This window comes from Meriones unguiculatus, chromosome 14, assembly GCF_030254825.1.
Source record: "Meriones unguiculatus strain TT.TT164.6M chromosome 14, Bangor_MerUng_6.1, whole genome shotgun sequence".
Taxonomy (NCBI): domain Eukaryota; kingdom Metazoa; phylum Chordata; class Mammalia; order Rodentia; family Muridae; genus Meriones; species Meriones unguiculatus.
This window is the reverse complement of record NC_083361.1, coordinates 5980547-6035372: the sequence shown is the minus strand read 5'-3', so window position 1 is coordinate 6035372 and position 54826 is coordinate 5980547. Positions and strand designations below refer to the sequence as shown.

At 47.7% G+C, this 54826-nt stretch overlaps 3 protein-coding genes and 2 long non-coding RNA genes across 6 annotated transcripts; 3 read left to right on the top strand and 2 right to left on the bottom strand.

The window, feature by feature from the left end:
* Positions 1 to 2736: 2736 nt before the first annotated feature.
* Positions 2737 to 3720, top strand: LOC110551594 (histo-blood group ABO system transferase-like). The gene has a single exon (XM_060366326.1). The coding sequence runs from the start codon at positions 2737 to 2739 to the stop codon at positions 3718 to 3720; it is 984 nt and encodes a 327-aa protein (XP_060222309.1).
* Positions 3721 to 16976: 13256 nt separating this feature from the next.
* LOC132647008 (uncharacterized) lies at positions 16977 to 17795 on the bottom strand. Its single transcript, XR_009585301.1, has 2 exons — positions 17542 to 17795; positions 16977 to 17415 (listed from the first exon to the last, which is right to left on the bottom strand). It is a non-coding gene; the product is annotated as an uncharacterized LOC132647008 (long non-coding RNA).
* Positions 17796 to 19060: 1265 nt separating this feature from the next.
* On the top strand, positions 19061 to 20020 carry LOC110551585 (histo-blood group ABO system transferase-like). Its single transcript, XM_060366325.1, has one exon. It carries the CDS (start codon positions 19064 to 19066, stop codon positions 20018 to 20020), a length of 957 nt encoding a protein of 318 aa, XP_060222308.1. The 5' UTR covers positions 19061 to 19063.
* A 15295-nt stretch (positions 20021 to 35315) lies between these two features.
* Positions 35316 to 40099, bottom strand: LOC132647127 (histo-blood group ABO system transferase 1-like). The gene is made up of 2 exons (XM_060366706.1): positions 39205 to 40099; positions 35316 to 39103 (listed from the first exon to the last, which is right to left on the bottom strand). The coding sequence occupies exon 2, from the start codon at positions 39046 to 39048 to the stop codon at positions 37954 to 37956; it is 1095 nt and encodes a 364-aa protein (XP_060222689.1). The 5' UTR covers positions 39049 to 39103; positions 39205 to 40099; the 3' UTR covers positions 35316 to 37953.
* A 109-nt stretch (positions 40100 to 40208) lies between these two features.
* On the top strand, positions 40209 to 42005 carry LOC132647007 (uncharacterized). Of its 2 annotated transcripts, none has more exons than XR_009585300.1 (3): positions 40209 to 40303; positions 40888 to 40956; positions 41759 to 42005. It is a non-coding gene; the product is annotated as an uncharacterized LOC132647007 (long non-coding RNA). The 2 variants fall into 2 exon arrangements; XR_009585299.1 differs by having other exon boundaries at positions 41270 to 42005.
* Positions 42006 to 54826: the final 12821 nt, after the last annotated feature.

The window sequence follows — 54826 nt, the reverse complement described above, 5'->3', positions numbered from 1 at the left end:
AGGACCTTGAGAAGGAGAGAAAGAAGAAGAGAAGGAGGATGGAGGAAGACACGATGGGTTAGCGTGGAAGGAACCACGTGGGCTAGGAGAAAGGACTCCAAGAATGGCATGGAAAGGACTGGCCCAGATGAAGAACATTAGCGAGTATTTGGGATTATGGATGGGAGGCAGCCCAATTAGGAATGATTAAAGCAGATGGAATGGGATGGGGACGTAGGTGGAATTATCTGCCCAGCCCAAAATGACATAAGGCAATTATAAAATCTATCAGGAGTGTGTGTCCTTTGTTGATTACATAGTGAGTTAGATAATGCCACCATAATAATTATAGGGCTAATAATAAACATTGTTAGACCATACTTCTAAAATTACCACAAGTCTCCATGATGATTGTAGACACAGAGGTTCTCAGTGAAGTCATGTTGTACTGGATTCAAGAACACACCAGGTTGACCTCATTCCAGGGATGCTGGGATGGGTGAACATATGCAAATCACCGAGTGTCATCACAGACTCAAAGGCAGGAATCACAGGAGCATTTAAACAGGCGCAGGAAAGGCTTCTGTTAAATACCACATCTTTTCATGACAAAAACTCTGAAATGACTAGGAATGGAGAGAATATATCTCAATAATATATATGTCTACATGAGACAAACATACAGCCAACCTCATGCTAAATACAGAAACACTCAAGGCATTTCCACTAAGATCAAGAATAAGCCAAGGGGGTCCGCTCTCTCCACTGCTGTTCAATATCATGTATAAAGTCTTAGCTAGAGCAGTAAGACAAGAGAGTGAAAGGGGCATTAAATAAAAGAGCAAGAACTCTTTGCAGATGGTGTGATTCCGTACATTAGGGACCCGAATGACTCCACCAAGAAACTCTTAGAGATGGATGAATACTTTCAAAAAGGGACAGGACACAAAAATACATACAAAAATCAGTTACAGAGATCCATATTAACGAAAGACATTGAGAAATGAACGAACAAGGTGGTGATCGTGTTCAAAATCACCTCAAGACTAATAACATGCCCTGGAGTAAACCCAATAAATAAACTTTCATCGACGTGACAGATGTCTGCAGTACAGACACTGGAAGAAGGAAGCTGAGGGAGACACTAGAATATGAAAAGATTTCTCATGCTCAGGGACTGAAAAAAAATGTGGAAATGGCTCTTACCAATGTACAGAGTCATCACAATCATAATTCCTGCTCTGTTCTTCACAGAAATAAAGAGGCCACCTTAGAATTCAAATGGAAACACAAAAGACAAAGAAATCCTGAGAAATAATGATAAATGCTGCAGGTATCACTAGTCCTGACCTCAAATTATACTTCGGAGCCATAGTGACAAGAGCAGCGTGGGACTGGCAGAGAAACAGACATGTAGCTGGTGAGATAGAATAAGTGGCCCGGATAGAAGCCCCCACAGCTGTAGCCACCCTATCTTTAATATAGATTCCCATAGTGCCCTTTGGAGAAAAGAAAGCCTCAGCAGGGTGTTTTCTTGATTAATGATCGATTCAGGTGGGCCCAGTCCACAGTGGGTTCTCAATTGTATAAGAAAGCAGGCTGAGCAAGCTATGGGGAGCAAGTGAGTAATTACTGTTCCTTCCTGGCTTCTGTTTCAGCTCCTGTCCTGATTTGCTTTCACGGTAGACTGTGGGCCACCTGTAAGATGAAATCAACCTTTTCCTTGCCAAGTTGCTTTTGTCTTGGTTGTTCTCACCGCAACAGAAAGCAAACTAAGTTAAAGAGGTTGCCCGCGATTTTGGAATCTCTTGTTCTTTGACATTGTTCAAGATTGGAACAAATACCAAGCCTGGACCTTTCAAGGATGTGTTTTCCAAAAGGGCGGCACTCACTCAGGGTGATGCTTAAACAAGATAATGCCAATCAAAGTCAGTATCCTAGCTCTCATAATGTAAGCCCTGCTACCCCAAAGCAAATCTTCAGTGGGTTCTATCTGATAGTAGGAGAATAAAGGAAAAAAACAACAACAACAAACAAAACAAACGTGGATTCACACATCACTCCCTCTACCATGGCCTACCAAATCGGTCCTTCCCAGAGAGAGCCCACATCCTCCCATCTGGATGTGATGCCTGAGACAGCCTGGTCTCAACTCTGTGGATTTTTCAGGGAACTGGCTTTCGCTAACAGTTCCATCAGTGGTAATTGTCAAGGGCAACGTGGAGCACCAGGTCCCTTCTGGTGCCCTGCCCTGGTTTCATCACAATCTCCCCTGTTGACCTGCTCAGTGATGCCCTTTGAGTCTCCTGAGCATGTTTCAGGGATCCTGAGTTCTGTCCTGTCGGCTGTGGTCCTGTCTCCGTGGTCCAGTGACTGAATCCTGCCGTACAGTTTCTTTGAAAACACCAGAGAAAGAAACTGACTTCGTTGGAGTTCTGTTGGCTCTCGAGGCTTCTCCATGTGAACTACGTGGCGCCTGGCGCTTGGGTCAGCATTAGAGAGTTTGGGAGCTGTGCGTTGGGGACTTGGGGAGCTCCTTCTATTTGGCCCAGCCCATTCAGAAGAAGTGACCCTCATTTCATGCAGGAGACACGGACAGTCATGATTGAGTCACTGCTGAAATCTGACAAATCCAAGTATCACTCACTTCTTTCTATGACCTTCGTTTTCCTGCTAACCTTCACACTGGCCTTTTTTGCCTATGCTTTCCTGATGCTGGAAAAGCAGAAGCCGGAATACACTCTAGCCAGGGAGAGCATGACGGTTAGAGAAATGGACTACCTGAAGATAGTGAATGTGTCTAGGATGCTGTATTACCAGTCAAAACTAATTATGCCCAGTAGTGAAAACATAGCCATACAGACTCCCTGGCTGGCCCCCATCGTGTGGGAAGGGACTTTCCAAATAGAAATCCTGAACCAGCAATTCCGGCTCCAGAACGTCTCCATCGGGCTAGTGGTGTTTGCCATCGGAGAATACATAGACTTCCTAGAGGTGTTTTTGCAGACCGCGGAGACATACTTCATGGAGGGACACAGGGTAAAGTACTACGTCTTCACTGACCAGCCGAATAGCGTTCCACTCATGAAGCTCCATGAGGGGAGACAGATTGTGATTCTGGAAGCTCAGGGCTCTGGCCGCCAGCGGGACGCCTATGACTATAGAATGAAGATGATCAGCCTTTTCTCCAAGCAGCGCTTTGCAAAGGAGGTGGACTACCTGGTCTGTGCGCACGTGAACATCATTTTCTGCCACAGTGTGGGCGTGGAGATCCTGTCCTCCTTGTTTGGCACGCTGCATCCTCTGTTCTTTGGATTCCCGAGGGAGTCCTTGGTCTATGAGAGGCAGCCTCAGTCACAAGCCTACATTTCTGGGGAGGAGGGGGACTTTTACTATTCGGGCGCCTTCTTCGGGGGAAAGGTGCTGGAGGTTTTCAGGCTCACCAAGTTCTGTTACCAGGCGGCGATGCTGGACAAGGCTCAGGACATCCATGTCATGTGGCCCGATGAAAGCTACTTGAACAAGTACCTCCTTTACAACAAGCCCACCAAGGTCCTCTCTCCTGAGTACATGTGGAGTAAGCAACTTCAGGACAATTTCCAGGAAATGTTCATAGACTGGGACATATTCGTGAGGATCAGCAAATATTCCAGGACTTCCGGAGAGCTCTTAGACAAGGTCCACTGCAAGAACGTCCAGGCCTCTAGCACACGGCCTGAGATCGGAACCCGTTTTTCCTAGTGTGAGTACAGGCTCCCCATTTCTGTTGGGTTGTGGGGAAACTGCTCAGGAATGCACTCAACTCCTTTTCGACAGTGGAAGATCACCTCATCCAACCCTGGCCTAGTTTGCTTCCTGTTGCTTCGATAAAACACTGACCAAAATCCAGCTGGGGAAGACGGCGGTTATTTCAGGGTTACAGTTCATCACCCAGGGAAGCCAGGGCAGCAGCTCACGTGGGGACCGCAGTTGAGCAAGCTGCTGGATTGCTCCCGTTGGCTTGTCCAACCTCCTTTCTATACAGCCCGGGGCCACTTCTCTGGGTGCCCCCTCCCAGTGGGCTGGGCCCTCTCACATCAATTGCCAATTAAGGAAATTGCCCCATACAATGAAGGAGACAATTCCTCAGTTGAGGTCCCGGCCTTTGGAGGTGACTCTCCAGGTGTGTCTAGTTGGCAGCCGAAGCTGACCATGACATCACCCTCCACCCCAAGTCCATCAGCTGCAAGGGCACCCCCCTCCAAGCACAGGTGAGCTGATTTCTGGGGTCAGTCCCACCTTGGCCTTCTCTTAACGTCCCTTCAGGTTGAATGAGGCTGGTGGCACGGTCCTGTCGTGGTGAGCAAAGTATCATAGACAAGACCTTTTCTAGAGGGAGCGAGGGTCTTCGCCACAGGGCTCCCGTCTTTCAAAGCAGTCATCAGGACCTGTTTTGGTCTTTGGCTGAGGTTAGCTTTAAGCTGAATCAGTTCCTCTTCAAATTCGTCCTGACAGCAAGAGAGCTCCCCAAGGCTGAGGTCAGATCACAGTCCCTTTTCCTCACGCCTGGCTCCTTGTCTGCCTCAGAACGCTGTCGGTTGATGGACAGCAGAGAGCATGTCTCCTAATTTCTCCTAGCCCCATTCTCAGTGTCTCCAGGGTTCTCTGAGTGGAGGAAGATGACATCCTGAGAACAGGAAGCTTTAGTTTCTCTTTTACTTAGAAGTCATTTCTGTTCTCTAGCAAGGGTACTTATGGGTGGCAATCCTAGATTTTTGCGGCTCTGTTTTAGTTGTGTTCTCTCTCTTTTTCCTATCCAGGGCAAAAGAGGCGTGGGGTGTTACACAGCGGTGGCTTGTGGTTTTCTTCTGTGCGTGAAAAATGTCTTAGTTCTGATGCTTCCTCTTCCGAGGCTCCACATTTGAGATCTGGTTTTGTTGTCTGAGACAGTCCCTCACTGCCTGTAACTCGCTCTGTAGACCTGGCTGACCTTGAACTCAGATCTTCCTGCCTCCGCCCCCCTGAGTGCCGGGACTAAGGGTGTGCACCACCCTGCCCAGACTTGTACGTTGACTGGTCTAGAGGCGGTGGTGCCTGGGGGAATGTAGCTGATCAACGAGCAGACTAAAGTCTCACGCAATAGCCAGCTTTATTCAGGGCCGCAGGGTTAAGAAGGATCGCGAGTCAAGTGTACAAACACTAGGGCGAGCTGCGTGGGGCTAGAGCGTGTTTTCAACAGAGGCAAAGCACTCAACAGCAGGCAGCTGTAACGAATGGTCTGAAGAAAGCTCACTCCTCTGTGCTACACCTGGGAGGGGCACCTAAGCACAATCCGAGAACAATTCTGCGTTTTGAAGTAGCTGAGGTCACTAAGACTCTTGTTTTGGTTGTGTGTGTGTGTGTTGGAATTTTCTCACACCCCCTCAAAATTCTCCTCCAGGACTTCATTCTTGGACGCTGTTCTGACAATAAGCTATACTTACACATTTTATGTCAATGCCGAGAAGCTATTTTTGCAAAATTCTGTCTCCCTTTGTTTGTTTGTTTGGTTTGTTTTTTGAGAGCGGAGATTTCTGTGTAACAGCTCTGGCTGTCCTGGAACTAGCTCTGTAGACCAGGCTGGCCCAGGCTTGCCACGCTCTTTCAGATCCACCTGCCTCTGCCTGTCTGAGTGCTGGGACTGACAGTAAGCACCATCTCGGTCAGGAAAGTGAAAATAAATACACTAGTGGTGTTCACAAGGGCCTGGTGGCCAGTCACAGCAGCAGGGCGGGCCCTGAGACCCAGCTCACAACCCCCATCCCTCACTGGAGCCACCACTGTGACCTCAGGGCCATGCTAGAGCCACAGCCTCTGATCGGCTGTCCTCTGCCTCAGCTGGGGCCATCCCTGACCCTGCAATTCAGCTGCAGGAAGACACAAGTGCAGTTTGCGTCATTTCTAGTCTCTCCCGTTGGGTCTTACAGGGCCTTACACTTCTCACTGGACCTGTAAAACACGCCTGTCTCCCAGCATGGTCTCTGTTTGCTTCTGGAGACTGGCGCTCCTAACTACAATGTTTTAGCCTGTGTGACCCCTGGGTTCAGTTCCCAGCACCCCAGAGAGAGAAGGTTCACTCCCTGTTTAGAAATAATGTGGTCTGTGCTGAGGTGACCTAACCTCTATCATGCTTTTTTGTTTTTGTTTTTCGAGACAGGGTTTCTCTGTGTAGCCTTGGTCTACTTGCTTTGTAGACCAGGCTGGCCTTCAACTCATAGCAACCCGCCTGCCTCTGTCTCCCTGAGTGCCGGGATTACAGGTGTGCACCACTGTGCCTGGTTTTCTATCATGCTCCTTATGGGGCCATCTTCATTTTGGAATGGGGTCTAATGTTCTGTATACCCTTGCCTATTATGTCAGTCATGGTAAAAGCTTAGGTGACAGGAGAGTTAGGTGGTGGCTCAAGCATCTATGGCTGCCCTTCTGACAGGGCTGGGAAGCCCTGCTAGAAGCCTGACACCTACCACTGAGGCGCCCAGTCTTCAGTGTTTTCCTATCACTTTGAAAAAATACCCAGAAAAAACAACTTATTTTGTCTCACAGTCTCTGGGATTCCAGCCCTTTGTTACCTGGCCTCCTTGCTTCAGGCCTGTGGCACATGGTAGAGGAGAGCCACTCAATGCTACCAGGAAGCAAGGACCAAGAGAGGGGGCCAAGGCTGTGGAGACAAAACTCCTTCATGGGAACCCAGTGGCTACTTCCTCCAACTAGGCCTGCTTCCTAAGTCTACACCGTGTCCTAACAGCACACTCCTCTGCGAATCTGTCACAAGAGTCATCCCTCAGGGCCCTCAGGACCCAGTCATTTTCCCAGTGTCCCACCTTTGCTCACTGCATCTTTGGAGACCACGCTTTGCTGGGACGGGGTGACCGGGGTAAGTGGGGAATTTCAGATCTGAACTCTAACGTTCATCTCGCTGTCTTCCAGGGTACCACCACCACCTCCCAGAGGGTAGCAGGAGTGATAAACTTCTGTGTTAAGAGTCCATTTGAAACTAAACTGTTGATGGAGACGAGTCTTTGCAACTGATGCTTTGTCCTGTCTTGTTGAGTTTTTAAGCTATAGCTGAAATGCATCTACATCCCAACAACTTTAATAAAACGATCATGACTCAGCCCTAAGGTATCCAGGGTCAGTGTGCTGTGCAGAGAATGGGTGCTGTCTGGCCAGAGACCTTGGCAGATGGTGAGAAGTGACCTGTGTGGTTGGACCTAGCATGAGGACGGGGGTCAGACCCAGAATGATTCTCGGCCCTGCCACTGACTGTTGTATAAAGGGACATAATGTAATAAAATAGTTATAAGATAGTCACGTGACATTTACATTCAGTAATATCACACAGATGACAATATTTACCCACTCCTACCTGTAGGCGCCAGTTTTTAAACTCTATTTTATTTGGGGGTTCCTTCCAACCCCCCAACCCTAGGAAGGAAAGCCAGAAGGTTAGAAGGGAAAGGGGATATAGACCTCTTTAGACTTAGCTCTGCTTGCTTAGGTAATCAGGTTCTTTTGGAAAATACCAATCTTTAGACCCTTTTAGACTTAGTTCCCTGGGGCAGTTCCAATCTTTGTAGTCAGGATATCCAGCAGCCCAGCAAACGCAGCCGCAGGATGAGCCAGCAACAGCCTTCTTCCTTCTCAGAGCATCCCTCAAAGTGTCCTCTTCTCTCTGGGCTCTGGGATTCACACCCTCTCTGAGTCCTCAGAATTCCACTATCTGCAGCTGGCAAAGCCACACCCCTCTCTGAGTCACACAAGGCTGTTAACAGCTGGCAAAGACAACAGCTGTCCACACACACACACACAAAAAAAAAAGTGGACAAACTACGACAATGCCATAGCCTGAATTTGGGATTAAAACAAAAACATATTTACATAATATATACTGAGTTTTTGAAGAAACCAAAATTCCCCCTACATGTGCTCCTTTTTTTGTTTTAAAAAATGGCTTTTTCTCTAACATTAATAAACTATATACAACAAGATTATGAGAATTATCACGTAAGAATTACATTTCTAATATCCAGGACATTTGTATTTGGTACCCTCGGAAAAAAGAGTTCCAGTATCTATCCTAGCTGGGTGAGTCCAAAGTTCTGTGCCTAAATCACTTTTCTTTTAATTTGCATTTATCAACCTAGAAACACCTTTTTAAACCTAAAATATTGTCTTAGTTCCTACACAACTAAGCTTAATTGTTGTGAGACTATGACTATTTAGCCTTCAACCCCATCAGGGACTCGAGAAAGAAATAATATTACCTAAGCCTGTAGGAAGTGTGGAGCAAGCAGCTTCAGAACCACAGAAATGACAGAGACAGCTGACTGTCTGGACAGTCACCAGAGGTTTCTCTCTGTCATTGGGGCATCCAGGCTTCAGCCCACCAGCCCAGGATATCTGACAGGCCTTTCTGTGAAGCAGGCATTCTGAAAGACTGGCCTACCCAGTCTCTGCAAAGTTGGACAGTCAATTTCCCAGTGTCTTGTTAACAGTTTGGATAGCCTGCTGTCAGCAGTCAAGATAAGGATAGTTTTTTGTTTGTTTGTTTGTTTTGTCCAGTGGCTCTCTTGCCACGTTTGTTTCTTTGATGCCCATGATCTTATTTGAAGTATATTAGGGGTGCTGCCAGGAGCAGTTGTGTCTGTCGGTCAAAAAAGCCGTTCATTATTAAGACATCTTTAAATGTCATATTCTAAGCTCTCCGAAGTGTTTGAAGACCACCTGTCTATCTCAGCAGATCTAAGTAGACAAACATGGCTTGTTTCTAGCTATGTACTCTCTGCTTAACTTTGGAAGCATACATAAGAGGCTAAATAGAGGTTATTTCTGTAATTAACTGAACTAGTACCTAACAAGACTACAAGATTATCTATAGGTGACTAAACTACTAACTTGTATCTCTTAATTATCCTGAACAGTTTGCAATAGCTTTCATAAGACTGGAACTTTACACCACATTTTTTAAATGAGTTACATATGTACAATACATTAAGCAAGCATTGAACAAAATAATCCAAACCAATGTATTTGGGACTTGAAGAGTCAATAATCCATTTCTATTCTATCATCTTATATCCCTCTTTTATCATTCCCTCCCCCCCAACATTAGATAGGAGAGAAAGATAAGAGACAAACTATAGAGGGGAGAAGGCAATGCCTGGTTCTAACCTTTATTTTGCTTCCTCCCTTGACATTACTTATAACCACCCCCTAGGTGACAGTAAACAGCCATAGCCAAATGACCAAAAACACCCACCCCACCTCTTGGGAATGGGGGCATCGTGCCCTTAAAATTAATTTTTTGGTGTCTGAGGGTAAGAACATCTTTTGGGTACCCTAAGAAAATTAGGATATTAGCTAGCTGCTGGAAGAACTAGCTGAATCTTTTTCTGTCCATTCTCTGTAGGATCAATCCTCTGGGCTAGCCCTTTTGAAGTTGACCTGGATGCAGATTCTTGAGGAAACAGTAACTGAGGCAGCCTGTGAGCCTGAATCACCTGGGCTGCTTGCTTTGTCTTCACTGTTATCTGGTCTTTTGCTCTGAAAATAAATCTTTAAAGGTAATATTAGAGTTACATTTCTGCATATATACAGATATATATGTATACGGAATATGCAAGGTACACAAACCAGCTAAAGGTAATTTTCTGCTCTATGTGTGAGCAAGTGAAAGGCGCCTCTCAGCTTTATACGTCTAGCTGAATGTAGTATGAATCTCCATCCATGCTGGATGGTAGGATAGCACGTCCTGAGGACCAGGTAGCCAGTAAGATTCAGTTGCCACAGGAAAACATTCGTATCTCAGCTAGTAGGAGGCCTTCCCTGCTCAAATCTAATCTTTGCATGTTTTACTGGTAACCATATTTTTTTCATTCCCTCTAGATACATAAGCAAAACCGCGTCCCCATCTCAAAACTATTACAGGTCTCCATTCTGAAGTCAACATGTCCCAGCTCCACAGTTTTTTCTATAACCCAGTGTCTCTCTCGGGTGCTGTTGTTCCTTTTTCACTAACATTAAGAAAATTTAGAGTTAAAAAAGGGTTATATAGTCTATCCCTGGGTGTCCTTTACTCTCCCTTTTTGTCTAACAAGCATCTCTTTTAAAGCATGATTAGCTCTTGCCACAACTGCTTATCCTGTAGGATTGTGTGGTGTACTAGTAAAATGTTTTATTTTATAATATGCAAATTATATGTTTATAATATACAAATATATATCCTCTTACTGGATACATATGGGGACAATATCAGTCTTTTTTTTTTTTTAAGACTTTATTTATTATGTGTATAATGTTCTGCCTGCATGTACACCTGTAGGCCAGAAGTAGGCGCCAGATCTCATTCCAGATGGTTGTGAGCCACCATGTGGTTGCTGGGAATTGAACTCAGGTGCTCTGGAAGAGCAGCCAGTTAACTCTTAACCTCTGAGCCATCTCTCCAGCCCCCACAATATCAGTCTTAATTTATGCATTATTTGCCATTAGTTTCAATAAATGTGTAATTACACAATCAGCCTTTTCAGACCTTAAAGCAGTTGCCCATTGGAACCCTGAATATGTGTCAGTGGTGTGGTGTACTTACCTTTGTTTTCCAAATTCTGCAAAATGAAACAAACCCATCTGCTGGATTTCATTTCTTTTTCGTGTCCCTCGGGTTACTTCCAGAGGTAATGGAGTTTGGTTATACAGAGAACGCATAGGACAGTTTTTATTATTTCTTTGGCTGTTGCCAAATGACAGAAAAAATTTCTTTAAGCCTTTACTGTTAACTTGACGTTGTTCAAAAAAATTTGAGGCTCCTAACACATTCCCTGTTAGTAACTGGTCAATTTCCTCATCTCCTCGTGCCCATGGACCTGGGCAGCCTGTATGAGACTGAATGTGAGTGATATTGCAAACAATCCAGATTTTGAACTGAAGCGTGTGGGCTTTGGGTCACCTTGCATATCTTGGCTGACTTTTAACCTGCCATTCCCAGCTGGTTTGCATCAGCATAGAATGCAGGTGCTTTAGGAACTGGTGTTCCATTTTCAATATATGGAAGAATCCAATTAGTTCTTTCTATAAACTGTAAATGTTTGCTTGTAGGATATTTGTTATTAATTTCTTCCAAATTGATCTTTGCCAGTCTTCATGGATCACCCACAATGACATAATCTCAGCATTAACAAGAGGCACTACAGTTTCAGCCAGGTCTGTTCCTGGCAATTAACATTGTCTTATTCTGCCTTTTATAATTAACTCAGAAACTTTTCTACGTAGTTCTTCAATTTTTTACTTTGTTTATGTGCTAAGAAATCTATTCCATAATACTATCTCCCCTTGCATAATGAGCCCAGTAGGAGAATTAGCTGAAGGCAAAATGACCAAAATACAATGGAGTTTAGGATCAATTCGACCCACACATGCATCTTGCAGTCTTTGTTCTACCAGAGTTAACTCTTTCTGCTTCAGCTCTTAGACATCTTAGACTGTTTAAACCTGAATTTCTTTGTAATGTTTGAGTCAAATTACTTAACTCATAAGTACTTAATCCAATTGTAGGCCTCAACCAGTTAATATCACCCATTAATTTTTGAAAATCATTAAGAGTCTGCAATTGGTCTCTATGGATCTGTACCTTTTGTGGTTGAATTTTTTGTTGACTTATTTTATAACTCAAATAGCTAATAGAATCTCCTCTCTGTATTTTTTTTTTTCTGTAGCAAATTGTAACCCCCAGCATGGCAGAATTCTTTGTGTATCCTTAAACATTTTCTTTAAAGATATCTGCGTTGGAATCAGCCAACAAAATATCAACCATGAATGATAAATAATAGGTTGAGGAAATTGCCTACGAGACATTTCTAGTGGTTGTTGCACAAAATATTGACATAAAATTGGACTATATAATAGTCCCCGTGGAAGCACCCTCCAATGATATCTCTTTATTGGATGGCTATTGCTCAGAGTAGGTACTGAGAAAGCAAACCTCTCCCTATCCTGCTGATGCAAGGGAATTGTGAAAAACCAATCTTTTAAATCAATTACTATTACAGGCCATGACGTAGGTAACAGGAAAGATAAAGAAATTCCAGGACCCATTGGTTGAATTACTCTATTCACTGCTCTTAAATCTGTTATCATCCTCCGTTTTCCTGATAACAGACACAGGGGAATTCCATGGGCTGGTAAACTCTTCTGTACATTGAACTTCCAGCTGCTCTTGTACCGGCTGTTCAAGTGCTTGCAAGTTTTCCTTTGTTATGGGCCGCTGCTACTGCCACACAGGTGTGTTTGATATCTATTTTAATGGTAGAGCTGGCAAAGACCATGCCCTCTCCAAGCCAGTTATTAGCTGTAGACGAACTAAGGCAGTTCTGTATCCCATACCCGGGATTAAGGCAAAAACCTGTTTACATAACTGAGTTGTTTTTATTTATTTATTTAAGGGAACCAAAAACTTTCACTACAGTCCTGTGTAGTTCAGGCTGGCCTCAAACTTGCTATGCGGCTGAGGGTGACTTTGAACTTCTGATTTTCCTATCTCCACCTTAAAGGGGTGATTATTCAGTCGTGTGCCACGTGACACTTTTGTGCTAAGGATCAAACTTCAGGTCTCATGTGTGCTAGGCAAGCACTCTGTCCACTTAGCTACAGCTGTAGCCCAAGAGTTAAATTTTATATATAAATTGTCTTTTAAAATTATATATATATATATATATATATATATATATATATATATAATCTTCAGGTGTTGGTATAATGTTTTGTGGATGTATACAATGTACTCTTGTTCGTTCAAATGCTGATTTCTCTACTATCTGGTGTCTAAGCATCACCCATCTCAAGTTTGTGTAAACATGCCACCATTTGTTCTCTGTGCTGCCAATAAAAACACGCAGCTACTGCTGAGCAATGGAGAGAATACGGTGGCACATTCTGGTCTGGAGGGGAGGAGAAAGAAGGAATGGGAGGACTGGAAAACATCAGGGAAAAGGAACTGGACCTAAGATATGACCAAAAAGCAAGTACAGTGTGGGAAATCTGAATGGGAGGAAGCTATGCAGGCTTAGAGATTTAGGGTGGAGTAATTATTGCCCAGCATTGTGCTCTAGGCTAATTAAATAAGTCCTAGTCTCTGTGTGATGATTTGAGTATACACCTCTTTTAAGAATAACCACTGTTTAGCTAAAAGATAAATCATATTAAATAGTAATAATCAGCAACATTCAGGCTTTACCTGCCCCCAAACTTAAAGCAGTGTGAATGGCCACAAGCAGGGAAAGGGCTTTTTGCCTAAAGCCACCCCACCAATTCAGGGAGCTCTGGAGATGACACAGATTAGCTTAACTCTCATCTATCTACAAGTGGCATTCGCCATTTCCTGCTACTTCCTGAGGAGGCTGGCCCATCTGTGTAGCTCAGGATCAGGGCTGCTTCTGCGAAGGTGGAGGAGGAAGCATAGGGCTAAAGCTTACCAGCAATAGGATTTGATCTGGAAGAGTACATGGTCATCCCTCTAAGGCAACTTCCAAGACATTCAAGGCAAGTAACTGTCTCCCAGAAAGGTGTGTCTAAAAGGCAGGAACTATGTTAAAACTACAGGGGAACAACCAGGCTTTTTCCAGGTGTGGCTTAAATGTTTCATGTCTCCTTGAGACTTTTCATTCGAAGCCATCTCTAATGCAGTACTAGGCACTGGATGAGCTCAACGAAAGGACCTGAGGAAGCTAAGTAGGACTGCTGTCCCTCTGTCTCTTGGGCCAAATGAGTATCCTCAGTGGGCCCTAGCTTCACAACTCTGATAAAATTGTAGTAAGCTCGATCAAGATATTAAAGCTAAGAGAGGAGGTGAATATCTTTAACCCCAACACTCATGAGACAAAGGCAGGTGGATCCATGTGAGTTCAAAGCTAGCCTGATCTACACAGGCTAGCTAGTGGTATACATTGAAACCCTATCTCAAAAGAGAAAAAGAAGGAGGGAGAAGAAGAAAGAAAGAAAAGAAAGAAGAAAGAAAGGAAAGAAGAAGAAATGAAGATGAGTAGGTCATGGTGGCACATTCCTTAAGTCCTAGAACAAAGGGGGCAGTGGCAGGCAGCTGGCCGAGTTTGAGCCAACCTACTCTACATAGTGAGATCCTGTTTTCAAAAAAAGCAAAGATAAAATTAAAAGGGGAAATATCAAATTAATATCAGGAATACAAACAAGGCCATCACTACAGACCCAACAGTCAAAGACTAACAAGTGAGGATAAAACACCTTTCCATGGTGGAAACTAAAACCAGCCAATTCTTTTAAGCATGTTTGGAAAATATTTTACCAGCATTAAATTATTCTGGTGAGTGAGGAGGAGAAAGCTTTGATCTTGGCTGCATCTGTGAGGCCAGAGTTACCTTAGCCTAAAAATAAACATTTGTAGATGAATATCCTTAACAAAAGCATACATAAAAAGCCACTAGCTTTTCAGGAAAGTCCAACTAACGAACTAGAAAAGGATGTCTGTGGTGGTGTGAATGGCTCCATCGACTCCTAGTTTTGAGTTTGTAGTCCTAGTTGGTGATCTACGTAGATTAGGATGTATGATCTTGTTGGAGGTGTGCCATTGGGAGTGGGCTCTGAGGTTTCAAAAACTCACACCAGGCCCAGTTTGGACTCTAGTCTGCTGCCTGAGGATCAGGATGTAAGCTCTTAGCTGGGCCCTGTCAGCCTGCCCCTGTGTCTTCTACCACGATAGTTGTGGATTCGCCCTCTGAAACTCTGAGCAAGCTCCCGATTTAATACTTTAAATGTTACCTTGGTCCTGGTGTTTCGTCACAGCAGTAGAACAGAAATTAAGACAATGTCTTATCGTCATTACCAGTAGTTTTGTGCCAGGAACACATTTGTGGTTTAGTTTAATGCTCAGAAAACAATGGGTGCAATTCACCAGTGTGAACAAACCACGATGTTAACTCAGCGCTATGGGGAGACTGTTCAACATTTAACACTCTCTCATAAAGATTCATCCTATCACCGGATGACGGTGGTGTACACCTTGAATTCCAGCACTTGGGAGGCAGAGGAGGGTGAATCTGTGTGAGTTCCAGGCCAGCCTGGAGTAAGAGTGAGTTCTAGGCCAGCCAAGACTACACAAAGAACCCCTGTCTGGAAATACCAAAACAACAATAATTTTTCTATAAAGTAAAAGTGATTCTCTTTGGGTGATGACCCAGAGGAAACTCAGTGGCTCTTAGAACACTGTGGTAGGACTGGGAACCAGCTGCAGTCACCGAGTTGAGGATTACCTGAAGCACGAGTGTGTCGTTCTTACAACTCATGCAGCTGTGTGGCCCTCTCTCTCAGAGCAAGTCCAGAGAAAGAAGCTTAATCACATGCAATACTTTCCCACCACAGCCCCTGCAGGTCCAACACGTTGGAGTTTTAATGAGAGTTTACTTTGGCTACAAGATTTCAGAGTAGAGTATATTGCTAGGGCTGCATTGCACAGTTCAACCCTGGAATCAGCACTGTTTCCCGAGCTAAGTGGTAAACACGTGTACTGGGCATGCCTGTACATAAGAAATGAGCATACAATGCACTTGTGTCCATCACATCAAAAAGGCATAATTATCTTTATTATAAAATATAGTATAAATATATTAACTTATGTATACATTAGTAGGGGGTATTTAAATAGAAAATTGATTGGCTGTGGTGTATAAAAACACAGCCTTGGCCGGGAGTGGTGCTGCATCACCCTTACACAGAGAAAACCTGTTTCAGATCCTCCCCGCAAAGAAAACACTAGAACAGAGCTATCACAAACAACAAATCATTGCAGATATAAAGATGCATGTACACAGGGTTTTTCTATCTGTCACATTATTGCACTCCTCAAGGTCAGAAACCAGGGTTTACTTACAATGTTGGCGAGATGACTCGGTGGTAAAGGCACTGGCCACCCAAGTCTGACAGCCCAAGTTTAATTTCCTGGTATTTGTCATCTGATTTCCACATGTGCACAGTGGTACATATACACCAAAAACAAAACAAGACGAAACTGTAAACCACTGATGAAAAAAATGTTTGGGGGAGGGTCTTCTGAGCCAGGTCCAGATGTCCCCATTCCTCATCTTCGAATGAAACCAAGGCCTGGGATAACAAACAGGTGGTTGGGTGGCTGTGTGGGTCACATATAAGAGTGTAGCCTGTTCCCGGGTGATGAGCAAGAATGAAGAGACAAGGCCTGACCTGCAGATCACCTGCTAGCCTGGCACAGAGGCTCAAGATGGAGGTGCCTTTGATGGGATCCAAAGGTTTGTGACAGGGAGGCCTCCTGTGTGGGAAGCCACTGAAGAGTGAAACAAAACAATGTGTGATTGTGGAGGAACCAACAGCGGCTTAGGGAGGACCACCCGCCCAGCAGCTGAGCCTCACTGGTCTGCATGGCTTGTTGCCCAGAGCCCATCATATGCTGTGTTAAAGGAACTAGGAAGCCAGGGATGCACACAGAGAAACCCCATCTCAAACAACCACGACTGTGGAGAGCCGTTTGTTTGGTCCAGCTGCTTCGTTATTGAGTATTCCAAGAAAAACATGTTTTCACCCTGGCCTTTACCTTGAGACAGAGATAAGAGGATGTTACTTAAAACTTGCTTGTGTGACCTTGGACTTTATCTGCTACAGGGAAGTAGTTTAAGAAAACAAGTTGGGCAGTTCCATGAACTTCTTTCTCATATTGATGTGACTTGATTTTGCTCTGCCTGTAAAGAGGAACCGTGGAATAAACTTACACTGCAGTCTTACTGACAGCCCTCTCGAGCTGATCTCGTGTGTAGTGTGACTTGCTTTAATTATTTCAAGCTTCACTCCCCACTCAGGTACTGCTCAACTCTGCTGGCGGGCTGCTGCACACAACAACAAAAGGTAACAGATGTCAGAGCTGGTGTTTGCTGCTCTGGTTGGTGGTGTGAACCTGGCAGCCAGGCCTAAAAATGAGGCAGACTAAAGTATCATGCAGGAGCCAACTTTATTCAGAGCATCAGACAAGCTACACTCCAAGAGTTGAGTCACCTTAGCAAAGTAGTATACAATCACAAGGACAAGCCACACATGGCATGGATCTGTGTCAGGAATTTTGGATGATCTGTGTCAGGAATTTCTTTGTGTAGCCTTGGCTGTCCTGGGCTTGCTTTGTACACCAGGCTGGCCTCGAACTCACAGAGATCCACCTGCCTCTGCCTCCCTGAGTGCTGGGATTAAAGGTGCGTGCCACCTTGCCTGACTTAGCAAATGTGATTGCATGGAGGCGTATGAAAAACAGTTGAAATAAACTTGCTCCTATCTGCTATACCTGGGAAGAGCACAGAAACACATTCCAAGAACAACTCTGCTTTGAAGCGGGCCTAGTTCTCTCAGGAGGGGATCACTGTGGACGCTGCATCACAGACTCTGGGGAGGGACCCCGCTGCTTCCAGATCCCAGGGCGCCAACCTGGGAAGACCTGGAGTTCCAGGACCCAGGACCCCCACCTGCACTCCCACCCCCTCACCCCGCTCCCCGCCAAGAGTTAGGAACCTCCACTCCAGTTCGGGGGTTGCCATGGGAACCACTGGTGCAGTGCCCGAAAACGTGCGGCGGAGAGCGCTGCTGGGCCGCGAAGGAGAGCCCGGCTCGCGCGGAAGGTAGGCGTGGGTCCTTCGTCCTTCGGGTCCTTCATGTTCGCTCCCCTCGATTCGCGCGAGCTTCTGCCCGGGAGGGAGGCGGGGGCAGAATCGCTGGGAAGGCGGGTCGGGGACTCGAGAATGACGCCAAGAGACCAAGCGTCGGAAGTCCCGCCCCTGCGGCCCCCGGGAACGCCCACTCTCCCGTGCGTCATTTCCCAGCTCGCAGCTGTGCCTTCTGGGAAATGTAGTTTTTTGGTTTGTTTGTTTTACTTTGTTAGGTTTTTTCGAGACAGGGTTTGTCTGTGTAGTCCTGGCTGTCCTGGAATTCACTTTGTTGACCAGGCTGGCCTCGAACTCATAGAGATCCTCCAGCCTCTGACTCCCGAAGGCTGGGATTGAAGGCATTTCACTACTACCACCAACCGCGAAGTGTTTTTATTTATGTTTTTGTTTTGTTTTGAAAGCTGAATCCCAGCCCTTCGGAGCACACGTGTGCTCTGTAAAACAGTGTGTTCTGGGAAACCCTTGTGTAGAAGCGTCGTTCCCGACGCTTGGTGGTCTCCCCTCCTGTTGTTTCCAAAGGTTGGCTACCTACGACCAACTTGTTTTGACAAACTTGTTACCCACGCTTGCCCTTATTTCAAGAGGAAGTAAGGACTAACATGTTCGCCCCGTTCCTGTAACCCCGCCTATTCTGCCCGCCAAATCCGCCATTTGGAAACCTCTACTCGTGAGCTGTAAAAGCCTTGTCTTCCTCACCTCCAAGGATGTCCTATCAAACCTCCGGCTAGGACAGGCAGCTCAGCCCCCAAGTCTGTTCTGCCGCCCTGATCAGTCAGTAGCAAATGGATTACGCTAATTTTTTTGTTATCTGTATTGACTTGGTGTTGGTGTCGTGTTGGATCAGAGCAGACACCAAAACATCTGCCCTGCCCTGGTTTCATCACAATCTCTCCTGTGGACCTGCTCAGTGATGCCCTTTGAGTCTCCTGAGCATGTTTCAGGGATCCTGAGTTCTGTCCTATCAACTGTTTCTTTGTGGTCCACTGACTGAATCCTGCCGTACAGTTACTTTGAAAACATCAGAAAAAGAAACTGACTTCGTTGGAGTTTTATTGGGATTCGAGGCTTCCTCCATGTTGGGTAATTCTTGAGATACTGGATGAGCAGGCTGTGTTGGAGACTTGGACAGCTCAGAACCTTCGATCTGGTCCACGTTTACCAGAAGTGACCCTCATTTCATGCAGGAGACACGGACAGTCATGATTGAGTCACTGCTGAAATCTGACAAATCCAAGTATCACTCACTTCTTTCTATGACCTTCATTTTCCTGCTAACCCTCACATTGGCCTTTTTTGCCTATGCTTTCCTGATGCTGGAAAAGCAGAAGCCGGAATACACTCTAGCCAGGGAGAGCGTGACGGTTAGAGAAATGGACTACCTGAAGATAGTGAATGTGTCTAGGATGCTGTATTATCAGTCGAAACTAATTATGCCCAGTAGTGAAAACATAGCCATACAGACTCCCTGGCTGGCCCCCATCGTGTGGGAAGGGACTTTCCAAATAGAAATCCTGAACCAGCAATTCCGGCTCCAGAACGTCTCCATTGGGCTAGTGGTGTTTGCCATCGGAGAATACGTAGCCGCCCTAGAGGTGTTTTTGCAGACCGCGGAGACATACTTCATGGAGGGACACAGGGTAAAGTACTACGTCTTCACTGACCAGCCGAATAGCGTTCCACTCATGAAGCCCCATGAGGGGAGACAGATTGTGATTCTGGAAGCTCAGGGCTCTGGCCGCCAGCGGGACGCCTATGACTATAGAATGAAGATGATCAGCCTTTTCTCCAAGCAGCGCTTTGCAAAGGAGGTGGACTACCTGGTCTGTGCGCACGTGAACATTATTTTCTGCCACAGTGTGGGCGTGGAGATCCTGTCCTCCTTGTTTGGCACGCTGCATCCTCTGTTCTTTGGATTCCCGAGGGAGTCCTTGGTCTATGAGAGGCAGCCTCAGTCACAAGCCTACATTTCTGGGGAGGAAGGGGACTTTTACTATTCGGGCGCCTTCTTTGGGGGAAAGGTGCTGGAGGTTTTCAGGCTCACCAAGTTCTGTTACCAGGCGGCGATGCTGGACAAGGCTCAGGACATCCATGTCATGTGGCCCGATGAAAGCTACTTGAACAAGTACCTCCTTTACAACAAACCCACCAAGGTCCTCTCTCCTGAGTACATGTGGAGTAAGCAACTTCTGGACAGACGCAGTTTCCAAGAAATGTTGAAACATGGGGATATTCTTGTAAGAGTCAGCAAATATCCCTGGACTGATGCTAAACAAGACTTGCAGAGAGATTTCAAATGGGGTCAGTGGCGGGAGCTTTCAGTCTTCTAACACGTCACCTAGGATCAGAACTGATTTTTACTAGTGTGGGCCCAGGCTTCACATTTCCAATTGGTTGAGGAAAAAACTGCTGGGGAATATGCTTACTCCCTGTTTAAGAATAATGTGGCCTGTACTGGCGCAATTTAACTCTATCATGCTCCTCATGGGGCCGTCTTCATTTTGGAATGGGGTCTAATGTTCTGTATACCCTTGCCTATTAGGTCAGTCATGGTAAAAGCTTAGGTGACAGGAGAGTTAGGTGGTAGCTCAGGCATCTATGGCTGCCCTTCTGACAGGACTGGGAAGCCCTTCTAGAATCCTGACACCTACCACTGAGGCACCCAGTCTTCAGTGTTTTCCTATCACTTTGAAAAAATGCCCAGAAAAAACAACTTACTTTGTCTCACAGTCTCTGCGATTCCAGCCCTTTGTTACCTGGCCTCCTTGCTTCAGGCCTGTGGCACATGGTGGAGGAGAGCCACTCAATGCTACCAGGAAGCAAGGACCAAGAGAGGGGGCCAAGGCTATGGAGACAAAACTCCTTCATGGGAACCCAGTGGCTACTTCCTCCAACTAGGCCTGCTTCCTAAGTCTACACCGTGTCCTAACAGCACACTCCTCTGCGAATCTGTCACGAGAGTCATCCCTCAGGGCCCTCAGGACCCGGTCATTTTCCCAGTGTCCCACCTTTGCTCACTGCATCTTTGGAGACCACGCTTTGCTGGGACGGGGTGACCGGGGTAAGTGGGGAATTTCAGATCTGAACTCTAACGCTCATCTCGCTGTCTTCCAGGGTACCACCACCACCTCCCAGAGGGTAGCAGGAGTGATAAACTTCTGTGTTAAGAGTCCATTTGAAACTAAACTGTTGATGGAGACGAGTCTTTGCAACTGATGCTTTGTCCTGTCTTGTTGAGTTTTTAAGCTATAGCTGAAATGCATCTACATCCCAACAACTTTAATAAAACGATCATGACTCGGCCCTAAGGTATCCAGGGTCAGTGTGCTGTGCAGAGAATGGGTGCTGTCTGGCCAGAGACCTTGGCAGATGGTGAGAAGTGACCTGTGTGGTTGGACCTAGCATGAGGACCGGGGTCAGACCCAGAATGATTCTTGGCCCTGCCACTGACTGTTGTATAAAGGGACATAATGTAATAAAATAGTTATGATAAGATAGTCACATGACATTTACATTCAGTAATATCACAGAGATGACAATATTTACCCACTGTTACTTGCTTCTGTCACCAGAGTCTGGTCATCCCAAGTCTACCTTTGTGTATGTTTACAATATCAAGATTCCACACATGAGGAAAAAAACCTTCAGTATTTGTCATTCTGAGTCTAGTTTATAAATTGATAAAGTGTGGCATGGATGTACTGTGGAAAGCCCCTTGTTTGCCAGCCTGCTTTGTTATTGAGCTCTCAGCAAAAAACGCGTTTTCACCCTGGCCTTCACCTGGAGACAGGGAGAGCCAGGATGTTTTTGCCAAGTTCACATCCTTTTGTTTGTGTGAGGATCACACAGACAGGTGGTCCAGTGACTTCTGGATGAACTTCATTGTATCAAGGTGCTTTGCTCTGACTATAAAAAGGGACTGGAATAAACCGGCGTGCATAGTGTCTGCTGGAAGCCCTCTCGAACCCATCCCATGTGTAGCGGCTTGTGTTTTGTGTGTTTGTTTTTGTTTTTAAATTTTCTTTCAATCCTCACTTCCCACTCAAGAACTGTTCAACTCTGCTGATGGGCTCCTACAGTTTGGCTCCCAAACAGGGACCTGAGAGAGAGGGAAGCAATGAAGGATACCATAGGTGTTGGCGAGCTTGGATCATAAAGTAAAGAGAGGAGGGTACAATGAGTAAAATTTGAGAGTAAAAATGGGACAAGGCAGTATCCTCATGTTTTGTTTTGTTTTTTTTTTGTATGGAATTAGACATAGTCTGTATATGCAGCACAGGACTGAGAAAGTGAAACTTTAAAGGTTCGAGAGAAAGAGGAAAGAAAGGTGGGAGGCTTCAGGACAAAATGAGGTTAAACCATCGGCTCCTCCAGAAGAGTTATATGTCCCTCCTAATGATAATTTGTTAGAAGAAGACTTTGAGGATGACTCAGATCCTGATTAGGTTGCAATGTTGGAGGAAAAAAACAGCTAAGTATTATTCTGAGAGATACCCTCCAATTCAGGCTATGAGTGTTACAAGACTTAAGCCTTGGTACAAAGAAATAAAAAAAGTTGGAATGGGGCTTGAAGGAAATAAACAGAAAATTTAGAGAATTAACTACTAGGGAAAAGGAGGCTCAATCCCCCACTCCCTCATTGATTGTGAAAGGGTTAGACTAACTTTGTAAACTGTATGTCTTCTAAAGCCTATAGTTTTGAGTTTTAGGTTCAGGTTAAGCTAAAGCCTCTTAGTACCTTTCCAGAGAATGAAAAAATGTGACCCTATCTATGAGGACAGATAGAAAAAAAAGGCAAGCAAGCAATGACCTTCACTCAGCAAAAAGAAAAACTCCTGTCTTTGAGATAGCATTTCTTAGCAATGAACCCAGACTTCTGAGTAGCTTTTGACCTGCAGCCAAAAGTCCGCAGCCCCTAATCTTCAAGGATGAGCTAACCACCCCCACCTTAAATTGCAGCTGCATCCACACTTGGCAGGACTGGCCAAGCTTGAGCACCTAAGACTAACCAATTATCTTACTTTATAGCTTCCTCATCCAATCCTAAATTGCCAAAACTGCAACTTCAAATTTCCCACAATTTTTCCTTTAAAAACCTAAAGGCCTTTGTCTCCCGGTGCCACTCTTTGCTGACCGGCAGGGGTGACCCCATTGTGCAATGGTTAATAAACCTCTTGCTTTTGCAACGAGTCTTGGTCTGGGGGAGTTTCTGGGAAGGGCGTGATTGAACTCCTGAGCTGTGAGACCCCAGGTCTTACAATTGCAGGCTTGGACCCTCCTCCTGGGACGGCTACAGTTGCTGTAGCCCAAAAAAACAAGGGGACCTTTTCCTTTGTCCACTGTAAGAGCAACTATATCCCCTTTACAAGCTTTTTTACAACAAGCTAGGCAGAAATGAGAAGATACAATTGAGTTTTATGGCTTTCCATTTATAGAGCAACCTAATGGACAGGGTAATATGGTGAGAGTCCATGCTCCTATACCTTTAAACAATTAAAAGAATTGAAAATTGCATGTGCTCAATAGGGTCCTACAGCACCTTTTACTCAAGCTCTGTTAGAGTCCTTGTCTATTGAGGCCCTCTGCCCAGAGGACTGGAAACAATTAGCAAGAGCATGTTTATTAAGAGGAGATCATTTATTATGGAAGTCAGAATTTGCAGAGCACTGTCAAACTACAGCTGAACTCAATCAAGTTATTATGGGCTCAAGTTATTACAATAGACTTCTGTGTAACCATAAAGAAGAAATTATCTCATTTGTAGGGAAATGGGTGAGACTAGGGATCACACTGATGTCTGCAAGCTATTTTATCTTTCTAGGGCTTTTTCTTTTTTTTTACTTATTTGTAAAGCAGTCACTTTTTATTTTAATTTCTTTTACGTGTATGTGTAGGCTTTGACTTTTTAAAACTACTTTAATTAGGGTTCTTAAACACCTCTATCTCCCTTCCAACTCACCAATCTTAGGTAGGAGAGAAAGGAGGTTAATTGGGATGGGTAATGTGGACTTCTTTAGATGTAGTTTTTTGGGGCAATTTCACTTTTTGTAGTCGGGGTTCCAGCAGTCCAGCCAAACAGCAAACCAGCAAATGCAGCACGGATCAGCGGTGGCACACAAATTCAGCAGAAGTGGCAATATTCAGCAGAGTTCTCCAGAGCTTTTCTCCTTTTCTCTCTAGGACTGAAGTAGAGCACAGTGCAGCAATACAAAGCGCTCTCTGTCTGTGGGCTCTCATTTATACCTTCTCAGAGTCCACACCAGGACGCTTTTCAGCCAGAAAAGACAAACAAAAAAAACGCGTGCCCTTCACGAAGCAACTTCCTGTTGACAAAAATCAGGAGCCGTCTCAAGAGGCTGTTTATCAGCGGACAAAGATCACAGGCCTCTCACGAGGCTGCTGTCGGCTACGGACAGAGCATTCCTGCATCCCACACTTGGGACCACAACAAAAGCATCTACACAACCAAAACTCCCACTACACGTATGGGTGGTTTTTCTGCATGTATGTCCGTGCAGGATGGAAGCTCTTAGCCGGGCCCTGTCTGCCTGCCCCTGTGTTTTCCACCGTGACGGTTGTGGACTCGCGCTCTGAAATGTAAGCAAGCTCCCAATTTAATACTTTAAATGATACCTTGGTCCAGGTGTTTCGTCACAGCGATAGAACCGTTAACTAAGACAGTGACTTAAGATCAACACTGACATTTGTGCCAGGAATGCATTTGTGGGTTGTTTTAATGCTCAGAAAGCAATGGGTTGGCAGAGAAAATTATTTGGGACAGAAACCTGTTAATGACATATGGCCTCTGGTCAACATTCTCCTCTATTTCTTTTTCCCTTTTTTATATATTTTTCTTCTTTCTACAAATGCATTATATCACATTTAAAGGGTGCCAGCATTACAAAAATGTGCTGTGAGAGTGGAAATATAGATGAATAGCAGATCAGTTGTCTAGCCCTAAGTTCTGGCCCCAACATAAAACCCCAAACCCAACAATAGCAACATACAGGCTGTGGGGTGAATTTGGCACATGGACCTTGTGGTGGTTTGAATGAAAATGGCCCCCATGGGCTTCAGGGAGTGGAACTAAGGAGATGTGGCCTTGTGGAAGTATGTCATTGGGTGGGCTAGGAGGGTTCAGAAGCTCAAGCCAGGCCCAGTCGATCCCTGTCTTCCTGCTGAGAGGGAGAACTCTCAGCTCCTTCTCCAGCATCATGTCTGAGCTCTGCCACGCTTCCCACCACGATGATAACACTCTAAATAAACCTCTGAATGTAAGCAGGCCCCAGTTAAATGATTTCTTTTGTAAGAATTGCCATGGTCAATGGTATCTCTTCACAAAAATAGAAACCCTAACTAAGACAGAAGTTTGTACCAGGAGTGGGGTGCTGCTGTGACAGGCCTGATCGTGCTTTTGTTTGGAGGAATGTGAGCTTTGGGACTTTGGATTAGGAGAGTAGTTGAATGTTTTCAATGTGCCCCAATGGACCATACTAGTAGAAGCATAAAAGACAATGGTGCTGATGTTGGACTGTGTGTTGGGTGGGGTTGGGGAGGGTGGCCCAAGAGTTTCAGAGCTTGGTAAATGGCCCACTTCAAAAGTATCCTGAAAGTGGGTCTATTATTATTATTATAAGGGATTCTGGGGTTTCTGGGGCACGATGAGACACACCAACACTGCAACATGTCCAGACATGTCTAGGCCTTACTACCTAGCATAACTGTAGCCATTTTGTTTTTAGGTCTCCATTTTGACCTTAGAGTGAAATTAAGTTCAGGTTCTCAGGCTCTGCCTGCCTGCCTGAAGAGCTTGAATAGCCTTTTACTTACAATTCAATACAATGTCCTGTTTGAATTGATATATACTCTACTTAAACAAAACCACAATACCCTGCTATGTTCCTTTTTCCCTGAAAGGCGAGGAACTGGAAAGTCCTCAAGCCTATATCCTAGCCAATTAGCTTGCAATACTTTGTGCAACCACCTAGATACAATGTACTTGGAAATGCTTTAACTGGTCAAAATGATGTAATGCTGCCCTCCCTTTATTTTCTACACGTGGTTACCTCGTTTATATATATAAAGCCTGCCTTAGAAACAGTCTGGTTCTCACGCCCACGCTGTATCCCTGACCAGTCAGTCTTTGTCCAGCATTCAATAAACTTCCATCCGTCTGAGTCTGGTGTTCAAGTGGTCAGTGTGTGGCTATTCCTGAACCCATAACAAACTTCTAAAATGGGGGGCATGCAGCACAGATATGGTGTCCTGTTTGGTACTTGGGAGAAGACAGCTCATAGACAGTTGCAGAGGAATGGCTGGTGTTCACGCTGGTGTTTGGTGCCCTCTGACCTGCATCAGCTGATGAGGCAATGTGTGTGCTGTAGTGCAGGAGGAGCCGACAGGCTCACAGAGACATGAAGCTGGGGGCAGGCAGTGAGAACCACGTGGAGAGAGGTGGGACCTGGCTAAGTTTAGATAGCCAGCTGACCGACTGCCCCAGCAAAAGGCCAGTGGCTTTAAACTGTATAGAAGTCTCCGTGCCTTAAACTGCACGTGGAACGCTCGAGAGCCCGCAAGGAGGCGAGGATAAACCACTTGCCCAGTAGGGATGCTGTGGAGCATGGCATCTGGGTAGATCGGGGGGGGGGGGCTAAGTTCCCCGACCCAGAATCCTTCACATCTTGGCCGGGCAGGCTTGTAACTCATGCCTTTCTAGGGTAGCCATGGAGCAGATCCTTTCAGGACTTAGGGAGGCCCTAGAGGGGCGAGAGTGTGTGATAGTGCTTCCCAAGTAGGAAGGAAGGGAAAGGTGGTTAAAGGGAGTCCTCTGTGAAGGCAGAAAAGGAACTGCTGCTTGGTCTATTCCCCCGACCATAGAGCACAGTGTCTCACTGGCTGCAGCCACTCCAGCTGCCTGGTTAGCGCAGTGATGGTGGTACCCAGGATTGGCCCCCTGCCCCAGTCTCATCTCTCCTGCCCTGACCTCCTCTGAGCCTTGCCTCAGCACTGGCTCTGACCTTTGAGGATCCCAGGACAGAAGACGGAGAAAGTCACTGGCTCTGAGTTTAGGTGCTGAGGAGTAGGTGGACCTGATTGGGGGAGGGGGCAGGGGGTGATGGTTATTCAGGCTCCTGGAATCTGCCATCTTGAACTGCCCCCAAGTGCCACCCCTCTGCAAATAGCAACAGGGGTATAAGCTTAGGAAACCCCGAGGCTGAGCTGCTGGGTTCTCTCCTTTGCTGGTTGATTCCCTTTCCCTCTCTTACTCTCCTGACACACCTTTTCTAGCCAAACAAGAGCTGAAAGAGTTCTTCCAGAGAGTGCAGCTTGCCCTGGTCTTGGGACTGGGAAGGCTCTTCTAATATCTTACTACCCTCTAGGAGGCAGACAACACACACACAAAAAAAAAACACCCCTCTGGGACAGCTCACCTCCTTCCTCGTCCACTCTGTTCCTTGTGTCCCCTGGGTCCCCGCTTCTGGCGAAGGTCTCCCTGCTGCACCTGAAGGGCCCCACTGTGACCCATGCTCTCTGTCCCGGTTTGCGTTGCCCCTGTGGGTGAGCTCTGTGCTTATCCGGTGAGTGTGTCGGACCGGGATGTTCTTCTTCCCTTGGTGTCACAAATGAAAGACGACACAGCACGCGTGCGCCTGAGAGCTGTGCAGCCACTCAGGAAGGCCTCAGTGACTTTCCTCCTGTGCTACCTAAATGGTTGCCTCTGCATGTCCGGGCCCAGCCTACACCTCTCCAGGGCCCTGCTGCTCTTGCTTAAAAGTAATAGAGCTGAAGACCGTAGGAGCTTACAGAAAGGGGCCTGTACAGAGGAGAGGAGTGCAGTATAAACTGCAGGACTGTCAATCAAAGGTCCACAGTGGGAGGGACTAAATACGTTCGGTAAGCCTGCATTAGTCGTATTAGCTGTCTTCTCTCTGAGTGAGCCCCAGCAGATGCACCCAACGGAAGGGCGGAAGAGAACACCCAGAATTCCCGCCCTGTGCTGAGGGATCGCTTAGAGCTGAGTGAGCCTCGGCCAGTCTGTCGCTCGCCAGTTGCAAGTAGGAGCTGTTAAGGAGGAGTGGGGACCTGTCCTGGGAGATGCTGTCAGATCATGCGTGTACTGTCCCCCTAGGGCACTCCGGTGGGAGGTGCCAGCTCCACACAGTTGGAGGGGGGTGTCTCGTGCACTGTGTGTTCAGATGCTGATTCCTGTGCCCAGAGATCTGCTGTCTGTCGTGTCTATGAATAACTTCCTGTCTCAGTGTTGTGTAAAAATTGTTCTCCATCCTCTCTGATTGGTTAATAAAGAGTTGATCTGCCTGTAGCTGGGCAGAGAGGAGAGGAGGCGGGGCTTCTGATCCCAGTCAGGGGGTCACAGGTAGGGACGGTGAGGAGGAAGAGAAGAGAGAGAGGAGGAGGAGGAAAAGGAGGAGAAGAAGGTCACTATGAAGACAGACAGATGGGGGGGGGCTGGAGAGATGGCTCAGCGGTTAAGAGCGCTGGCTGCTCTTCCAGAGGTCCAGAGTTCAATTCCCAGCAACCACATGGTGGCTCACAACCATCTGCAATGGAATCTGATTTCCTCTTCTGGTGTGCATGAAAACAGTGTCTATATACATAAATTAAATAAATAAAGCTTTAAAAAAAAAAAAAGACAGATGGAACAGAAACAGCCAAGGCAAGATAAGATGGCAAGTGACACAGGGCACGTGGCTGGGAGGTAGCCAGGCTAGAGTAGACAGGTTAGACTAGGTCACTATCTGTCCAGCTGTAGTTCTTTAAAGCTTATTAATAAATCAGACGGGGCCCTGTGTCGTTATCTGGGAACTAGACTGGGTAAGAGAAAAAAAAAGTCTCGTAAGTTTTACACCGCACTGTGCTGGAGACTGCCCTCCTGCTGGCAGGAAGACCACCTCCGACCCACCTGACCATCTGCCTTTACCACTGTGCCGTGGAGCGGCTCTGGCGACCCACACAGACCTTCCTGAGCTGGGCCTTTGAACAGTCCTTGTGGTGGGGGAGGGAAAGGAGGGAGAGGTTCCTGAGGCTCTCTTGAGGCCACACGCTTCCTGATCCTGCGTCTCAGAGGTGAACAATTGGCCTCATGGGACTTCTCTGGGCACTGCTTATAAGTCACTTATAAGTCACTGGTGCCACGGCTGCCTAAGAGTAAGCCATTCCCACTCACGGGCTCGCTGAATTGCTGAATTTGGAGGGACTCTTCTGTTTGTCAGTCCCCCCCCCCCCCCGTTACCTGGGTGTCTAGGAAAAGGCACACGGTACCTGACTAGAATGCATTTGGAGCACCAAAGGTTCTAGGCCCTTCTGCCCCAAGCTGGAGGGGAAGCAGCCCTGCTCAACTCCTTCAGGGCAAATGTGTCCCGTCAAGCAAGGCCTCGGGACCCGCCTGGTCCGTCAGATGCTCAGGGCACCACAGCCGCTTCTGTCAGAGGGTGCCGTGCTTATCTCTAGAGTACAGCCAGAGCGCCGCAGGCCTCCAGGGCAGAGGTTAGCAGTGGAAGGAGACACGTGTCTGTGCTGGGAACACATCTGTGCTGAGATGTATTCCGCACCTGCGGTACTCACTCCAGAGAGAGCGCCTCTGTTTTAGGGGGAGAGTCCACTCTGAGGGCATCTCTATTCTAGCTTTTGATAAACTCAACCCAAACAATGTCCACCTTTGAAGGACCCAACACCCCCGGAGGAAACACCTGCTCTTCAGGAGAAATGTTCCTCTACTGTGGGCATGGTGACCAACAGGATGGTGAGAGGGACATCTCTGTCACCTGCTCAGACCTCCATTAAGGCTGAAAGCACCGGATCATCTTACTCCAGTAGAAGGAGCAGGACTCAGCAGCTAAGCAAAGCACTTTTCTAGCCGAGGACATGGCACATGCCTTTAATCCCAGCACTCGGGAGGCAGAGACAGGTAGATCTCTGAGTTCGAGGCCAGCCTGGTCAGTCTGCAGAGTGAGTTTCCGGGACAACCAGGGCTGAACAGAGAAACCTTGTCTCAAAAAAACAAAAAGCATCCCCCCCGCCCCCCGCCCCCTAGAAATGGCATCAGGTTCCACAGTCCACCCTGAAAGAGGCGAGGACCCCTCTGGTTCCAGCCAAACTCTCTGCTCCCAGCTGTCTTCTAGTGTGTTGGAGGGCAGTGCCTCCAGGTGCCTTTGTGTCTGCTTCAGGAAAAGAGCTTATACGAGGTGTATCAGAGGTATGTGCGTGGAGGTCCGCTGCGGAGAGGAGAGCAAGCCCTGAGTAGCCACTACGTCCTGCTGTGGTTTTCGCAGCCAGCCAGAAGAGTACAGAAGGATCATTTTGGACGTGAACAAAATGTTCTGAAATCTTGTCAATGGCTGTGTATGCATACACTAATATTCGGTGAGTTGTGCACTTCTTGTGAATTGCAGAGAACGTGAATTATAACTCCACAAAGTTGTTACAAAAATTGATTGGTATAGTTCACCGTGCATAAAAATTAGTAAGTAAAGCTATGTTGTTATCTCAGGTAGCTTTGATCAAATTGTCGAAGTTTAGCATCCTTGGTGAAAAGATACGTTATAATTTAGGGGGCCTTTTCTATTCACCCACTCTAGCTCCCAAATAGATGACCCAGAGACTTTACTAGATTTATTAATAAGCTTCAAGCACCATAACTGGGCAGATATCAATCAAATCTAACCCTCTATGCTCCTTTCCAGCCACTCACCCCAACTTACTTGCCATATTGGTCCTGCTTGGACTGTTTCTGCTGCATCAGGCCATGTCCTTTCTCTCCCTCTTTTTTTTTTTTCTCACCACGAGATCCCTTCCTGAAACCCCAAGACTGGGAAGGGAAGTCCAGCCTTCCTATGTCCTCTGCCCAGTAACTGGCTGTCCAGCTTCTTTATTAACCAATCAGAGATATTTGGGGAGCAATATTTACACAATACTGATCACTGAAAGGTGACAGTGCCCAGGTCTGGACTGTAACCAGATCTCAGGGCACAGAAATCAGCCTTTGAATACACAGCACTCCAGACCACACCTTGGGGCTGAAGAGATGGCTTTGTGGGCTGTGCTTGCCAAAGTTTGGGGTTGAATTCCTAAAACCCCCACCTGCAATTTCAGTTCCAGGGAATCTGATGCCCTTTTCTAGCCTCTGAGGACACCTATATGCACCCCTCCCCCGATAGGAAAAAAAAAGACCTAAAATTCATATATATGATTTGTTAAAAATTCATACTGGTAAGTTGTCAAGTTCAGCCAGGACCCTGCTTTATGGAATGGTTGCGAGAGACATGATCGCCTTCGGAGTATGGAACTTTCCGTGCAGAAGTACATTTCCTACCCTTGTTGTCCGGGACAAGATGGCTCGTAGACAGGTTCGTTAACTAGAGAGGCAAATGTCTGATGTGCTATGCTGACAGTCATTGGTCCCTGAAAGAGCAAATGCAAAATGATAAAAAAAAAAACAAACCCGTCCTGCTGGTTAAAGAAGGTAAGTCACATTAGCCATATAAACACTGATGTCTGCAGAAAACCCTCCATGGCTGGAACCTCAGTATTTAAATCAATATTTTAAAATGTTTTTACTGTACGGCATTAATGGATACTTGATTAAAATTGGAGAGGTTTTTCGTTTTTGTTTGTTTTGAGATGGGGTCTCACTCTGTACCCCTGGCTGGCCTGGAACTCACTCTGTATCCCAGACTGGCTTTGAACTCATGGTGCCTCCCCTTGCTCTTGCTTCCTGAGTGCTGGGCTTAAAGGCATGTGGGTACCATGCTCTGATTTACCATTTAAATAAAATTTGCCTCTCTGTTTAAGCAATAAAGTGTTGACACAGCTGGGCAAGGTGGATGGGGAGGTGTGGCCAAGGTTCAAGGGGCTTTGGAAGAGGATCATGGGAAGGAGAGGGAGGAAGAGGAGGGAGGAGGAAGCCGAGATGGGTTTGTGTGGAAAAGAAACCACGTGGGCAGGGAGGAAGTCCTCCGAGAATGTCGTGAAAAGGAATGATCCAGATGAAGCAAGTATTTATGAGATTAGGAGTGTGAGATAGACCAATTAGGAATGACTGAAGCAGATGGAATGGGATTGGGGCTGGGAGATATGAGCTAGTGTAGGTGGAATTATCTGCCTCGCCCAAAGTGATATAAGGCAATTATAAAATCTAGCAGGTGTCTTTATTAATTACGACAGCAGGTTAGATACATAACACTGTAATAACTATAGGGCTAATAATAAGCATTTATAGCCCGATACCTTTAATTCGCCACAACAATATACACCGATGCTTTTGCCTGAATGTGTGTCTCTGTGAGGGTGTGAGTTACACGCAGGTGTGAGCTGCCAGGTGGGTGCCGGGAATTGAACCCAGGTCCTCTGGAAGAGCAGCCCATGCTGAGTCGTCTCTCCGTCCCCTGGTTTACCATTTTTTTCTTTGTGAAATTTTTCCCGTTTTATTCATGTGCCTTCATTACACCGAAGAACGGCTTTGGGGCTTTGGCTGCAGCTCAGCTGGCAGAGTGCTGGCCTAGCGCGATGGATAAGACCTGGAGTTTACTTTCCGTCCCTTATGAGTCAGGCATGGTGGTGCGCCTTAGCTGTGTAGCAAGGCGAAGGCTAGCCTGGACTACAGCAGCCTCCATCTCCAGAAGAAGAGGAGGGGTTTCAGTAAGACAGTCGGACACGGATACGTATTCGCCCTGTTGGCCTGTCTTGACCCCTCTCGCCCTCTTGATTCTCCTCCCTCTTCCTAAATAACCCTCTTCCTACTTGGGGTGTCTCGTTTGCAAACCTCGTATTGGGGAACAAATTAGGAGAAGCTCTATAAAACGCGGGACGCGACAGCACAGAGCTTGCAGAATCCCTCTTGGAAGGCCAGATTGTGAGCTGGAGAGATGGCTCAGCAGCTAAGAGGACCTGGGTTAGGCTCCCAGAACCCACGTGGTGGCTCACAACCACCTGCAGCCCAGTTCCAGGGGATCCGGCACCCTCTTCCAGCCTCTCTGGGCAGGGCAAGCTCAGGGTGGCCAGACAGACGTGTAGGTGAAACACTCCCACATATTTTAAAAAGTAACTTTTGGTGTTTTCCACTCCCTTTTCTTATTTTTTTCTGAGACAGGGTTTCTCTGTATAGCCCTGGCTGTACTGGAACTCCCTCTGTAGACCAGGCTGGCTTCAAACTCTCAGAGATCCGCCCGCCTCTGCCTGTCTGAGTGTTGGGATTAAAGGCGAGCATCGCCACGCCCAGCTGCCCCACCCACCTTTTCAAAAATGGATTTAACCTCTTTAAATGTGTCCACACCATTCTCCAGTCTCTGGGCTTACAAGCGTGGGCCGCGGGGGCGGGAGCAAGGCTCAGTGGGTCCAGAGCGTGCTGTGCAAGCATGAGGACCCGGGCTCACATCCTCAGCCTCGTTATGGAAGTGCTCGCCTAGCATCATACACAGCATCGCTGGGGACCTCCCCCGACACAAGCCTGACATCTCGGCACTGGGAGGCACAGACAGGAGGGTGCAGGGACGTCACTGGCCGAACAGTCTGTGCCGTCAAGCTCCACCATCAATCCAGGCTCCAAAAAAGTGCTATGCAAACTGGTGGAGGACTCACTGTAAACCTCTCACCTGTACATGTATATCCCTGGGAGAAACCAAGGAACTCTTGTTGCACTTGGCTCTGAGAGCCCTTTGTGAGGAATGCGGGGTTAGGGCACAGTCTGAAAAAAAAAAAAAAAACAACAAAAAACCTCTCCCTCACCCGCAAGCGGGCAGGTGGCCAGGGGCCTGCGGACCTGAGTGATGTCCAAGCGTTGCGGGGCTCCCCTGACCACAGCGGGCCCACACACCGCACTGGCAAGCTAGGGAACGTCAGAAGCTCCGGGCAGCCACGCTGGGGGTTGGCAGTTGGATCTCGCGGTTTGCTTCCGGTTCTGTGTCCTCCGCGCGTGCGCTCTGCGCTCCTGGCGCTCCAGTCTTGGGTTCCAACCCGGGCTGGGTGGAGGAGCTCGCAGCCGGAATACCCCTCTGAGGTTGCCCCTCACGGAGCACGTGGCGGCGCACGACTGACTCTTCGTGGGCCATTTCCTCGTGCGGATCTCCTGCCCGCTCTGTTCGCTACACCCAACCGCATCCCAACCTCATCCCCCCCACCCCATCCTCCATCCCCAACCCCTGCCAGCCGTCCCAGCTCGGGCTGGAACACCTCCCACACTTCTCCTCGGTTTTGATGGCCATCTGTTTACTGCCGCAGACTGTGGGGGTGAAGACAGGTAACCCCGAGTAACCGTCAGCGCTTAATGGGTGCAAAATGTCTGACAGAGAAACACACTTGACCTAAAAGCTTTAAGAATAGTAACAATCGCCTCTGAAGGACGATGTATCGAAATTTAGAACCTGGTACTATAAACAAATTTCTCTTAGAAACGACAAAAATGAAAGCAGGCATTCTTAGAGGTCAGCGCAACCTATATTAGGAAAGATGCCTTTAGCGGTTACGTGTGGTTTCGACCAACATTTCCCAAAACAGTTTTTTTTGGGGGGGATCTATTATTTATAGAGACATTATCTTGTGTAGCCCAGGCTGCCCTTGAACTCTTGACCCTCCTGCCTCTACCTCTCAAGTGCTGAGATCCAGGTGTAAGATGCTGCCCTTTCACTCTTGGTTCACAATTAGGCCTGAAACTCACCTGCTGAAGCCCAGCAGGGCGTCACTCTGGGCTTCCCTGGAAGTGTTAGCTATTTCGTGGCTGGCGCTGGTCTTACCCAATAGGAGCAAAGACCATTAACCAATCCTTGTCGTCAAACTAAGCAAGATAACCAGACGAGGCTATCTCCCTAAAGTGGGTTTTGAGAAAAATATCTTTTTAAACGCAGGAGAAGATGGGGCTTATATTAGCCACTACAAAACTGCAAGAGTAGAGGATTTTCTAGGGCTTTTGGTTGCACAGGAACTTGGCAGAACACTTCAGTTATTTAGCAGAGCGACTTAGAGGGTGGAGGTTAGGGTTAGGGTGTGGAACATGTTAAAATCCAGAAAACGGGCCAAGGGCTAGTCAAATCCAGAAAACAGAAATGACCTTGATAAAATGGCTTCTAATCTTAAAATGGAGTCAGGCTGGTCCATCAGTGGCTACACACAAACAGCCTTAATCCTATCCATAATATTGAAAGGGAAGTTGGAGAATTTCTCCATCCAACCTAAGATGTACAATAAAGCCACATTCATCAAAATGCTGTGACGATGGTGAAACAATAGACAACTGAATGGCTCAATAAGCAAACACGGAGCTTGGGAATCAACTTCCATAAGTGTATCAAATGGATCTTTGACGGTAGAACCGGGCACCAAAACAAAACAAAAAGTCACAGAACCGTGCTAAAACCATGATAAAAATGAAATGGAGTGTTCTTAGAGGCAGCACAGTGCACATTAGGAAAGATGCTGGCAGGCGTTGGGGACAGGTGTGGACAGGATGGGGCTGAGGGTGGAGGTGGAGGGGACGGGGTCGAGATGGCCCTGAAACTGTTAAATACATTAGCCACCTAAGAGAATAACTGACTTCTCCGCCTGCTTTGTAGCAGTATAAGGATCATACATAAAAGTCACCGTGTGTGTGTGTGTGTGTGTGTGTGTGTGTGTGTGTGTTTCCCTATCAATCTCTTTACACAGGGTCTGTAACTGAGCCTGGACCTCACAGACTCAGCTGGCCTTGGCCAGCCACTGCACTCCAGGGACCCTCTTGTTTCTCCTTGCCAGTGGTGACAGAACATTTCTGCACATTTCACATATGTATATTGTATTTACATCATTTCCTCCAACTCCTCCCATGTGCCCCTGCTTCCTCTGTAATTAATGGACCCTTTTGCTTTATTTTTATTTTCACACACACACACACACACACACACACACACACACACACAAATGAATCAATATGTAAATACAACTTGCTGAATCCACTTAGCGCTGCTTATGTATGTGTGTGTTTAGGGACGATCACTTGGTACTGGATAACCAGTGAGGGGCTCATCCCTGGGGAGGACTGATTCTCCCCCTCTCAGGAGCCATTCTTTGCCCGTACACCTTCATTAAGGGCTGGGGCCTTGTCAGATTTCCCCTATTCACACTGGCGTGGCCACTGGCACGGGTGTGAGCCTATAACCGGGAGGAACCACAGAAACCAGGGAAGTAAAGAGGACTGTGGTGGGTAGCAGGGGGGAACTCTAGAGGAGGGTAGCAGGACCTGGGTGCTATGGAAGGGGAAGTGGGAAAATGAGGGGGAACCTTAGAAGTGTGGGTAAGGAAGGCAATAGTGAAGGAGAGGGAAGGAAGAGAGACAAGCAACACTTGAGCCTGTATGAAAAGGCCATAGGGAATATTAGTTCACATTCACCTAAAATTACGTTTAATATGTGTAAGTGTGTGAATATACATATGTTCAGAGTTTAAGGGGAGTTACAGTATTTGGGCTGACAATAGCATAGCTTTTCTAACAAAAGCCCAGCACCGGGCACGGGAAACTCCCTTTGGAGTTGTTGGTCAGGTGGAGTCCAAGTGACTGCCCAAAGAGCTGACTGCCATTGCCCCTGCCTGTCTCCCAGAAGCAAAAGGTGAGTCCCTGTCGCTGAAGACGACATGCAGCAACGGATGTGGGGCTGGAAGGAATGGAGCTAGAGCTGAGCCAGAAGCTTCCTCCCTGAGGATGAGCCTGCACAGTACTGTGTGGGAGAAAAGCAAGCAACAGTCCTACCCTCCTCCCTGAACCACAACTCTGACAGTCCTGGAAAGGTATCCTCAAAGACGCAATAGTGGCACCGACATCTCAGTGGCAACCAACAGCCGTCCAACTGAACTTCCAGCTCAGAAGAAGGGAACTCATGCCTGGTACCAAAAGCCTAGTCAACTACTTTGGGCAGCTGAGGTCATGGAACGTAGAGAGACCTACTTCTGCCGGTTTCCTAAGCCGCCATCATTTCTAACTGCATTCTAAATACTTAACTTTATACCCCCAGACAAGAGTAGCTCTCAGCTGGGCAGCGGTGGTACACGCCTTTGAGCCTTGCACCTGGGAGGCAGAGGCAGGCAGAGCTCTGTGAGTTCAAGGCCAACCTGGTCTACAAAAATGAGTCCAGGGCGGCCAAGGCTACACAGAGAGACCCTGTATCAAAACAAAAACAAGAAAACAAAACACAGACAACAACAAAAACAAAACAAAAAGTAGCACTCTCCCTTCATCAAAGAAATTTCCTTTCCCTCAGATGGAAACATCACAGATAATTACCCTGGGGTGGGAGGGGCTGGCCAGACCCATTGGATACATCTACAAGGGAACACCTAACTCCCAAGGAACATCACGGAAGGGGGCAGAGGACCAGGTCATCTGCTCTGAGGATGTGTCCTATATCCAGAAGCTATACCCATAAAATCTCAGCAATATGGTTGCCCGAGCACCTGGGAGTTTTGTTGTTTGCTTTTTTGTTCTGTTTTGTTTCGTTTTTCTAATGTGAGTGCTGCAACTTGGGTCCTCATGTCTGTGTAGCAAGCATTTTCACCAACTGAGCCACCTCTGCTGCCCCATTAAAAACCACTTTTAACTGTCAGAGCTGGGCTTTCACGACAACACAGACTTCCTGTTGGCTGCTACAAGCACGGTTTTCCTACTGACAGGAAACGAATCACAACATTGACGCTGAAAAGTGAGTGACCAGGATAGGCAGGCGAATGACAGGGAGACCGGCCTTACAGCTTGCACAGGGACAGAGAGACAGCTGAGGGCTAGAAGGTCTTCCTTTGAAATCATGGTCTTCCACACGATGATGAGATCTTTCTTCTGTGTGTGTATGTGTATGTATGTATGTGTGTGTGTGCGTGCGTGTGTGTCTGTGTTATGGTGCTCTGCTACATTTGGGGATTGGATGGGAGACAACTCTCCTCAGCATTCAGGGAGAAGAAGTGGGGCTACCCTTTCTGTTACGTCTGATCCTAAATGAAGAGAGCATGTTGGCGGTGTAGAGTTAGAGAGAAGGCTTGGTGGTTGAGCGCAGGCACTGCAGACATTCAGGGTTTGGTTCCCAGAACTCACACGCGCAAGCATCCCTAACTCCGGCTCCATGGGGGTCAGACGCCCCCTTCTGGTCTCTGTGGGCACTGCACACATGAGGTGCACATACATCCATTCAGGGACTCATTCATGTAAATCAAAAGACAGGGAGTGTTACGACGACGACGAGGGCTCGCTGCCCACCGTTCTCTGTCTCTCTCTGAGTAGTTTCTGCAGATGCCTTTATTCAGCGAAGTCACCACGTGTACGCGTGTAATTCTTCGGCAAGTCCAAAATCTTGACGGGCTTGATGAGGCTGAACAGGTTCAGCTGACTCTTGGACCACCTCTCTAAAGCTATATTTTCACTGAACATGTACTCCGAAGACAGGATCTTGGTGGGTTTGTGGTAAAGCAGGTACTTGTTCAGGTAACTCTCGTCATAGCACACGGCCTCGATGTCACTGGCTTTGTCTTTTATTATCATCTGGTGACAGGCTTCCGTGAGCCTGTGGACCTCCGCCACCGACCCCCCAAATAAGGACCCCGTGTAATAAAAGTCCCCCTCGTCCTCCGGGATGTAGGCCTGGGACGCGGGCCGCCGCTCGTAGTGGAACAGCTCCCGGTTGACCATGTAGAAGCTCAGGTGGAGGGTGGCGAACAAGGAAGAGAGAATCTCCACGCCCACGTCATGCTGGAAGCTGATGTCCACGTCGGCACACACCAGGTAGGACACCTCCCTGTGGAAACGCTGGTTGGCATAAACGCTGAGGAACTCCATGCGCTGCATGGAGACGTCGTGCCAGAGGTCATGACCTGGGATCTGGAAGACGGTCAGCTTCCTCCCTTTGTGCAGGGGGATGTGGGGGACGGAGGGAGGATGGTCCGTGAAGACGTAGTAGTTCACCCTGTGGCCCACCATGAAGTGCTTCTCGGCGGACGTCAGGAACTGCTTCAGATAGATGGTGTGTCTCTGTAAGGCGAACGCGGTCAGCCCGATGGTGGCGTTCTGCAGCCTGAACTGGTTGTTTAAGATGTCAATGTTGAAAGTCCCTTCCCACACAACTGGGGCGAGCCAACTGGCCAGAACGAGGACGTCTCTCCTAGTGGGTTGGAGCAGGCTTGGCTGGGGATATATCAGTTTTGATGAGGGTTTGTCTTTCAGTCTGTAACGTTCTGCCTCAGCCATGTTTGCCCTGGTTAGCTCACTTTTGTGAATCTGGCTCCTCTGGTTCCAGTAGCCGTAGCCAACGATGGCCAAGAAAAGAGCAATTAGAAGAAAAGCTGGCTGGTGAAATGAGAAGTATTGCCTAGACAGTATCCATGACGGCTTGGCCATGGCCCACGTCCAGTAGAAGTAGGCAGGGTCTGTCAATGTTCTCAGCTCCGTGACCCTGCCGAGAGACGGAGTGAAAGAGCTGGCATCGCAGAACCCTCCCCCCCCCCGTGTCTCCCTCCTGCTCCTTCTGAGCCCCTATCACAGTGCAAGAGGTACCTGAAAGCAGGGTGTCCAAGGTCTTCCTGTGGAGGGCGATTCCGGAGCTGTTACATGAGTTGGTAAATTCAGCTTCGGTTTGCGCAAGAATTGCTCAGAAGGACCCAGTCCGCAGACACGGGGATCTTCAGGGCCAGAATGCAGAATTCAGGGCCCCTGACGCAGGTGATGTGGACACTGAGGGCAGATTGTGATGAAAGCAAGACAGGCAGGACCACCAAGAGGTCAGAAGCCTATGCTCTGACCTGCCCCTCATGCTTCTTGGCTTGGGGGCTTCATTTAAATGAGGCATCGCTTGAGAAGCCTGCGCTAGAAACCTGGATAAGAGAGACAGGAAGTCTCCAGGTCAAAGGTCACTTTCCATTAGACTCCAAGGAGCTACTCAGATCTCCAGAAGGGTCTAACTTAGGAGGCAGGAACCCATATACTGTGCTTCAGGTTAGGCTACCAAGTTCTTATATAGTATTTGGATGTCACAGAACAAGCCTGTGCGTAAGTGCTGGGGGACCCTCCCAGCACAGATGAGGCCTTAGACATGGCTGACTACACCTTGAGGACATGACCAATTGGAAAGAGCAGAGACCAACTAGCCATCCAGGTGCCAAGAGTAAACTCTCAAACCCCTGATATAAAACCCTCCATTTGTATTAGTTTGCTTTCCATTGCTGAAATAAAATTGTGTTTGTTTCTCTCTTAACCTGGCTATCACACAAACAATTGAGACTTTTATATTTGTTTGATAACAAGCTTCACAACACAATAACCGCACAGTTGTTACTCTACCCTAAACCCTCTAAGATAATTTGGTTTCCTCCCAGCGTGCATCCTAGAGATACTTGCACTTCGTAGCTTTGCACAGCTCCTCCCCCGATGCCTGATCGACCTCACCCACGGCCGAATCCCCTCTTTCCTCCTCTAACTCCTCCTCCCCTGACTGGCAGGAAGTCCAGCCCTATTCTCTCCCTGCTCAGTGATTGGCTGTAAGCTGCCTTATTGACAGCTGAGAAGCAGTGTTTACACACCATGGAGACAGAAGATTCTCAGAACAAGGATTGTACCCGGACACGGAGGATACAGAAATCGGCATTTGAATTACGCGGTAACCGTATGCCTAGACTAGCCTTTTAAAATAGGTCCTGGGGATAGAACTCTGGTACTGTTGCTTGCAAGGCAAGCATTCTGCAGACTGATCGTGCCCCAGCTTCCTGTCAAGCTGTTTTCCAAGTGTGCCTTAGGCTTCCATTTCAGCTGAGTCTCAGACACAGCCCACTTGCGCTGGATGATTTTTTTTGTCAGCTTGACGCAGGCTAAAGTCATCTGAGAGGAGGGAAGCTCAATTAAAAAAAAAAAATGCCTCCATAATTTCTGGCTGTAGACAAGCTTGGAAGACATTTTCTTAATGAGTGATTGATGCAGGGCGGCGGGGGAGGGGGGGCTGCCCAGCCCACTGTAGGTGATGCAGTCTCTGGGCTGGTGATCTTAGGTTCTATAATAAAGCAGACTGAGCAAGCCATGAGGAGCAAACCAGTAAGCAGCACCCCTCCATGGCCTCTGCATCAGCTCCTGCCTCCAGGTTCCTGCCCTGGCTTTTTTTTTTTTTTTTTTTTATCGTGAAACATCGATATGGAACGGTGAGACAAATAAACCAAAGATATTTGTTTTGGTCGTGATGTTTTGTTGCAGCAATGGAAACGCTAAGATACCACTATGTGCCTCACGGAAGATTAAGTCTGACATAGACCCTTTCCCACGGTAAGACAGAGTAAGAGACCTATGCTGGGGAAAGGGCTCATGCCATTCAGAAAGTGAACCTGGTTGGCGGTGTTTGTTTCCGCCTTCTTGTACAAGAAGTGATTGGAGAGGGGCATTTTGCCGGGATTCTGAAGTGTCATTAGCTCCTGGGAGCACATCAAGAAAGACGGGATGGATAGGGCTGCTGGCGAGGGGGCATACTTTGCTGTTCTTTCTTTGAGACAGGGTTTGATGTAGCCCAGGCTGTCCTCACACATGGGGTGTAGCTGAGGATGTTTAATGTTCTAATCCCCCCCCATCCCCACTTGACTAGTGCTAGGATTACAGGTCTGCTGGGGAATGGCTGACTCCACCTCAGTGCTTCATGAATGGAGAGCCACATACCGGAGTTACTCAGCACACAAAGCCTGTGATGACCCACGGCCTTAGGGTCCTTGCTCAGCCAGGGACCCCCTAGTTATGGAACAAAAGACGGGAAGTCCTGAGGATCCCAGCAAACTCTGACTCCTGCTTAGCCACCTCCAGGAGAGCACAGCATATGTACTTTTAGGATCGGCCTCCTCCCGCCGGTCTCCAACATTCTCCTCTAGTCACTATCGTCACTTGCCAAGTGACCACAGCAACTTGCAGAAGAAAACATTTCATTTGGGGGCACGAAGCTCCAGAGGGTCAGTGCCCACGACCGGCATGGCACGGTGGCAGTGAAAGGATCAGATTAACTTTGTAAACTATATGTCTTCTAAAGCCCATAGTTTTGAGTTTTAGGTCCAGGTTAAGCTAAAGCCTCTTAGTACCTTTCCAGAGAACGGAGACATGTGACCCTATCTGTGAGGACATCTACCCCATCTGTGACCTGCTGGATCATGTGAAAGGGACGGTCCTGCTGGCCCAAAGCTGCAGGATGTGTGGACGGAAGGGTGTGTGTACTCTGGGACACACTGCGGCTTCCACACCGAGATGTTTTCTATGCTTTGTTTATTTCATTTTTTGTTTTCTTTTGTGGGGAGGTTGCAAGGACGGAGGGCAGATACAAAGGGTTGGGGAGATCAGTGGGAGGGGATGCATGATGTGAAACTCACAAAGAACAAAATAAATAAATAGATAAATAAATAAAAACTGGGAGTTTAAATTGCTCCAAAAACATACAGCGAAGAAGCCCGTCAGGTGGGAGGGGGAGGGGAGGGAGGGGCAGATGGTCTTAGAACTTGGGCAGATTGTACTCAGTACCTACCGAGGTGACGAGTTGGGGTGGGGCATGGGTAATGGTCAGGGGAGCTGGAGAGATGGCTCGGTGGCTAACAGCGCTGGCTTCTCTTTCTGTGAACCTGGGTTGGGTTCCCGGTGCCCGTACATGGCGGCTCCCAACCTCGCACACACACGGGCGGCATGCACCCACACACATGTAAATAAGTTAAGCTGGCACAGCTCTGATGAACCCTGCTCAGGTTATTATAAAGTCGAGGTGTGGGCTAGCTGGGCTTGGGGTGGGGGGAAAGGCGAGCAGGAAGGAGGACTTCAAAGAGCAAGGCTTCAAAGAGCATTGAACGATTAGCTTGAAAGATTAGCCATTCTGCCGGAATCTGCCAAGGCCGCTCTGACCACTAGGGGGCACGAGAGCGCTCGTGTGGCCGCTGGTGCCCGCCTGCTCTTTTCTGCCAGCGTCAGACAGGAGCCAGAAGCAGAGCCTGGGCTACAGGATCCACTCATTAACTCTCAGCCATTTCCCGAGCACGTGGAGAGCGCCTGGATTCAGCGGCTCCCACGCTGGGAGGCCGAAGCAGAAGGACCAGCACGGAGCTAACTGGCTCAATCTCCTACCCCGTCCTGTTTAAATTCATGTCATTCCCAAGCAGGGGGAGAAAAAAGATGATTTGGGGAAGAAAGAGAACCAGAAAGGGGGTATTAGGGACGATGGAGGTGGGCAGTAGGGGAGGGTGTGATTTAAAAGAAATTATGATGAGTGAGACAGATGTATCAAAGGGCAAACTTATCACTAAAACTTATCACTGTGTGCTGACCTTAAAAATTAACTGAGCCCAGTGTGGTGGTGCCCATCTTTAATCCCAGCACTTGGGAGGCAGAGGAAAGCCAGTCTCTGTGAGTTCCAGGCCATCTTGGTGTACATAACAAGTCCCAGGACAGCCGGGCCTGTGTAGTGAGCCCAGACCTCGAGAAGATAAAAGTAAAATCAAAAGTAAAACTTGTTGATTCATGAGGATCTGCCTCCAAAGATTACGGTTTTTCCTCATCTGGGGTGTTATTATTATTTGTTATTATTATTGCTACTATTATTTGAGACAGTGTTTAGACTTATCCCTGGGGGTAATGCACCAGGGATACTCAGACACAGATGGATCTCTGTGAGTTCGAGGCCAGCCTGGTCTACAGAGAAAGTTCCAGGACAGCCTGGTCTACTGAGTGAGTTCCAGGACAGCCTGGGCTACAGAGAAAGTTCCAGGACAGCCAGGGCTACACAGAGAAAAACTGTCTCAGCAACAACAAAGAGAGAGAGAGAGAGAGAGAGAGAGAGAGAAAGCAAAAAGATTAAGATTAAAATATGGCTCAGTCAATAAAATGCCTGTTATATTAGCCCATGCCTGTTGTGTTGGTAAAAAGCTTATAGTGGAGGTAGGCCTGTAATTCTAGCTCTAGGCTGGCCTTGAATTCACAGGCACCACCAGGCCTGGCTGAAGTTTGGGTGACAGCAAGGCCCTGGGACCTGCCTTTCTCCATCCCCCAGGGTTAGGGCTGCAGACATGCCCAGCTTTTTACACGGATGCTGGGGGGGCCCAACTCCCATGTTTGTGCTGCAAGCAGCTTACCCACTGATCGCTCTGTGTGTGTGTGTGTGTACATGCGTGCACGAGAGGGGAGGAACTGGAGGTAGCTAACCCGTTGCTATGGTGACGGCATCAATCGACTCCTAAAGGCCGGTTCTCTTAATACCATTGCAGCAGCCATTAAAATTTTCCTAACGTTAGAGGGGACATTTGGTCCGCAGTGACACGCCTCTCCCACCGTCTTCTCTCTAACTGCCCTCCCCAAATTGCTATCCTGAGATTCTTACTGAGCTAATTTTCAGTGTCTGGGTTGTAATGACTAAGAACGCGGGCTGCGAGCCGAGACTCGCGTGTGCCGGCCGCGGCTGGGTTTCCCTCTTCCTGTGCTTGTCCTCACGGCTGGAACTAACTGTGCCCCTTCCTCCCCATAAACGGATATGCACCAGACGGAAGGGCTTGGTGAGTTGAGGACACCGAGGCACATAGCGATCGTTTTATTCTTTTCGTAAAAGAAGACGGGGCTGGACAGATGGCTCAGTGGTTAGGACCCCTGCTGCTCTGTCCGAGGCCCTGAGTTCGGTTGCCAGCACCTACATTAAGTGGCTCACAAATGTCTGTAAGTCCATCTCCAAGCAAGCCAGTGCCTTCTTCTGTCACCCGAGGGGGCCTTCACACACTTGGCAGAGGCACCCGGACACATGCAATGCGTGCTTAAGTAAAAACAAAAATCTCTAACTAAGATTGAAAAAAAACAAACATGAAAATAGATCATTTCTTCTGAGCCGAATAGGAGTGGCCACGGCCCAGGAACACAGGCTCAGGTTACCCCAGTGACTGTGGGGACAGTCACCTGAGCTTTAGCAGCTGTAGAAACTGGACGGTGGGCCTTGAGGGTAGCAGGGGAGCCCAGAAAGGGGCAAATCTCTCCCGCAGGCGTCAGACACTGTCACTTTAACAATCTTAGTGCTGGGGGCTGGAAGCTACATTCCTAAATGTATTACCTGGAGCTGGGGGACACTGGGTCAGGCGGGGAGATGGGGACTGGCGGCCATTAAGGAGACTGAAGGCCTGACTGAGCGGCCGCAGCGCCCCACCTCTCTGCAATTACAGGCCTCCAGTCAGTCAGCCCTCGCCACCTCCAAACCAACCGCGTCTTTTTCAGACAGCCTCTGCCCGCGGCGGTTCACCCTCTTTTCTGTGGTGGAGGAAATGTCTTTCAGAAGCCTCCCGGGGGGGGGGGGAATGCTCACAGGCAATCTTTTGGGACCCTGTTTGCCCCCAAATGGCTAATTGCGTTTGCTTGGTAGCCGCATGGAAGTCTAAGTTAAATAGCTGTTTGCTTTCTCCCCCAGAGCTTCCAATGTCCTTTCAACGACCATCTGAGCGCTCCAAATATCTTCCTACGGCTGTGCTGGGCGCTCTCCATGTCTTCCTAATCCTGCTCAGTTGTGGAAAGTTTTCCTCCTCCTCCTCCTCCTCCTCCTCCTCCTCCTCCTCCTCCTCCTCCTCCTCCTCCCCTTCTTCTTCCTCCTTCTCCTTATTAGTTTTTTTTGGGGGTGGGGTGGGGGCAGGGTTTCTCTGTGTGGTCTGGCTCTCCTAGAACTAGCTCTGTAGCTCAGAGTGGCCCCAGGAAAAATGTCTATCTCTGCTTCCCAAGTGCTGGGATTAAAGGTGTGCTGCCCAGTGGGACATTTCCTTTTTCTTTCCTTCTTTGTTTTCTTTTTTAAATTTTACTTACTACTCCGTTTTCTCTTTCTTCAAATTCTGAGTTGGTACTTTGATGTTGCTACCTTTTCTGTTAGGATCCCTGTTGGATTTTTTAGCCTGCAGAGACTCTTCCTCCTTGTGTAACATTTGTAGACGATGCGTCACTTTTTTAAACGTTTTTATTGTTCGAGTCTTTGTGAAGTTCACATCGTGCACCCGACTCCCACTCCTCTCCCCATCCCTCTGCATCCATCCTCTCCCCTGGCAACCCCCACACCAAAGGAAAACAGAGCAAAATCTCTCTGTGGAGGCCGAGGTGCGTCACGGTGTGTCCTACAGTAAACACTTTTGCCCAAATATCTTTGCAAATGCAAATGTTCACTGCAGTGGGTCATTGGTCTGCTTCGAGGCCTCTGGCTTCTGCTACGCCATCAATACTGGATCCTCACGGGGACTCCCCTCAAATATTCTGTTGTTTCCCTGTGTCATGGAGGGCCATTGCATCTGCACCAGCCCCTTCATGCAGTCCAGCAGATCACAGATGGGGTGGATGTTGGGGTGGGCCAGCTCAGAGCCCTGGATCTGGGCCTGGTGTTGGTCAGCCCACCAGCTCTCCTGAGCCACCGGCACCAGCCAGTTCTCCACTTTTGCCCAGGTGAGGAGCCGGAGCAGCTCTCCTGCTTAAGGCAGCGAGGCTAGACAAGCTCTCCTGGGCTCACTCCCTCAGGTCAGGCCCTTCTGAACCCATGCCACCAGGGCCAGCTCTCCCCCACTGCCCAGGAGCAGCCAGTGGAGGGTAAGGCAATTTAATTATTTTAAAATAATCTTCTCTAATCTTTTTTTAAAGAAGATTCTATTTATTATGTATACAATGTTCTGCCTGCGTGTCTGCCTTCACACCAGAAGGGGGCACCAGATCTCATTATAGATGGTTGTGAGCCACCATGTGGTTGCTGGGAATTGAACTCAGGATCTCTGGAAGAGCAGACAGTGCTCTTAACCTCTGAGCCATCTCTCCAGCCCCAAGTTTTGTTTTGTTTTGTTTTTAAGATTAAAATTCTTTTTATTTGTACATGCATTTGTATGCACGTGAGTGAAGGTAACTTCAGAGGACAGAAGGGGGCACCAGATCCCCTGGACCTGGAGTTAATATGGCTGTGAGCCACCTGAAATAGGTACTGGACACGAACACCCATCCTCTGCAAGCGCAGCCAGTGCTCTTAACCACTGAGCCCTCTCTCCAGCTCTCATTTCAGCTCCAGCACGCCTTTACTCCCAGCACTCAGGGAGGCAGAGGCAGGCAGAGCAGTGTGAGTTTGAGGCCAGCCTGTTTTACAAAAGGAGCTCAGGACAGATGAGGCTACACAGAGAAACCCTGTCTTGAAAAAACAAAACCAAACCAAAAGAACATACTTTTCTACTTCTTGTTTACTGGGTGATTTTACTTATGCATTAATGTGGAACTGTCTAGATTTTTTCATCTTTTTATCTGTTAGTAAGTTGGGTTATATTTATTGGCTTGCTGTGTCAGGCCATCCTTGGTGTAATGTCAGTTCACTAACACTTTACCTACTGTGTTTTCATCTACGTTTATGAGCTTAATACTTCCCCCAGTGAAACTGACAAAATTGCCAAACTTTGATATCACGGTAGTATTGACAGGAGTTTGAGGGACCCTGGCTGTTATCCTAAGTGGCAGCCAGGAACAAAGCAAAGAGCAGGTCCCAAAGCCCTGGGCACAACAGGAGCCAGGAACAAGCTGTGTTTGAAGCTGATAATGATGATCCAGGATCAGATGGCCCTAGCAGGACAAGGGCAAAGCAGCCACTCCAAAGAGCAAAACGGGGTAGGAGTTACCAATGCAAAGGTGAACAGAACATGGCTGGGGCCAACAGAAACCATGCCAAACTCCGGTGTGAACCATTTGGCAGTGCCCTTCCCATGATGGAGGGCCTGCTAGCCTACCATCGCTTTGGTGGGAAGAGCAACCAAGACACTGAGCAGGTAGGGAAGGCTTGTGTCTCCTTCTCACTCCAGGTTGGATAGCTCTGTCCAGCCTTGGAGGAGACTAGCGAGAACCTGGAGAAGGTGGCACACTTGGGAGGCAGGGGTAGGCGACTCTATGGGTTCAAGGCTAGCCTGGTGAGTGAATTCTACATAGTGAGTGAATTCTGGGTCATCCAGGGCTACCTAGAGCAACCTTATCTCGAACAAAAGAAAAAAGGAAAAACTAGCAAGAGACAGCCTTCCAATAGACTGCTGCCCCAGAGGCTTTCGCCTCAGGCTGGGAACTCAGTGAGGCTCTGACTGCCTCAGCCTCCAATACCTACCCTGTGGCTAGCAGTCCGAGACCTAGCCTCAGCCGCTGAGGCCTCTGTGCTCCCACCTCAGAGGAGAATCCATTCCTGCGGCTGTCCCTGCCCCCTGAGACCGAACTCTCTGCCAGTCTCCCGCCACAATCAAGTGTTCAAGTCCCGAGGTTCCATTTCACTGCGGTGTCCTGTCTTCCCCGGTTGAATTGTTGATTGCGTGCTTGTAAAGTTCCCCTCGGCTGCTTCCCCTCAACTGTCTGCCCACCTCAGGCCTGGCGAGGTGGGAGAGGAAGCGGTCGGAGACCAGAGAACTGACTCAAAGCTGACCATCAGGGAATCACCCTCACTGCTTTCTGGAGAGCATTTCCCTTTAGAATTACCATTCCCTTGGAAACCCTGCTCAGAGCCTCCTGGTTTGTGTTTGTGTGGAAACAGTGGGGAGAGATGCTAAGATGTAAGGGGTGCATGTGTGTGTGTGTGTGTGTGTGTGTGTGTGTGTGTTCAATCAATAGCTCGGTTATCCACTTTTTATGTAACTGCTTTTGCTCTTTTCTTGAATATGTTTCAGCAATTCCTAGGAATTGGCTCGCTGTGTCTAAGTTTTAATATACTGACAAGAAATTGATTGAAATATACTCATTATTTTTATATCTGCTGAATAAGAACCTCCCTCGCTCACATTCATTCTCTCCTCTCTCCTTTCTTCCCTTTCTCTCTTCCCCACCAATGTACCCAGTTTTATTAGTCTTTGATATGTGATAAAAAGGATAAAAAGAAGATATATTTCCTCCTAATTGTATAAAGTTTGCTCATCAGTGCCCCTAAGTGTATATATATATATATATATATATATATATATATATTGAGATTCGTTTTTCCTGTGTAGCCTTGACTATCCTGGACTCACTTTGTAGACCAGGCTAGCCTCGAACTCACAGAGATCCCCCTGCCTCTGCCTCCCAGAATGCTGGAATTACAGGTATACACCACTGAGCCCAGCTGCACCCAAGTCTTCAATCTTTATATTTTTCCAAAGAGTTGAATTTTGTGTATCTCTATCAGTGTTATCTGTTTCCTGTTTCATTTTGAAGCCCAGGCTGACCTCCAACTCACGATCCTCCATCTCAGCCTCCCAGTGCCTGGATCACGGGCATGTGCCACCATGTACCATTATGTTCATCCTTTTAAGAATGTTCTTGCTACCTCTAGGTCCATTTATCCTCCCCCCACCCTTTTCCAGTGGACTCCCTGTGCTTTGACCAATGTTTGGCTGTGGGTCTCAGCACCTGTTTTGAGCCGTTGCTTGGTGGAGCCTCTCAGGGACAACTCTGGTTGGTTCCTGTCTACATGAGGTGACAAAGCTCCCCAAGAAGACCATCAGAGCCAATCAACCAGGGCCCAGAGAGGCCTTCAGAGTCTGAGGCACCAACCGAGGACAATGCATGGTCTGGACCTAGGTCTTCTACATACAAGTAGCCAATGGGCATCTTAGGCTTCATGTGGACCCACCATTTAGGGGAGGGGGGAGATCTCTAACATGAACTATGTTGCTTGCTTTTTGACCACTCCCCTCCCCACCATGGGACTACCCTACCAGGCCACAGGAGAGGTAGACCAACTCAGTCCTCATGTGAAGAGATGAGCTGGGGTGTCTGGGTCAGGGGGCTCCCCTATTCTGAGGAAGGGGGGATGCGGGAGGGAGAGTGGGACTGGGAGGAGAGGAGGAAGGCGCCTATGACAGAGATGTAAATTGAATTAACTTAAAAATGAAAATAAAAAGGGTTTTGCTTTTTTTCCATTTCATCCCATGTCTTGTTTTCTGTCTCTTTTTTTTTATTCTTTTCTTTTATTTGTTTATTTTTATTTTTATTTATTTATTTTTTTTGAGACAGGGTTTCTCTGTGTAGCCTTGGCTGTCCTGTACTTGCTTTGTAGACCAGGCTGGCCTCAAACTCACAGAGATCTGCCTGCCTCTGCCTCCGCCGTGCCCAGCCGTTTGTTTTCTCCTTTCTCTCATTTTATCTCTGAGTTTCTTCTTCTGCCTTGGCATCTTCAGACTGACGATTTCTGCTCTCGGTTGGGGTTCCGCACTCACTCTGTTGTTTTACACAAGGTTCATCTTGTCAGCAGTTCCCGCCATTTTCGTCAGTGACCTCCACTCCCCTCGAACAACACAAAGCTTTGAAACGTGTTCCCTCTAGCCTCCGTCCTGTCAGGCCATTATCGCGTGCATGGGCTCTGTTGTATTTGGGTTTTTTTAGACTTCTTTATTTTATGTTTTATGCATGTGAATGTATGTTTTATATATGTTTTTCCTGAATGTGTATCCATACACTGGGAACATGATGGCTTTGGATGCCTGGAACCGGGGTTGCAGACAGTCATGAGCCGCCATAGGGGAGACTGAACCTGGCTCCTCCGTGAGAGCAAGAGTTCTTAACTGCCATGTCAACTCTCTAGCCCTTATTTTTGTTTTGAGACCAAATGCTGTGTGGCCCTGAGTTCCTGATTCCTCCTGCTTTGGCCTCCTGAGTTCTGGGATTGCAGACCCCCCTACCCCTAAGGCCACCGCTTATACCTGCCTTAAAGTTGCCATGGCTGGTGACCCAGGAAGGCCGTCTCCTTTTCCACCCGCTAACCGGGAGCTTCGTGGAGGGAAGGATAGCCTTTGTCTCTTCCTGACAGGGAACTTCCCAGTGACAGGAGCCATGTGACTTCTAGTGTTGCTCCTGACCTACAGCCCCTGTGCCTCCCTCTCCCATCAGCCCGGCCTGGTCCCTGGCAGACAAGCAGCTTCCTGACTCTTTTAGTGCTGGCATCCCTCACCCCAGACCTCAGCATAAGCTGGTTCCTGCTTCACACTCAAAATAAGTAGCTGTTGGTCTGTCCAGCATGGCTGACCTCTTGTGTTCTGCCAGCTGTAAGACCATCTCTGTGGGTACACTTTCTCTTTCTTTCTTTCTTTCTTTCTTTCTTTCTTTCTTTCTTTCTTTCTTTCTTTCAGACAGGGTCTCAAGCCACCCAAGTTGGCCTTGAAGCCGCCTCCTCCGCTGGGAAATCAGGCAGGTGGCACCACAGCTGGGTTTTCCGAGTGTGAGAGCGCTGCTCTGGCAGCCTTCCCTCCTAGGCCACTGCCTGGTCTCAGCTGTGAGTGGACAGGACATTCCTGAATTCTCCTTGCTGGTCTGGCGCAAATCTACAAGAACAACTATAGCAGTAATTTTACTTGCAAAGAAGAATACACAGATTAAACCTTTTTGTTTAGAATTATGCATATGTATACGAGTCTGGGGGGGTGGGTTGTGCACATGAGTGCAGTTGCCTATGTAGAGGCCAGACTCTTCAGCTGCCCCGGGACTGGGGTTACAGGCAGTTGTAAGCCACGTCACATGGGTGCTGGGAATTGAACTCTCAGTCCTCTAAACCAGTACTTGCTCTTAAACACTGAGCCATCTCCCCCACCCCTACTTCCATTTGGAGCTGCGTCCATGGTAACGCAATCATGCTGGTGCCCGTGGCAAATTTGCTCCCTTCCCTTACTGTATAGAATTCCATATTATGAACGCCACACCGTTTGCTTAATCATTCTATCACCAATAAACATTTGTGCTGTAACCTGCTTAAATCCGGCAGCCCCTCTGTTGTGACCTACTTTCTTAGCAGAACTGTGGCTCCTCTGTTAACACCTGCTGTAGCCTTTAGCATATGGGAAGCCATTTTGCCCCCAAGTATGACTCTATGGTTTCATTTCTCAAACTGTGTATACTTTGTTACCTGGACATGCTGTGAAGTCCCCCAACTGCAGAACCAATCAAATTAAAGGCCAGTCAGAAACGCTTTGTCTAGCTGGTCAAGATGATGTAACGTTGAGTCCTTCACCTGGATACATGGTTGCGGTTTTGTTACCGCAACTGGCTATGGTTAGTTTCCTTCACCTGGTTACAGTTTTGTTACTTAGTTGTTACCTGGTTATGTTTTTGTTTGTTTGTATAAGAAACCTGCTTTAGGAGCAGACTCATGTTATATAGCCTGGCTCCCAAGTCCATATAATGGCCCTGGCCAGTCAGTGCCTGTTTAGTGAGTGTTCAGTAAATACCTGTTGAGCTCAGTCTGATCTGAGTGGTCAGTGAGTAGCTATTCCTGAACCTGTAACAACCTGTATTTTTTTTCAAGCTTGGAAGCACTATGAAGACAGTTGCTAATATAATTCTTAAAAATATGTAGCTTTTAGTGAATATTTAGAGTCTTTTTCCCTTGTTAGAACAAGTTGAATTGTTCCATCCCCCCACCACACACACACACACACACACACACACACACACACACACACACAAAGTAACTGTGATTAACTGTGGCCCTGACTTGATTTGGAAAGGGGATCTCTGTAAAGGAGATTAAGCTCAGGGTCCCAAACTGAAGTGGTTTTGGATTATCCCATGGACAAATGCCGGATGTGGTAGCATACAGCTGTTATCCCAACCCCCGAGGCTGAATCAGGAAGATGGGGTAAGTTCACAGTCAGTCTGGGCTTCGTGAGACCCTGCTCTCCACCCCGGACAAAAAACACCAAACAACAAGACATGGGGGTGTGGGGAGGGAAGGGGCTGTGCAAAGATGGAGGGAGAGATCAGGATGGCGCAGCAGCAAGATAAGGCATGTGTAGTGCCCACAGAATCTGGAAAAGGCAGGACAATCACGTAGGGAATGGAGGTACCCTGACACCTACATATACGTACAGACAGCTGACTCTAGAACTCCAAGGAGCCATTTCTGTTACCTCAGGCATTACTTACATCTGTGGTCATTTGTCAAAGCGCCCTAGGGAAACAAAGGCAAAGACTTTTAACTTCATTAACGAAGCTAATGAAGTTAATCCCTGTAGTCTCAGCCCTTGGGATGCTGAGGCAGGAGGATTATCATGAGCTTGAGGCTAGCCTGGACTACACAGTGAGTCTTTGCCTTAAAAAGGCTTCTTTCAGGCAGCCTGGCCCCAGGGCTCGGGAGCCTAAACTTTACCATCCATTATGAGGCGGCACAGGCAATTCAACTGGCCTGCCCTCAGGAGCTCTGGGGTCCTGACAATGTCTTACGTCACCCCCCGTGTCCTGTGGCATTGTGTGCCAGGGCTCGGTATGTAACCCCGCCATCTCTCCCTTCCATTCTCCCTGTTCTGCCTGTCCCTCTGATTCTTCATCTGTCTCTCCGCCCACTCTGTATTCTCCTCTCTCTTCTGTGCTCTCCCATTCTCTCTCTCTCTTACTCTCTCTGTCTCCTCTCCCTGGCTCTGCCCTCGTGGCTCAATAAATCTCTTTGCACCGCATCTGTAGAAGTCCATGTAATATTCATATCACAACACCATCAACAAACGCCCTGGCCAGAGTATTGGAGGGATGGCAATAAATGTAAGTAAATAAAATTAGGTATCGATCTGCTGCCTCGATTCTGTGCCACATTTGTGACCAGTGTGCACGTGTTTCATTTTCAACTGAGCTTTGCTCTCCATCCGCTTCTGGATGCTGGGAAGTCGCAAGAACCGGGTGCTGGCCTTAGAAGAGAGCCTTCTTGTTGGGTCCTAACACGGTGAAGGGCAGCACACGGCCAGCCACGTAGAGCAAGTGAGACTTCAACGGAAATTTCAAAGAAGTGTTTTGAGAACAGGCTTTCCCCTGTGCCAATCCATTGCTTTATTCTGAGAACAGGCGATGTGTGAACCGAAAATGGCCCCCTTGGGCTGGCATATATATATATATATATATATATTTTTTTTTTTTTTTTTTAAAGATTTATTTATTTTATTATTTATACAGTGTTCTGCCTGTATGTTCACCTGAACACCAGAAGAGAGCACCAGGTCTCATTGTAGATGGTTGTGAGCCACCATGTGGTTGCTGGGAATTGAACTCAGGAACTCAGGAAGAGCAGCCAGTGCTCTTAACCTCTGAGCCATCTCTCCAGCCCCCTTTGGTTGGTATCTTGAACACGATGATTGATCCCCAGCTTCAGACACTGTATGGAGGCCATGAAGCTCATGAAGCTGGGGCATGACTGGCAGAAATGGGTCACTAGGGGCAGACCATGAAAGTTATAGCCACGCCCACTTCCTGTTGTGTTCTCTTAGCTTCCTGTCATGTTCTCTCAGGTTCTCGGTTCACCGTAATGGAGAGTCCTGACAGGCTCCCCACAGTAGACAGAAATGCCTCTGAAACTGTGAACCACATTCATCAATGGCCTCTTAGTTTCTGTCAGGTATTTTGGTCACAGTGACACAAGGGGTAGCCAATGCAAGTGGGGTTTTGTATAATGTGAAGTGTGGACAGAGCGGCCTATCTTTGCCCTCTCAGGGCTTAATAAACTACCTTAGACTGGATCATTCAGACTGAACGGAATTATGACTCATGGCTCTGTTCAGTGGATGTCCATCCTGCAACCATTAAGCTGTCAGACTGTTCGTTTGTTTGTTGAGACAGTCTTGCTATATAGCTGTGGCTGGCCTGAAACTTGTTATGTAGACGAGGCTGGCCTCACAAAGATCTACTTGCCTCTGCCTCCTTAATGCTGGGAGTAAAAACAGGTCCCACCATGCCTGTCGATGCTTAATCCTTATAACTGACTTGACTGTAGTCAGAAATTCCACAGGGGTTTAACAGGGAGGGAGCCCCAGCCGAGATGTGTGCTGAGTCCTGGGCTGAATGAAAAGGAGAGAGTGGCTGAACGCCTGCCCTCACACTCATGGCCTGTTTGTTTGTTTGTTTTCGTTTTTCAAGACAGGGTTTCTCTGTGTAGCCTTGGTTGTCCTGGGCTTACTTTGTAGAACAGGCTGGCTTCGAACTTAGAGATTGCCTGCCTCTGCCTCCTAAGTGCTGGGACTACAGGTGTGTGCCGAGGAGCCCCGCTCCAACCTTCCCTTTTAAACACTGCTTTTCAGCCGGTTGTGGTGGCGCACGTCGGTAAGATTTGTTGAAGAAGGCAGAGGTAGGAGAATCACAAGTTCAAGGTCAGCCTGGCCTACAAATTTTGGGGAGCTGGAGAGATGGCTCGGTGGTTAAGAGCAATGTCTGCTCTTCCGGAGGT

Coding starts and splice junctions, on each gene's coding strand:
- LOC110551594 (XM_060366326.1), top strand. CDS start 2,737: ATGACGGTTAGAGAAATGGACTACCTGAAGATAGTGAATGTGTCTAGG.
- LOC110551585 (XM_060366325.1), top strand. CDS start 19,064: ATGGACTACCTGAAGATAGTGAATGTGTCTAGGATGCTGTATTATCAG.
- LOC132647127 (XM_060366706.1), bottom strand. CDS start 39,048: ATGGCCAAGCCGTCATGGATACTGTCTAGGCAATACTTCTCATTTCAC.